At 38.7% G+C, this 72,089-nt stretch overlaps 3 protein-coding genes across 3 annotated transcripts in view; 2 read left to right on the top strand and 1 right to left on the bottom strand.

Moving 5' to 3' along the window:
• Positions 1 to 6,795, top strand: part of NAA30 (N-alpha-acetyltransferase 30, NatC catalytic subunit) — a 20,621-nt gene extending 13,826 nt beyond the window's left edge. Inside the window, exon 5 of the mRNA XM_045566592.1 lies at positions 3,397 to 6,795. Within this exon, the coding sequence (XP_045422548.1) occupies positions 3,397 to 3,534 (138 nt within the window). The 3' untranslated portion in view covers positions 3,535 to 6,795. The remainder of the gene's footprint in view (positions 1 to 3,396) is intronic.
• A 28,529-nt stretch (positions 6,796 to 35,324) lies between these two features.
• On the bottom strand, positions 35,325 to 66,389 carry CCDC198 (coiled-coil domain containing 198). The gene is made up of 7 exons (XM_045566570.1): positions 66,008 to 66,389; positions 63,579 to 63,661; positions 53,098 to 53,184; positions 51,586 to 51,684; positions 50,639 to 50,798; positions 37,098 to 37,276; positions 35,325 to 35,684 (listed from the first exon to the last, which is right to left on the bottom strand). Exons 1-7 carry the CDS (start codon positions 66,228 to 66,230, stop codon positions 35,619 to 35,621), a joined length of 897 nt encoding a protein of 298 aa, XP_045422526.1. The 5' UTR covers positions 66,231 to 66,389; the 3' UTR covers positions 35,325 to 35,618.
• On the top strand, positions 57,066 to 57,267 carry LOC123648641 (60S ribosomal protein L39-like). The gene has a single exon (XM_045566581.1). It carries the CDS (start codon positions 57,097 to 57,099, stop codon positions 57,250 to 57,252), a length of 156 nt encoding a protein of 51 aa, XP_045422537.1. The 5' UTR covers positions 57,066 to 57,096; the 3' UTR covers positions 57,253 to 57,267.
• Positions 66,390 to 72,089: the final 5,700 nt, after the last annotated feature.

Raw genomic sequence — 72,089 nt, 5'->3', positions numbered from 1 at the left:
CCCCCAATAATGTAAAAGATGACTTTTTAGTGGCTTCCTATGTAATACTCCCATGATGTGGATTTAAAGAGTAGGTTTATAGTGAATTTCTTTCCAATATAAACCCAGATATTCTTTTAATGTTTATAAGAATTTAAGTGATTAAGTATTTAAAAATTGTGTCAAATAATACACTGTCCCTTTGTTTAGAAAATATGAGTGTGCCAGGAGAATCTTTACCTTTTAACTAGGTTAGTCCTTTGTGTAATTTTTTTCTATGTGATTGTGCTGTGTTTCATTAATCTGTTAGGATGCAAACAAACATGAATTCAACTCTTAACCATACCTCAATGTGTAGCTGTAGTTAGCCTCAGATGTGCTTTGAATATTTTAGATTGCTAAATATTAATGAGGGTGGACTTAGAATCCCCTTCATCTTGTCTTAAGTAGGTTAGATCTCCCATTTGCTGCTTTGTTTTACAGTGGGAAATAATCTGTGGGAGGGCTTGGGAGGAGTTACATAGAGTAGTTACTGTTAAGCTCTAGTTCACGTTTGGATTCTGTTCTGTCCTTATTCTACTGGTAGCCTTGAGTTTCATTCATCTATAAAATGAAGCTAACCACATCTATTTCATAGGGATAGTGTGAAAATAAAACGACATAATAATGCATTCAAAATGCTTTACATTGCACATACTACAACTTCAAGAGATATTAGCTGTTATTTTTTTTTTAATTGTCTTTGTTTTTATTTCTGTGAAATCAATTCCAAGTTTTGAGTTATGGCAGTTATAGTGTTTCTTATATTAAATTGCTCTGATTTAACATTTTAGCTATAATTAGGTGCTGACCTAATAATAGAATTTCAGGAATTATCCAAGAGAATCGTTCAAAACTAAAAACTTGCAGTGTTCCAGACTATAGGATGACATACATTACTGAAAATTGATTTGTTTTTTTAAGAGCAGGGAGAAATTGTTGACTTTGAATTCTTATCTTAAACCAATTAGTTTGCTGTACAGCTATTATTTAAGGTTTACCTAGGAACATGTTTACTTGATCCTAAACTATTAATTATTTGTTTTTAGATCTTTTAAAGGTTCAGATTTAGCATGTGATGTGCTTTGATGAGTTAATTGTATAGGTAATTGCCTTAAAATGATGCTTTCTTTTTAGGTACCCTGGTCATTTAAAAGCATGGCAATACTTTTAACATTCATTTAATGTTAAATGTATGTTTTATATATATATATATATATAATGTATGTAATGTAACAAATGCACTAAGGACACATTAAAAAAAAAAAATTCAGTAGATTTAAGGGGTACAAGTGTTCTTTGTTACTTAGATGAATTGCATAATGCTGAAGTCAGGGCTTTTAGTGTACCCATCATCAGACTAGTGTGCATTGTACCCTATAGATAATTTTTATTCCTCACACTAAGCACACATTTAATTAACAAATATTTAAGAGCCTCTGGGTGTCAAGCAGTGTATTAGGTGCAGTGGAAACATCTGTGAAGAAAGTACACATAGGAGAGATGATATACTCATTAGGTATTTCACAGGAGCAGTGCAGCATTGTGGGGTAGTATAGAAGGTCTTTTTAGATTGATTCTGAACTTTATCTTGAGGATAAAGGGGAGTCAATAAATGGTTTTAAGTTGGGAATTAGTAAGAGCATCACTTTAACTACAGTACTCTACTGTACTGTAGAGCAGTGGTCCCCACCCTTTTTGGCACCAGGGACTGGTTTCATGGAAGGCAGTTTTTCCATGGACGGTGGAGGAGGGGGCGAGGGAGGCGAAGCTCAGACAGTGATGCAAGCGATGGGGAATGGCTGTAAATACAGATGAAGATGAAGCTTCACTCTCTTGCCCACTGCTCACCTCCTGCTGTGCAGCGTGGTTCCTAACAGGCCATGGACAGGTACCTGTCCATGGCCCAGGGGTTGGGAACTGCAGCTGTAGAGAATAGACCTCTTGAGTTAGGAGGCTCTTGTAATTATAGTGAGGGTTGATGGCAGCTTGGAGTGGTGGTATCAGTGGAGATAGAAGAGGACCAGTTTGAGAGAGATTTAGGAGGAAGAATTGACAACACTCAGTGCTTGGATGTATATAGGCAGGTGGAGAGGCAAGAGGTTCAAAGATGACTCCAGGTTTCAGATTTGAAGCATTGGTGTGGTGGAATGGAGATCCTGTTTACTGAGATACAGAATGGTGGAGGAAGAGCAGTATATTATGGGTTCAGTTTTAGATATGATAAGTTGAAGTATTGTCTTTTCTGTATTATTTACATCTGTTTGAATTCTTGTCACACTTTTTAATAGCTTGAGATAAAACAGGAAGAGACTCATATGCTTCTCTTGGGCCTTTGTTTAATAATACTTTGTCATTTTTCTCCCACTCCAAATACCTGAGGGTTATGACACACCAACAATAACTGTGGCTAACTCTGTTTATAATTTTCCATGAAGTAGGTTGAGAATCAATAGAAAAGGCAAGTAGAGCTATGTGTATAAAAGTTGGGAAGATGGTGTAGAGGGTGTTTAGGTAGAAGAAGATAGAAGTAAAAGAAAATCACACAGTATTTTTTTTATTTAATTTATATTATTAATATTACTTAATTTTAAATTTTTGAAGTCTGAACTCTGTAAACTCAGCTCATAGATCTTCCACAAACCAGGCTGTTCCAACCAGGGATGGACATGAGGGCTCCCTGGGATACTTTTTTTTTTTTTTTTTATTTCAGCTCTTCATGGGGGTACAAAAGCTCAGGTTATATACATTGTCCATGTCCCGCCCATCCCCCTGAGTCAGAGCCTCAGGCGTGTCCATTCTCCAGACAGTGCGCCTGGCATTCACCGTGCAGTCATACCTCCATCCCCTCCCCACCCCCACCTCCCCGAGTCAGCACCTTCAAGCATGACCATTCCCCAGACGGTGCGCAACACACTCATCATGTAGGCATACACCCATCCCCTCTCCCCACCCCCCGCCTCAGTCTGATATCCAATTGGTATCCTTCCCCGATGTGCATTTAGGTGATGATCAGGGAATCCAGTTTTCTGGTGAGTACATGTGATGCTTGTTTTTCCATTCTTTGGATACTTCACTTAATATAATGGGTTCTAACTCTCTCCAGGAGAACCAAAGAGATGTCGTATCATCGTTATTTCTTATAGCTGAGTAATACTCCATGGTATACATATACCACAGTTTACTAATCCGTTCGTGGATTGATGGGCACTTGGGTTGTTTCCACATCTTTGCGATTGAGAAAATCACACAGTATTGATAATTGAACAAATTAATGTGCAGTGTTTTTTTCCTTAATTATTTGATCTGATTGATTACTTGATAAGTGATTTTTCAAAGTATGTAATTATAACTTAGTTTTCTTTTATTTCTTTGAAGGTTGTTTTGGAAACAGAAATTACAAATAAGTCTGCTTTGAAACTTTATGAAAATCTTGGTTTTGTTCGAGATAAGAGGCTGTTCAGATACTATTTAAATGGAGTTGATGCACTGCGACTTAAACTATGGCTGCGCTGAGAAACTGACATCAAGGAACAACTTCCAGCCGCACAGAATCGACCTTTGCATGCAATGCAATTTGTACAGAATTGCTTTGCAGGTGGATTTAGTAATTTTCATGCAGCTCTTATCTGTCAGTGTCTCATTGAGTGTCGCACAATATTTGTTGCACTTTGGCATGGCACATTTGTTCTGAATTAAAAGAGATTGTTTTAAACTTCAAGAGTTCTTTTGGTACCAACAAGATGTGCCAGTTGATAGCCAAGATTTGTTTGTTCATTTGCAAAGTCTGCTGACAATGTTATTTACACAGTGATCATTTTATCACAGAACCAGTAAGTGGAACATGTTTTCGTTCCTTAAAAAAGCCAATATGGATTGTAAAAGTCTCTAAGTATACTAACTTTTCACACAAAACCTGCCCTAGTTTTCTGAAGGGAGTGAGTGAAACACTTAAATTTTAGGTTTTTTTTCCAATATTAAATGTTCCATTCTTGAATATTGGTATCTCAGTGATTAGTGAATGAAAAAAATGTAGGGTGGGTTATGTCTTACAGTGAGTAAAGATAACAATTAAATTGTGTCTGCCAGTGCCTGTGTAGATAAGTATATTTGTCTTCATCTCTAGTTTTTGAATGCATGCTGTTTTTCCATTAAGGCCTTTGCAAGCAAACTTTTTATTTAAATTCTAAATTTGATAATAAATTATTGCAGATTTTTATAATTTGGATACTTTTTCCAGGTGAGTTACTTTAGAAGTCCCTTCTTTCCTTACAGTAAGAAGTTGAATCTACTTGGAAAATTGAGAACTAGCTCAAAAGAGATGAGAAAAGTTGATGGAGCCAGGAATTGCTGGGTTTTGGATGCACTTTTTTTTTGAGAATGAGGGAATTTTGGAAAAGAATAGAAAATTAATGTAAATTGGTATGATTTTATTTAATCAAAATGATTGCTAAGCTGTGAAGAACAGCTTTTACAAAGTAGCTGGAATTTGTTTATCCCACTTGATTTGGATTCACATTGCTTCCATTTCTTAATATGCTTCACTTTTGGTTCTTGGTCTTGGAAATAAATTTCAAGGTGTATTGTATCCATTTTAAGCTGCTTTTATTTTATTTTCACTTGTGTGAGCAAATTCTTGGGGGAGCTTTGCTTTGTTCCTTCCAGAAAAACAAAAGGGGAAATGAATATCTTTTTTGGTATGAGTTCTATGGGTTTTCTTAACAGCCACCATGTTTATTAGTTACATTGTGTTTTGGCCAGTTAGTGCAATGTAACAAGTTTTAAAGTTAATTGCTTTCAGTTGAGTCAGTAAACCTGTGATGGATAATTTATTTAACTGGAAAACCTAGGTACCCATAAGAAAAAAGATTCATTCTCTGTGAAAAATGTTTGTAGGAATCTATATTGTTGTTGTTTCCATTTGAATATGCTTTACTTTGCCTAGGATTTGGTTTGAATTTTATTTTATGGCTCTAATTACTGTATTATTAAAAACCCTACCTCCATTAACAGTTGGTAAAGGCCCCTTTTCAGGAAAGTTTGTTGCTTCTCTTTTTTTTTTTTAAAGGAAAGCTGCTCCTTGCTCAGAATAGTGTTTTGAAAGTGAACATGGTAACAAGTACTTTTAAAATAAAGATACACAATTTATATTTCAAAATAAAGACTTCCTGCTGATGGGATCATTTATAGTTCTTTATTTTTAAAGAAAACTTTTTCTTTCCATTTTATATTGCTCTTGAAAGTATAATGGGCAGAATACTGGTTATATTAAAAATAAGATGACCACACAGTACCCAGCTTTTCAGCTGACCATTTTGAGTATGTTTTTGGTCAAACTTCATTTGGGATATAGCATTTAGAAGAATACCAATCATAGTGATGCTTCTGTTATTCTAATAAGAAGGAAAAACTGAACTAAAACATTATATTTATTTTATCTAATTTTATTTCACCCCTTTATATTTGACTTACTGGTTCATAGGTAATGGCTGATGAACATATATTCCCTTGACTCACTAATGGGAACAATTGTAAAGTAGATACATGCTGGGTTATTGGTTCAACCATTTTTATGCTTTTTTCAAGATGTCAACAAAACCGTCACTACTGACCTTTTCCCCCATACTTGCTGAGTTGACTGAACAGATTGGGCATTTGTAAACATGACCTTAACTAATGTGACTAAAAAGTCAAGTAGTTGCCCTATTGTTTTACTAGTGTATATTGAGTATCAGTGTATACCTTACGTCTTTAATTGAGTATGCAAAAATTACAGTCTACTTAAGTAGATTAGAATTTTAACCTCTAGCATGATAGCATCAATCTTAAAAGTCTCCAAGTTGACGTAGCATCAAACTTTAATTTACTTTTTGATATTAGGTTTTTATTTTTCTTATATAAGCTTAAAACAGTCCCATTTATAATTGATAGAGTGGGTTCACTTGGCTAAAACTGAGCAAAATCGGTGCAACTTTCTTTTAATGGGGTGCTGCCTCTTTAAGACTGACTGTACTATTCACTGACACTGGTTTGGCAGTTGGTACTGCTGAACATTTTTATACATGCTACCATGAAGCTATATATGTTAGTATTGAAGAAGCTAACGGGTATACTACCATTTTTGATGTGTGGGCTGATTATAATTTCCCTTACCTTGGGATGCAACTACTTTAGAAAAGTCCACAGATCAGAAACCAGACAGTAGTTTTTGAAGTTGAAACCAGCAAAATAAGAAACATAGAAAAAATTACTATTAAAAAAATTGATTTTAATATTTTCTGCCTCTCTTCCCTAAATTACCCTCCCCACTTGCTCGACAAATCTGTGTAAAGGAGTTTGTTTGTCACATGTTTTAACTTTACCTTGCCCTGTGTTATGGTATTGGCTGACATGTATAAGACAGGATGTGTATATTTATTATGGTGTCTAAAAATCATGAAGTTCATCACTTTCCAGGAGCATAGATAAAATCAAATTGGTAGTGCATCAGAGTTACTTTTCAGTGCACCATGACATCACTAAAATGAGTGCTATAATGTTGCAGGGCTTTCAGGTTTGTAAAAACATAACCATAAATTATATTGACGTCAGATATGAGTTGAGTATCTATAAAATATCACGTGTATCTCAAAATATTGGACTGCTGTTTGATGACTGGATATTGCTGCATAATTTTCTTCTATTGTCCCATATCCTTTTGGAGAGAAAGATTTAATGGGATTTGAAATGTGCAAGCTGTCTAAATAAGATGCAGTCAAATAAAGTATGGTTAAGTTGTGTTTGCATTTTTCTTTTAGATACAGCTGTGTGCATTTTATGATTGGGTTGTTTTGCTTTTCCTACTAAGAAAAACAACAACAAGCAATCTATACCGTTCCCCACTTCCTGCCTCCCATCTAAGAGTTATATAGAAGAAGTGATATAATTGTTATCATTCTATTTTGTGTTCTGACAAAGTAAATTTGAAAGTAACAACATGAACTTGATTTCCATAAAAGTACTCAAAAGTTAGTCAACTCATATATCAGATATCAATACAAATGAGAGCATTTTTGCATGTCTAAACCAAAAGTTTATCTTTTTAATCTTTGTTCCATAGCGGTTTATTTCTAAGATAATTTTTATTATATTCTGTACAGTGCCTCCTCGTGTAAACAATGTTTTTTTCCCTTGCTAAGACACCAAAGTGAAATAGAGCAGTATCTAAAGGGCCTTTTGCCCCATTCTTGTGAGGCGCTTTAAATAGTAGTTACATACACTTTCATATTTCAAGATTTTTGGATATTAGTGGAAGGATGAGATGATCTGTTTTAATCATATAACTCCTAACTTGCTTTTCTCACGCATGACAGATCTTTACTTTGCTCTTTATGTTAATAGTAATGTGAAAATACCTAAGTGAGTTCATGTTTTACTTGGGCCTTATGTGGAACTCTATATACTTCTTAAATTCAGTGTAAATAAGGACCAGAAGGTTGACATCATTCTTTCTTCACACCTGTGAACACAGATCAGTATTAACCTGTAGCCCCAGAGGTGGTGTGATACTTCTTTTTATAAGCAACTTTAAGAAATAGTTTTACAAAATCTGGATCATATAGCATGGCCACACTTTGTTTAGATCAGTGCCATGATCCAGTCACACTTACTATGATGATGGATATGTTCTTTGTATTCCCCGGTATGGTAGTTACTAGTCTTATGTAGCTACTGAGCCCCTGAAGTGTGACTGGAATACTTGAGGAACTGAATTTTTAATTTCATTTAATTTTAATTAATTGAAAGCAGCATGGCTAGTGGTTACTGTATTGAACAACTAGCTTTAGATAATATTTATGCAGTAATAACTGAGGAAAACATTTTTTGTACAGGATATTTTAAAGATACTATCTAATTTATTGAAGTCTGAAGTAGAAGGCTCACAAAAATTGCCTGTGAGCAAGAGTGTAGCTGAACTGTTCATATTGACAATATTTCATTAATACAGTGTCTGACCACCCTCTCGCCTGCCCTCCCTGCCACTCCTCCCCCTACATTGTGAAGTAGCCTTTCTGTGAAATGCAGCTTTTTCAGTTTTTATTGTTGTAAGTTCCTTTGGGTTGCAGAGACTTAGATTCAAGTGCCGAAAATTGATTTGGGATGAGACTCAGCTTTTTAGCCTTAAAACATTTTGTATAGTTAGGCCTAAGAGTTTCTCATTTTAGATTAATTTGAAATCATTTCACTTCTAAATGAGATTGGCCGTTTCATTTTACCAGTGATTAAACTGGAACATGTACGTCTACCATATTTATACTGTGTCCTCTCCCCCTTTTTTTATCCCTAAATCTGGAAGATCACCCATAATGATGAAGCCAAAGGCAAGTGTTTTTGTTTCTAAAAGAACCAGATTAATTTTGTTGTGTTCCATGGCCAGGGTGTGTCACCCTTGACCCTAGTTAGTCCTCTTGGTGAGTGTGATTTATCAAAAGGGCAGGAGTAGTGATAGTGAACGCCTGGGCAAAGAGAGTGCCTGTTGATACCGCCTGTTAACACTGTTGGGGAGGGAGTTGAAAGCACATGTTCTGTTAGCAAGACAGTTAAATTATGAAAAAGACCTAGAAATAACAAAGACCACCGAAGTGCCAAAATTTATCTTCTGCTACTTTAAAAAATGTATACAACAATACAGGGGTTATAATGAAATAGTTTCAGTCTAATTATGTAAGTTTCTTATTATGCTAAGAAATAAGCTTATTTTTAGTTATGGATTTTTATGACTACCTCTTTGCTGTATGAATACATATCAATTTTCTAATACCTCAGTTTCCTGAGAATCTGTATGTATGTTCTTGTAAATAAAGTAATTTTCCATATGCTAGGGGAAGGACCTGGCTTTTAAAGAAATTGTATCAAAACATTTGTTGCTGGATCTGTTTACATAGTGAATCATCTTGAAATTTCTTAAAAACACGTTTATAGACTTTTCTGGTCCTCTTGACTGAGGGTTTTTAGTAAAGATTTTTATTTAGTGAGATTTGTATTCCAGGAAGTACGTACCCTCATTTGTTCATTTACAACTGCAAAGATTTGTATGTGTCCTATGTTTTCCTTTCACGCCAAAGAAACCCTTTTTAAAAGCCAGCAGGTTGCATGAACCAAAAAAATAAAAAAATAAAAACATTTTGCCCCTTAAATAGGCATTTTTAAGAAGTTTTATTTCCTGGGAGTTAAATATTTTACAGAATTAAAGCCAGTGGTAATAATTTATAAAAATGCATATATTTTTAGGAATGTACTAATTCCATTAAGGTATTGACATTTTTAAGGAACTGTGTTGCGTTAAAATCCACAGTTGCATGAAACTTTAAAAGGTTGATAATAAAATATAAAGTGATTACTAAAATTTGTTTATATTGTGAACTACTTAGAGGATTCAGTGCCCTAACGTGTAGGGGATTGATCACTGTCATCTTTAGGGCCAGATTTCCTGTGATTGTACATGGTTGTTGATCATTTTACCAGGGCTGAACCTGCTGCCTTTAAACTTTGATACCTCCCTTTCTCCAAATTGTGGCTGTAAACAGTGACTCTTTGCAGTCAGCTAGCATTATACTTGATTTTATTGTGAATGCAAATAAAATAAAATTTGTAAGTTTGCCAAGTATTGACTTAACTAGGACAATGTAAACTGATTTCAAATTTGTCTTTGGCCAAGTCTACTTAATATCTATGATAATATGGAAATGAAGTACATCAATATGGATGCGAACATTGTGGTTGGGTTATTATGGGATAATTATATTCCTCATATTAGAAACTGATAATGAACAAAGTGTTTATTTTCATCCTGATGATACTGGGCAACTTTCTTAACCTCTCTGAGCTTTAGTGATAACTACTTGATAAGCTTTTTGTAAAGAATAAATGAAATAATTTATGTAAATCACCTTAACAGTGCCTGATAGGCTAGTACATAATAAACAAATGGTAACTGTTATTATACATATAATATGGTAATTTATAATTTTTTATTTTGCTGTTGAGTTTTGTAGCACCATGTAAGTGGCAAAAGTCGTCTAAATATTAAACTAGGTGATATGAGAGTAGCCCAGATGATAGCAAGTGAAGAGAAAAAACTTTTTGTATTTTTGTCATGGAGAATATTAAAATAGGTAGACAGAAGAGTATAATGAACTCTCCATGTACTTATCACCCAGGCCCAACACCATGGCTAATCTGGCCCCATTCATTCCAGAGCTTATATTGTAGGGTAAAGTCTTTTAAAAAAAACAAAACCATGCTACCATTATCTGTCTCTCACACACACTAGTTCCAAGTACCTAATATTTTTCAATGGGCATAATAGTATAGACACAAATACTGCGGAAAAAATGGAGCTGATGAATATGGTGAAATTGCCAACGGTAACTGAGGAATGATTTAGGAGAAGAAGTAGGGTTTTGAAATATAATCAGCAAGGCATGACAGAAAAGATAATCAGGTGAGCAGGACAGAAAAAAATAGGTGGTGACTGACATACACAAAATTTTAATAGAGATGATTTAAGCACGTGAAAACAGTTTCGGTGATAACCTAAAGTGGGGCAAAGATAAGCACAACCCTGTCAGATGCTCCCATTATCATGTTCTGAGGGGATCAGTCCAGACTAGTTCAAGATAAATTCGTTATAGCCATTATCTGAGTTTGAAAAGAAGCCCTAAACCTCATGATTACTCGAGTTGCCAGAAATGCATAAAATTAGATGATTTTATGAGTTCAATGTATTGTAGCTACACTAAATATATTGAGTATCAGCCACAGAATTGTTCTCAAACCAGTGAGCCCAGTTTTCTTTTTGTTTATAAGAGTAGCCACCTGGAGGCACAAAACACCTTTGCACAACCTATTAGGAGGAGCTCACTGTGGTCTGGCTTGATTATAGGATCCTTACAGCTTTTGGTATGTGACTCCCTCAGTTTGGGGGGAAAACCTGTGATTAATGTTCTCTCTCCATTGCAAGGAGGGCAGTTGAGCAATAAATAGTAACAAATAGTAAGCAGTGAGATTGCCTTATAGTTTTCAAAGCACTTTGACCCACTTTAACTCAGTCTTTATGAAGATGTTTTGAGATGGAAAGATATTTTCATTTTGCAGATTAAAAAATCTATACTCAGGGTGTTCAAGTGACCCCTTTGAGGTCACACAGCAGTGATGTGACTTGGACCTAGGCCTCCTGAGTCTCCTAGCTCTAGTTTTCTTGCCACTACACACAGTACTTGATGAAACCCGAAGAAGGTAGAGCCCAATATGTTTAATTCTGTTGGATGAATTAAGACTTTAATGAATCTTACTAAATTATTTAGATACTGTTGTTTTATTCAGCATAAAATGTAAATGCTCTCGAAATGTTTAATAGGTCTAATTTATAAAATCCATTAAAAGATTACAATTTAAGTGGTTTTTCTTAACATTTAATTGGCTTCCAATAATTAGGTCTGTAATATCTTTCAAGGAGACTGGGATTTATTTTTCAGAACAAACTTTCCTTACGTGGTGTCTTGTTCTATGAAAATTGAAATGTTAATTTTAGATTTCTAAGTATTGTGCTCTAATATAAAACTCTTGACATTTTTAAGGTAAAAAATTTTACTTTGTGAAATTTCAAGTAAGCCCATGAAAATACTTTTATAAGGGAAAGAAAGGAGTTACATGGGGAAAAACTACCTTGATTATTAATCAAATTTGAAGTCTAATTAAAATATGTAACAATACTTAACACTATGCAAAATCAGGTAATATTAATATTCTCTTATGGCAGGCCTACAAAAATGCAAACAAGAGATCTATATATGTTTCTGTGTATATGTGTGTATGTATGTATTTTGTTTTTAATAGATCCTTTTTCTCTGGTAAAACCTCGCTTGAACTAAAGTATCAGCTGGTGGTGATACAATGTTAAATGATGGGGATTGGTCTATAAAGCTGACTTCAGATAGAATAGGATGTTAATACACAAAACATGTGCCACTTAACCACTGGACAGGCCAGGGATCTCAAGCATACTATAAGAGAAAAACTTTGTCATTTCCCTACTCATAAAAATAAGGTTATCAATATTTGCCTTTTAGGGTAGTGATGTGGATTTGCTGGAGTGTAACTCTATGACATCAGGGAAATTGTTCATGGCTGTATTCATTCACTGCCTACAACAGTGCCTGGAATGTATTAGGCATAAAGTAGTTATTATGTAAGTGAATTAATTATGGAATGCCTTAAGGTGCACCATAGAAAGGAGTTTAAAATTCTCAGAGGTATCAAAGGTATTAACTGGCAGACAATCAATCTCTGTATTTTCCTCCTTCCTTCCCTATATTATTCATGAAAGTATACATTCTCTCTAAGTGTTCCTTACCTTTACATCATAAGATCATAAGAGATTATTTTCTGCCATGAGCAGTAGCTCTGTTCAGTTATTCATTAAACAATTATTGAGGACCTGCTTTGGGCCAGGCACTAAGGAGACAGCCTGCTAGCTGAATGGCTGTTGTGGGGCTCACAGATCAACCTCACGCTTTCTGTGATATGCAGAGTGATCACTAAATTCTTTTTGATGATCCTCAGAGAGGTTGACAAGGCAAAAATTCAGGAGAATCATTAAGATTCTAGATGTTTTTCTTTCTGAATTATTTTCCTACTTTTTTTTTTTCTACTTTTTTTTTTAAAGAAACAAAGACCTACTGTATCTGTTGTGATTATAAAGATTTTTTATCATGTCAAACATGTCATTGCTCAGACACATAAATCCAAATACAATTAAATAAATCTGAATTGTTTTTTTTTTTTCTTTTTTTTTTTTTCTTTCAGCTCATCATGGGGGTACATAAGTTTAGGTTATATACATTTTCCATGTCCCACCCTTCCCCCCGAGTCAGAGTCCCAAGCGCGTCTGTTCTCATTCTCCAGACAGTGCACCTGGCACTCATCATGTAGTCATACCTCCATCCCCTCCCCCCCCCCCACCTCCCCGGGTCTGCACCTTCAAGCATGACCATTCCCCAGAGGGTGTGCAACGCACTCATCATGTAGGCATACACTCACCCCCTCCCCCCCACCCCCCATCCCAGTCTGATATCCAATTGGTATCCTTCCCTGATGTGCATTTAGGTGATGATCAGGGAAACCAGTTTTCTGGTGAGTACATGTGATGCTTGTTTTTCCATTCTTTGGATACTTCACTTAGTATAATGGGTTCCAGCTCTCTCCAGGAGAACCAAAGAGATGTCGTATCATCGTTATTTCTTATAGCTGAGTAGTACTCCATGGTATACATATACCACAGTTTACTAATCCATTCGTGGATCGATGGGCACTTGGGTTGTTTCCACATCCTTGCGATTGTAAATTGTGCTGCTATAAACATTCGGGTACAGGTGTCTTTGTTAAAAAATGACTTTTGTTCTTCTGGGTATATGCCCAATAATGGGATTGCTGGATCAAATGGTAGGTCTACTTGAATCTGTTGAAGGTATCTCCATATTGCTTTCCACAGGGGTTGCACTAGTTTGCAGTCCCACCAGCAGTGTATGAGTGTTCCTGTCTCTCCGCATCCACGCCAACATGTGTTGTTTTGGGATTTTTTGATAAAGGCCATTCTCACCGGAGTTAAGTGGTATCTCATTGTGGTTTTGATTTGCATTTCCCTGATGATTAGGGATGTTGAGCATTTTTTGATACGTTTTTTGGCCATTCTTATGTCTTCTTTTGAAAAATTTCTATTCATGTCCTTTGCCCATTTTTTGATAGGATTGTTTGATTTTTTCTTGCTGATTTTCTTGAGTTCTAAATAGATTCTTGTTATCAGTCCTTTATCTGATGTGTAGTATGCGAAAATTTTTTCCCATTCTGTAGGCTGTCTGTTTATTTTCATGACTGTTTCTTTGGCTGTGCAGAAGCTTTTTAATTTAATCAGGTCCCAGTCGTTTATTTTTGTTGTTGCTGCGATTGCCTTAGGGGTTTTCTTCATAAATTCTTTGCCTAGACCAATGTCTGTAAGAGTCTTTCCTACATTTTCTTCTAGAATTCTAATCGTTTCCCATTTAAGGTTTAAATCTGTTATCCACCGTGATTTGATTTTCGTGAGAGGTGAAATCTGTGGGTCCTGATAACTCTGAATTGTAAATTACAGAAATTGAAATATCTAATTTATATGTTTTATCCCAAACAAAATCATTTTTTATAAACCTAATGCATTTGGACACTTATTTTGTTTTAAAGTTTATTCAAGTGTACATACCTTTAGTGCATTAAAACAGTACTTTTAAAACTTCACTGTGTCAATCTTCAAATTTTACTGATCTGTAATCTAAATTTTCCCATTCCTTGGCCACCTGATACTCTGATACTCCACTTCCGTCTCTTCCCAAAGAACCTTGCCAAGTCAGCTATAAAGTTAATTTACTAGCAAAGCCAAGAACATGAATGCACCTTTTCAGTCAAAGCAGCCTACTAACAGCAGGGAGAATCCAGGCCAAAATGTATGGTCATTTTTAAATGTAGAAAAATAGACTAAGGCAAAGGGAATCCAGCCAGCTAGGGCCAAGAGTTTGGTTATTTAAACAGGCAGAAGAGGAGAAAGAATATTAGCAGGGATTTTATGGATTGAAGTAGAGGTTTCTGAGTCTTAATCAGAATGATTTTGTTTTTACAAAGAGCAATTTTTAAATATTATAAGGATGTTACCTTGAAAAATCAGTAACTTTTTTGCTAAGTTTAGTTTGCCTTTATCAAGGGGGAAATGTGGTTGGTATGTGTTTGACTTTAATCCTTTTGGTTCCAAATCTGGGCATACTGGAAAATGGATCTGAGCATGGGGCAGACAATGGGAAAATGTATAGCACAAATACTGGAAATGTTTGCCAGCATCAAAAGAGATGTTTCAATTTCCAACTGGAACACACCATTTAGTCAGCTAGCCGATATTTATTGGGTACTTGCTAGGTGCCAGATTTTATACCTGGCACTATAGAAGAAAACAGACACCTCCACTCACTCTTACAGCATCAAATAGTCTGTGAGTTCCAAGACAGCAGAAGTCTGTGGGGTTCTGTATTCTTTGAGCAGACAGCGGTGCCCAAATTCTAACGGGAAGCTTGAGAACACTTAAATAAGCATTCAGATGTATCGTGAGTTAAAACTATGGAAGGCCAATTTTGAAAGATTAGGCAGCCAGGGAGAAGTCCTCTTCCTAGTAAACAGTTCAAAACTGGGCAGTAAAAGTAATGCAAATGTGATTAGATCTTTTCAGCAGCCTATTTCTCTCTTTTCAGGTCGTAATCAGCCTTTTTTTTTTTTTTTTTAAATCAGCATTTTGTAGCATCTCTCTGTCCCTCCTCTGAAATTCTAAAAGACATTTGTGAGTGCCATGGGTTTTACACTTTGTGTGTGTGTTAGGAGCGGTAGCTCACACACAGCAAAAGCAAAGATCCCTCTGAAATAGTCTGTTCCCCATTCAGGAATGGAGGCCTTAATCCTGCCTGCTGCTAGGAGTGCTGCTGGCAGACAGTCCTCAGGCATCAGCCCTGTTAGACGGTCACCAGCCAAAAAGCTCCTTTGCTCAATGTGTCCCTGCTCAGAGCAGCCCGTTGTTGAAACCTGGTTGATGTGAATATGTAAAGGCTCACCTGTCCCACAATTCTGAGGGGCATCCCAGCACCAGAGCTCCCCCATGGGGTTGCCTGAGCCTTCGTTGAGACTACATCTCAGCTCAGCTTCCCTCTCTTCTCCACCCTGCTTCCCAATAGCACTTCCTAATAAATTAACTGCATGCGGATCTGCATCTCAGAGTCTGCTTCCCAAGGAGCCCTGTGCAATACATAGCATGCCTGGAAGCGGTCAGGGATTTGTAAAGAGACAGAGGACAGAGGCCTTTTTCATAAATAGCTTCAATAATAGCCATCTTTGCATTTCTTCCTGCCAGGGACGGATGGGATGTAGGAGGCTGTGGCAGATAAACCAGAGCTGCTGCCAGGGTCTAGGCCTAGGAGCAGGGCAACGAAAGGGCTCCACCACATCAAATCTAAGTCTGTGGGTTGAAAGCACTACTGGGGAGTCAGAGAGATTTGGATTCAAATCATGTCTGACTTTTAGATGAGTTATTTAAATACTTTAAATCTCGATTTTCTCATCTGTAAAATAGGAATAATAAAAGTGACTTCACATATTTGTGGTGGTATCAGGTTTCGGAGTTGATAATCTTGTCTGTTTTCAGTTCTTGGTGTGCTCTTGGCTGAAGAATGACCAGACATAGCAAAAGCAAGGCAAGTGTGAAACGAGGTTTATTAAGGAGAGAAAGATAGGATTACAGAGCAAGAGCAAGATACATTCACTACAGAATGGGGAACGGGCCTCCTGTAACAAAAAAGGCCTTGGTTATGGTCTGGGTCTTGTTTTATAGTGTCTGGATTGGGCTCTCCTTGTGGTTCAGATGTTACCATGAACCACTATGATGGACAGTTGGGAGTTACATGACCTGAGTCTTACTGTGCATGCAGATCTCCCATGAGCCTCTCTGAAAGCCCATTGGGTGGGGTGAACTACAATGAAGATTTAAGCTAATGACATGATAATTAGCCTTAGGTTGTCCCAGGTCACCTTCTGCATTCTTTTGCAGTTGGCGTGCTAAATTCTGATTGGCAGATTCATAGGGCATTCCCTCCTCACCCAGATGTAGCAATTGCCCAGGGCAGGATTAAGGCAGGGCAGCACCAAGACGGGGCTGTCCTTATCCTTCTTCCCAGGTGGAGCAATTGTTTGAGGCAGCACCAAGGCAAGGCACCCAATTTTTGTCCCTAGAAGAGTCTCGGAGAGCCCTTGCTATCTACCTAACAGTATGATTAAATAGTCATTGCTGTGACATAATTAAGTATTCAAATTTATCTTCATTGTCATTATTATTATTTGATGCTTGTGTATTTAGAGCCTGTTTCACACAGGGCAACCAAGGGCAGAGCTTGGAGGAGGCATCAACCTTTTCAGCTCTCTGGGATCTGAGAATACAAGGGTAGAACCCAAATATAAGAATATATAAGTAGTAGTGACTCCCATCCTGGGATCCTGTTAGACTTTGACCCCTATTCTGTCTCCTTGGAATTAAATATGGCTACCAAAGTCAGGCCACTATGGCCTGGACGAAAATGTTCTACAACTGGGAAGAGTCCTGTACGTAGGAATGTGTTGCTGGGAGGTAAGCCCAGGAGAATGTGGGCCTGCAAACTTGCTTTCAAGTTAAAAAAGTTTTCTTTCTTTTTTTTTGATACAGGGTCTCACTCTGTCACCTTGGGCTAGAGTGCAGTGGCATCATCATAGCTCACTGCAACCTTCAGCTGCTGGGCTTGAGCTATCCTCCTGCCTCAGCCTCCTGAGTAGCTGGGACTACAGACATGCACCACCACACCTGGCTAATTTTTGTATTTTTTATAGAAATGGGGGTCTCACTCTTGCTCAGGCTGGTCTTGAACTCCTGACCTCAAGTGATCCTCCTGCCTTGGCCTCCCTAGGATTACAGGTGTGAGCCACTCCACCCAGCCTTAAAGAACTATTTCTTCATTGCTGTCTTAGGCAAGAGTGGAGACTTTGTGGGGTCTGAAAGGCTTCTAAAAAAGGAGAGCTGAGAAGAAGATCCTAGAGATGGAGCTTCTGTGCTTGGCAAATCTAGAGGGTAGGCTGAGGGAGTCCATGACCTTTGTATCAGAGACCAAGAAACCTTGTGGAAAAGAATGTTCCAGGAGATTAGAGAGTAGTCAGTTAAGAAATCTGGTCCAAGGACCAGTAGTGGAGGGTCAGCTGATTTCAACAGAGCATTATCATGTGCCGCTTCTCAGACTTTTCCAAGGATGGGTTCATGATCTACAGAGGAGAGGAAATAGAAGGAAACCACATCAAGCATATAATTTCTTCTGTTTCCTGTACTAAACAGCCATCATCTATGTGATTTTTACATTCTTCTCCATATGTCATAATCACTTACTGTTGAAATGGCTTACCTCCTTCATCTTGCCTTCAAATCTAGTAAAATTGAGACTCCAGAAAGTTTTGCCATCTATACCCCATGGTCTCTCCTCAACACATCATCTTGGATCCCTGGGGGAGCAAATGCCCCAGTTTGAAGTGCACAGACTTAGTGCATGCCCTTACTTCTTGTTCTAATTTTAGCTGCTGTGAACCTGTGGCCAAGTTAGGGAAATGGGACTCACTAGTCACATAAAAGAGCTGTTTCACCAAAGTGTCCATTTCTTAAACTGAGTTCATGAGAACTTGAGGGCTAGTAGCCCTGCCATATTGGTGCCAGTAAAGGGTTCCATTATTAGCGTGAGAAGTTCTAGACCTCAGGATGGAGAGGCAGGAGAAAGTGGTGATGGCAATGCAGAACATCTGGAAGCACATTTAAGGCACTCTGGGAAACTCCCCTCCTATAAGGAGTAATTTGCAGAAGGGATTTGGAGCTAGAATTTACATTATTTTGTAGATAATGAGGGCGAACCAGAGACAATGTTTTGTTAGCTATTATGGTGATCCTGATGTGCCTGCCCCCTCCCCAGGATATTATGGCTTAAGCACAAAGCACCCTCAAGTTCTTAGATGCCCCTAATTTGTTGCAGTGGAAACTGTTTAGGATTCTCTATTTGACATATTCACAAATTCAACTTAGGAAGAAAGCTTGCTGACCAATCAAAAATCTCAATGTGAATGTCTTTAGAATTGATTTGTCCATTCTTAGGTAAGCCCATTATACATAGCAGCAACTAAATATTGAGATATACAAGCGCAATAACAGGCCAGCGTAATGGCATGGTTTCTACTTGCTGTTTTGGGGGATTCTGGGAGCAGGGGAGGGATTTTAAAGAGGGTGGCTTCCCAAGCCCTTCTCCCCACATCCTAGTTCTCACCATCCTGTCTCACAGCTGACAGTGAGAGACCCAGACTTTATAAGTGTAAATTCTTGGGCTGGAGTGATTTCCAACAGACTTTTTTGCCTCTGCTACCGTTCTCTCAGATCTGCTGTGGTAGGGATCTAGTTACAATGAAATAATTGCAAAAGCAGAGGGGGAAAATGCAATATCCCTAAAAGAAAGCAACAGTCAAATTTGACCTAGAATATATACAAATAATATATATCATATCCAGAGCTACTTGTGACTTATCACTATTAATAATTGACACATGAAAGTTTGCAAATGTTTCATAAATTAGAGTCAGTGGCATCCCTATAACGTCACTTGAGCTCACTTGATTTTGATATCCTTTCATATGCAAAAGAGAAATGAATAAGGTTCCAGCTGATCTTCCAGGAAATAAACAAAGGGGTATGAGGCACTCTAACAATCATCTATTGATTATTGAAGCAGAAAAAATGTTTGAGAGCTCCTGGGACTGAACGAGGAGGTGGGCATCATGATTTTCTTCTAGTTTGGTCCTGGCTCTTGGATGCGCCAATTTTATTTTTGCAGATACTGTTCAGGAGTTTGACATATTTAAAAATTCAATTGAGGAATAAAGAATAAGAATCCCTAATTAAAAACATAAATGAAAATTAATTAAAATCATTCATGAGAATTTTTCAGGGTCTTTTCTAAACCACCTCTCCCTTCTGCCTTTGACCGAAACAACTGAAGACAACTAAACACTTAACCAGTTTGCAACAGCAGTGAAGCAATCAAGGGCCTTAAGCAGTACGATGTGAGTCAGAACCATGACCCAGGTATTTCTTGTTTGCAGAGCAGTTCTCCTCTTTCTTGGGTTTGTATTTAGATGGCTACCTAAAATTGTTTTCCATTTGGGAACCTCAGAGATTTTTTTAACTGAGATGGTGCATTTGTCACAGCAATTTGACTCTAAATTATTACTATAAGGTGGTGTCTAGAGGCAACTACAGAATGTTGTTGAATAGTGCAGCATCTTATATGGCGGTTGATTACACAGGCTTTGGCATTAGAAAGCTTGGGTCAAACTCTGATGACAACCACTTACCAGCTCTGTGACCCTGGAGAGTTTAATCACTCAGAGCATCCAGTTTTCTTATCTGTAAAATGATAATATAATTATTCTTACTTCATAGGAAACTGAAGATGATTAACTAAAACAATGCAGGTAAAATACTTAGGTGAGGACCTGATGCAAAGTAAGTATTTAATACGTGTGAGTTGCTTGTATTCTTATTATTATTAGTGGAAGATATCAGCACTTTTACAAAATAAAAAACAAGGACCTATTATTTTAACCTGAAGGTCTGAACATTATGTTAATTTCTAAGATCAGAATTTGGGCCATAAAATCGAACTGTGGACGTAAGGTCATCTTTGCAATGGGTTACAACTCAGAAAGCCATCAGCAGAGCTTTCAGCTGACCTATAGCCTGAGATCTGTTGTTTGACCGGAAGGACTGCATTTCTTCTTGAAGAGCGCTAAGGATCCTGGGTAAGACCCTTGCTCCACTGGATGGAGTTACTAATGTTCCTTATAAGGCTCTCTTCCACAAGTTTGATGCTTATCACTCACTTATTTATGGAAATTAAGTCTTTCCTTTTACATTTAATTCACCCTTCAGAGTTAGCAACTCTTTAATAAAGCAAATGGCTGGGACTATTTTTAAAATTAAATTTCCAGTTTATGAGGGTGGCGTGTATATACTTTTTAAAATGTTTTATTTTGAAATAATTTTAAATTTATGGAAAATTTACCAAAAATGGTACAAAGAGGTATGTATCTTTCACCAAGATTTCTGTATTGTTAATACTTTACCATTTTTACATTATCATTCTTTTTCTCTACTATATGTTTATTTTTTTCCTGAACCATTTGAAAGTTATAGACCTAATACCCCATCGCCCCTAATACTTCAATGTGTATTTCTTAAAAATAAACACTCTGTTCCATCGCCACAGGGAATTAATGTTGAACAATGCTATCATCTTCCTAACCCATAGAACCCATTAAAATTTTGCCAGTTGTCCCAATAATATCTTTACAGTTCCAAGATCCAATCTAGGGTCATTTAGTTGTCATTTATTTTTACCTTCAGCCTTACTATTATTACCTATTAGCCTCTTCAAGCTAGGTCCTATGTCCTTTTGACATGTCTTTATCATTCTTTGAGTACTTACTTTCTGATACAACAAGATGTTCTAGGCTTATCTGCCATTTCCCTGTCACAGCCCTGGAATCAGTCATTTCTTTAAAGAGTTCTGGTTCCTATTAGTGGAGAATGTTATTTAGAAACGATGATCTCAGTGCTTATTGCTGTTGGGGTGTCATTGTTTTCAGGCCCTCCCAGAAGACTAGGGACTATGTTATATATGCACATACACACTCACATGTATATACACATACACATCTATCTATGTTAAAAACAATGAATTCACGCTGATACTTTCATTCCCAATCCAACACCATGGGGTTTATCCTAGCCACTTTTACCTGTTTGTAACTTCCTTCTCCAACACTGAAAAACCTGGCTCCTATTAGCCTCAATATGTTTGCTTAGGTAGCTAATACTCTTGGGTGTAATCAATGTCCTGACCACACAGGCTGCCTCTTTGGCCTTAGCCCCACTGACCATACTAGCTACACCAAATTCTTGGCCCTAACTAAGGGAAATGGAAGAGGAAGAGATGGTACATGTTTTTTTTCTTTAACTGAGCCTGAAATAGAAGTTCTGCTACTCAGTGTAATATAGTGTTTTTCCTACTTAATTCCAATTCAAAGTTCAAAACAGACATGTAAAACACCAAAGTGAGAGGTTCATATTCAATTGTTACAGCTAGTGATTGACTTGGCAAGTGATTATCTACTGTGCTTATTCTTATTACCAGACTGATATAATACCCTATGGAAGCCATTAAAGTCAATCATTTTATTGCATAATGGACAGATCTATTCATTTTAGTACAATCAACGTGCTTGATTAATGTGGGTGGAGACCCAGCGATCAGATGTTGAGATCTTTTGCCACCAGCTTACATTTCTCAGATTGCACTCACTTTTGATAATAACTAATATTTGGGAATTCAGCATTTTAATATACTTAAACATTATCCCGGCTGGAAGTATATCTATTGTATATAGTCCTTGAAGACTTAGTAGTTTGGATGATAACCTTGAGTTTGCTTAACTAGTCCTCAGACTTTTGTGATCATCAAAAATCCTATAGTGCTCATTAACAGTGCTGATCTCTGGGCCCACCTCAGAGATTCTGTTTCAGTAGCTCTGGGGAATGTCTGTCTGCATTTTAATGACATCCCCAGGAGGTTCAGGAGCAGGTGGCCAAGGGACCACAGTGAGAAACACTGGATTAGTGTCTTTTATTCAAGTCCAGAAGAGTTCTAAAGCTGTGGTCAATCAATCATTCCTGGTCATAGGCAAGGTTGAATTGGTCATTAGGATCAACAACACTTTCATAATTAAGCAAATCAGTGTGCTGACACTTGGCTGCCAATGCCAGCAATTATAGAATAAATGTGTCAATTTGTTCATCAGCATTCACGTGTCAAGGCTGTGCTAGTGTGTTTGGAAGGGGTGGCACCAAAGCCAGAGCCCTTGTAGACCAGGCAGAGCTGCAGACCTGCCCCCCGATGGTGCCAACTTGATAGGCAAGGCCTTCAGGCAGGAGATCAGTATTTGGGCTTGGCTGGCTAATGTTCTTATTAAGACTGGGAAATGACTAGGGACAGACTGAGGACATGTGATCCACAATTCCTGGTTAAAGTCTATTTCCTTTCTTCAGTTTTCCTCATGGAACAAGGACAGATGACTGAATAAATTATACTCTTCAGCAGAAAGAAGGCAAATGATCAGTCAGCACTTATTTAATCAGCTACAGTGAATGCTTTCACAAAGAATATTGCATCATAAATCACCTCGTGGGTAGGTGACTTTATCATCACATTCCACAGACGAAGACAGGGAAATGACGTTTGCACATAATCACACAGCTAGTGAGTGGCCAAGAAAAGTTATGATCCTTGGTCTTTTGTCTTTAAATTCAGTGCTTTGTGCAACAAACACTATATTAGGCAACATCTTGTATTTTGACTTTGTTTTTCCTTCCAGGAGGTTGCTATTCCGGAAAACAGAGACCCTGTCATATATGAAAGCATAGAATCAGTCCTGGGAGGAGGTGGAGCAAGATGTTCGAATAGAAACCTCCAGTGATTGTCCCTCCACATGAACACCAAATTCAACAACTAGCCATGCAAGCAAGCATCTTCAGAAGAACCAAAAATCAGATGAGTGATTATACTACCTGGTTTTAACACTATATCAAGGAAAGAGGCACTGAAGAGTCCAGAAAAGACAATCTTGCATTACTATACCACCCCTTCCCCATCCCCCGGCAGTGCCATGTTTGATTATGTTTTGTTTAATACCAGAGTCATTTTTCCCACTATTACAACTATCCTGATTGGACTCTTTCCCCATCCCCAACTCTACTTTGTCCTCCTTTTCTCCTCTCCCCACATTTATAGTCGTAAGAGAAAAATTAGCAGACTGTTGCCTGCTACAACCATCGGTCTTTCCCTCCTAGGGTGGGGAGAGAGCCAGTTTTAGTTAGGCACATTTTAAGGAATGACTCCCTTCTGCGCCTGTAATCCTAGCACTCTGGGAGGCCAAGGCAGGAGGATCGCTTGAGGTCAGGAGTTCGAGACCAGCCTCAGCAAGAGTGAGACCGTGTCGCTACTAAAAAAAAAAAAAGAATGAAATTAGCTGGGCATGGGCAACTAAAAATATAAAAAATTAGCTGGGCATGGTGGCACACACCTGTAGTCCCAGCTACTTTGGAGACTGAGGCAGGAGGATTGCTTGAGCCCAGGAGTTTGAGGTTGCTGTGAGGCAGGCTGATGCCATGGCACTCTAGCCCCGGTGAGAGAGTGAAACTCTGTCTCAAAATAAATAAATAAATGAATAAAAGTAAAAAAAAAAAAAAAATTTAAAAAACCCTCTTCTGAAATAAAATTATTTCATAGAGGTTCTTTTCTTTACATTTGTACAATAACAAGGACCATTTGAGTGATTTCACAAGAAGAAGGGACCAGGCTGCCCCAGAGGATTGCTCTAGGTTCCATCACTTCCAGTCTAAACTGCTACATTAATATATACCCTCTAAGCTCTTTCCAGCTTCTTCCCCTCCAGATTTCAGCCCCAGTGCCCTACTACTGGAGTCAAGGGTCCTTTTGTCCATGGACCTCAATAGCAGCACTTGAGTTCCTGCCTCAGAAACTTGAAATGACCAACGTGTCTCAGCTTGTAAGAACCAGAACCAGAAGGCAAACCAGATCTCCTGACTTCAGGAGGTTTCCTTTGTCCTCAGAGCCTGGGTAGTGGGTTTGAATGCACGTGAGTGTATTGATAGAAGTGGTGAGATGCTAGACAGCAGCCCCCCTTCTTCTAACAGTCTTCCCAGGATCCATATAAAATACTTAGCTCCGTCCATTGGGACCAGCTCATGGGCACTTTTCCTGGTGCCCTACAACTCAATTCGTCCAGTCATACACTGGCACAGCAGCCCCCAAAAGTCAGTGCTTTAAGTGGATATTGCAGAACTAATACTAACAGTACCGTAAGAAACATGCATACTCATCATTATATCTAATCCATTACCAAGTCAGGTCAGTTTTACTCCCTAAATGTCTCTGGTCCCCATCTCTCCGTCTCCACTGCCACCATTCTAGTATAAGGCTCCATTGTTTCTACTGGCTACTACAAGGCTCCTGAATAGTCTCCTTCCTTTGTGTGTTCTGGTGTCTGCTTCAGTGCATTTTCCTCTCTGCATGCTGAGCTCTAGGCCTGTCTTGACTATCCTAGAACAGCTCTCCCCAGTCCCTGTACTTTGTTAACATCCACTTACACTTTAGATCTAAGCCCTAGTGGGGTCATTTTCTTTGGTAAGTTGTCTTTGCCTCCCCAAGTTGTGTTATTTGCTTTTATTGAAATTTCTTTTACTTCATAGCATTTATTTCAGTTGATAACCAAACACCCATCTGTGTGACTACTCGATTAATGGATGTCTCCTCCACTAGACTATAAATGCCACAGGAGAAGGGGATACAGCTGTTTTTGCTCATTGTTCTCTGTACCTTGCACGATGCCCAATGGGTAAGAATTTGTTGAAAGAATAGTGATAAGAGGAATCTAAGAGGACACAGGAAGAAAATTGTAGTTAAATTTTGCTTCAAATAGATAGACTGAGACCTTGCAGAAAAGTCCAAGGCAAATGCTCGCTAGTTATTGCTTTTTTTTTTAACAGCAAAACTCAGTTTTTCTCTCTTTCTTTCTCCTCTTCCTTCCTCCTTTCTCTCCTTCAACTTCCTTTTTCTCCTTCCACTTCCTCTTTCTATTTCTCCATACTTTCCTCCCTCTCCTTTTTATTTTTCATAGGAACTTTATCATCTCAATGAACAAAAGTTATAGAGGAAAATAGAAGTTATTCTTTTTTGAAGGGCAGACTTCAGAAGCCCTGAGATGCTCCACTAAAGTCTGAATTAAAGCAACTCTACCAGGGCCCCTAGAATCTCTATGTTTGTAGTTACTCTCATTTTTCTTTGGTTCTTTAAAAAAATTCTTCCATAGTTTTATTTATTTATAAAACTTTTTAACATAAATTTTCAAAATTACATAGAAGAAAATAGTGTTGTGAACTTTTACATGCTCATTGCCCAGTTTTAATGACTAATAATATTTTGCAAATCTTGTTCCACCTTTGTCCTTCCACTTTTGTTGTTGTTGGTGTTGAAGTAATTTAATGCAAATGCCAATATGATATTTTACTCTTAAATAGTTTGATAACTAACACACAAGTATTTTTAAAAATGTAACCTCAGTGTCATTATAACCCCTAACAATAATGATAATTCTTTCATATAATTTTTCATATAATATTTCCTAGCCCCCAGCCCATGCTCAAATCTTCTCCGTTGTCTAAAAATTGTCCTAAAATCTGTTTGTTTAGGTTAGGATGAAACAAAGACTGTATATTGTATTGTTTCCCAAGTGTCTTTTAATTCATAACTATTCTTTCTCCTCCTACCTTTTAAAATGTCATTTATTTTTTGGAGAAACTGAGTCATTTATCCCATACAATTTTCCATCTTCTATATTTGGCTGATTGCCTCCTTGCCCAACTTGTGCTTTATCCCCTAAATTTCCTACTAACTGGTAGCTAGATGTCTAGACTTGATTAGATTCCCGATTCACCCTCTTTGGCAAGAATAACTCCTAGGTGGTTCTGTGGACTTCTTCATATCAGGAGTTGCCTCCTTTTTAGTGATTTTAAGATTGGTCAGCTGATTAGATTGTTAGGAGACAATTCTCCATGGGGCTCTTATGTTTCTCTAGATCTTGTAAGAAGAGGCTCTAACTGCCCTTTGCATTATCTTTTTAACGATACTTGTTTAGGGAACAGTCTTGGAAGAAAACAATAGTGTTTTCCTCTGGAGAAAAGGGCAGGCAAGCTTATATACAGTATAAAATATTAATATTAGAATTCTCTAAGCTTAGGATCTCTTTCCTCAAATGCACCTTACTATGTGTACTGAGGCATCTAACCCTTTTTGTGTTGCTCTGTCAGAATTGAGGTTTGAGGAACCAGTGCAAAAATGATGATACTCTTGCTATGTCTATTACTGTGAATAATAAGTTGTCCTTCGTCTCTATATTAGTCTGGGTTCTCCAGATAAACAGAAACAATAGAATATCTATATATCTATATCAATATCTATGTCTCTGTCTACCTATCGAGAGAGAGGGAGAGAGAGAGACAGAGAGAGAGAGACAGAGAGAGCACCAAATTCCACTTGTTCATTGCTGGTATATAGGAAAGTGACAGATTTTTGTATATTAATCTTATAGCTTGCAACCTTGCTATAATTGCTTATCAATTCCAGGAGTTTTGTTCATTTGTTTGTTTGTTTTGTTTTTTGAGACAGGGTCTCTCTCTGTTGCCTGGGCTAGAATGCAGTGGCATCATCATAGCTCATTGCAACCTCCAACTCCTGGGCTCCAGTGATCCTCCTGCCTCAGCCTTCTGCATAGCTGGGACCATAGGCATGTGTCACCACCCCTGGCTAATTTTTCTATTTTTTGTAGAGATGGGGTCTTGCTCATGCTCAGAGTGGTCTTAAACTCTTATATTCTCAAGCAATCCTTCTGCCTCAGCCTCCCAAAGTGCTAGGATTACAGGTGTGAGCCACCTCGACTGGCCCAGGAGTTTTTTTTTTTTTTTGTCAATTCTTTCAGATTTTTCACATTGATGATCATGTCAGCTGTGAGCCAAGACAATTTTCTTTCTTTCTTCTTAATCTGTATACCTTTTCTTTTCTTATTTAATTAGCTAGGATTTCCCATATGATGTTGAGAGGGAATGGTGAGATAGAACATTCTTTTTTAATTTTTTTTTTTTTATTTCAGCTCATCATGGGGGTACATAAGTTCAGGTCATATACATTGTCCATGTCCCGCCCATCCCCCCGAGTCAGAGTCCCAAGCGCGGAGATAGAACATTCTTGCCTTATTCCTGATCTTGGTGGGAAAGCTTCAGGTTACTCACTATTAAGTATGATGTTAGTTATAGATTCTTTGTAGATGTAAGCTGAAGAAGTTCCCCTTCATTCCTAGTTTGCCAAGAGTTTTGTCATGAATGGGTGGTTGGATTCTGTCAGATGCTTTTTCTGCATCTGTTGATATGAGTTTGTGATTATTCTTCTTTAGCATGTTTACGTTAATTGATTTTTAAATGCTGAATGAGCTTTGTATACCTGGGATAAATTCTAGTTAATATATAATTTTTTAAAAATTGTTGGATCCAAATTTGGTAATATTTTGTTAAGGATTTTTACATCTATGTGCATTAGAGATATTGATTATAGTTTTCTTTTCTTGTGATGTCTTTGGTTTTGGTATTAGGGTAATGGTAGCTTCATATAATGAGTTAAGAAGTATTCTGTCTGTATCTGTCTTCTGAAAGAGAATGTAGAGAATTGGTATAATATCTCCCTTAAATGTTTGGTACAGTTCACCAGTGAATCAATCTGGGCTTTTTGCTTTCTGTCTTAGGAGGTTATTAATTAGTGATTTAATTAATTTAATAGAAGTAGGCTTATTCAGATTGCCTGTTTCTTCTTCTATGAGTTTTGGCAGATTGTGTCTTTGAAGGAATTGGTCCATTTCATCTAGGTTATCAAATTTGTGACTATAGAGTTGTTCATAATATTCCTGTTATCCTTTTAATGTCCATGGGATCTGCAGTGATGTCTCCTCTTTCAGTTTTGGTATTGGTAATTTGTGTCCTCTCTCTTTTTTTCATGGACTGGCTAGGGGCTTAGGAATTTTATTTATCTTTTCAAAGAACTAGCTTTTGGTTTCATTGATTTTTCCCTATTAATTTTCTGTTTTCAATTTGATTGATTTCTTTTCTAATTTTTGTCACTTCTGTTCTTTTGCTTTGGATTTAATTTGCTTTTCTTTTTCTAGGTTCCTATAGTGGAAACTTAGAGACTTCATTTTAGATCTTTCTCCTTTTCTAAAGTTTGCATTCAAGGATAGAAATTTCTTTCTAAGCATTGCTTTCCCTGCATCCCCCAAGTTTTAATATGTTGTGTTTTCATTTTCAATTAGTACATAATATTTTTTAAATTTTTTGAGATTTCTTCTTTGACCCCTATGTTATTTAGAAGTATTTTGAGATTTTCCAGCTATTTTTCTGTTACTGACTTCTAATTCAATTCCACTGTGGTCTGAGAGCAGATATTGTATAATTTCTATTCCTTTAAGTTTGTTAAATTGTGTTCTGTGGCTGAGAATGTGGTCTATCTTAGTGAATGTTCCATGTGAGCTTGAGAAGAATGTGTATTTTGCTGTTGTTAGATAAAGTAGTCCATAGATGTCCATTATATCATTGCTGTCATTTATTTTATTTATACATAAGCATATCTATCTATCCAAATAATGAAGTTTATTGTTGCTATTATTATTTTGGACAACTGTTTTCATTTAGAACAATTAAGAATAAGAAAAATAAAAGGTTTTGTTTTACCCTCTCTTATTCTCCAGTGTGTTTTCTTCCTTTATGTAGATCCAAATTTCTGACCTATATAATTTTATTTCTCTCTGAAGAACTTTTAAACATTGCTTTCAAGGTCTACTGCCAAAAAATTCCTGCAAAGTTTGTTCGTCTGAGAAAGTTTTTATTTCTCCTTAACCTTTGAAGGATAGTTTCACAGAGTACAGAATAATAGATTAGAAGTGTTTTTCTCTCAACACTTTAAATATTTCATTCTATTCCCTTCTTGCTTTCATGGCTTCTGAGAAGTTGGGTATAATTCTTATCTTTGCCCCATAATAAATAAAGGTATTTTTTCTCTTGGCTTTTTTCGAGATATTTTCTTTATCTTTGCTTTTTTCTGTAGTTAGAAAATGCCTAGGTGGAGGATTTCTTCGGGCATTTATCCTTCTTGGTGTTCTCTGAGCTTCCTAAATCTGTGGTTTTGTGTCTGGTGTTAATTTGCGGAAATTCTCAGTCATTATTGCATCAAATATGGTTCTGTTTCTTTCTCTCTTTTCCTCCTGGTATTCCCATTATATATATTTATACATTTTGTAGTTGTCCCACGGTTTTTGGATATTCTGTTCTGGGTTTTTCAGTCTTTTTTCTCTTTACTTTTCAGTTTAATAAGTTTCTATTGTCATATCCTCAAGCTCAGAATTTCTTTCCTTAGCTTTTCAATTTATTAATCAGCCTATCAGAGTCATTATTCATTTGTGTTACAGTGTTCTTGATCTCTGGCATTTCTTATTTTTTTCTTTCTTAGAATTTCCATATCTTTTCTTGCATTACCATTCTGTTTTTACGTGTGTTTGCTTTTTCCATGAAATTCCTTAGCATCCCAATCATACATTTTAAAAACTAGTTTTTTGCCATTTCTGACTCTGATTCTGATACCTTTTCCATCTCTTCAAACTGTGTTTTTTTACTTTTAGCATGCCTTTGTAATTTTTTGTTGAAAAGAGGACATGATGTACTGGGCAAAAGAATTGCAGTAAATAGGCCTTTAGAGTGGTGAAGTGTGGAGGAGAGGGGCAGCATTCTGTGATTAGGTCTCAGTCTTCGGTGAGCCTGTGTCCCTGGACTGTGAACTTCACCAGCACTTTACAGTCCCTCTCCACCCCTTAGGTAGGGCAGGATGGCTATAGGAGGCTGGAGTTGGCTGTTCCCTTCCCCAACACGGAAGGCGAGAGAAAGCTGGAGTTGGGTATTTCTCTTTCCCAAGGTAAGTTAGGCTCTGATAAAACCCCATTAGGTCAGGCTCTGGTAAAATAGTTTCTCCTGAGGGCAGGCCTTGTTAAGAACAGACTGCATTGGTGTATTGAAATACGTCAGGAATACATTTTGAGAATGGTTCCTTTTTCCCTCCCCCAGCTGGAGGCATGAGGGGATTTTTCTCTAATATTCATTGTGAGGATCCTATAGTGCTCCTGGAGGTAAAACTCACAAAAATATGATGTTTCCTTATGTTTGGGTCCCCCTGGAGTTTTTAGATAATGGTAGCTTTGCAAATAATAATACAAAAAGTTGAAGCCATCTCAAAACTAGGCAGGTCAGTGCTGGGTCTGCCAAGCTGTTTTCTAAGAAGGAGTAATAAGGAATGCCTGGCAGCTGACTCAAACCCAAGGGAAGAAAGCGGCAGGAAAAGAAATGCTGGAGGGGGGTGAAAGAACTGGGAGCAGAAATGTTAGAAAAAAAATCTTCATTATTCCCAGATTTCTGTGATTGATTTTACTTTCTTTGTTTTAAACTAAGGAGTACATATAATGAGAATGGTCAGCAGAGGGCCTTCAAGTGAATATGAACATTGTTTAATATTCACGTGGGATCTTTGAGCTTTTGGTTCTCTTTCCTATAGATCTTTTTTTTAAGAAACAAACAAACAAAAAAACCCCCTTCCCATCTTATTGGAAAATAGTTGCAAAAGGCTACAGGCTTCAGTGTATGTCACTGGCATTGCATTATAATTGTTAGCGATATTTTATGGAGAACAAGGTACTTCAGCAAAAGGTCAGTAGGTGGCAAACTTCTACAACCCTTAGGATGAAGAAGGCCTGTCATGAGTAGTTCCTTCTAGAGAAATACTTGAGATTCTTGTTTCTCTTTGTGGGGGAGGGAGGGTGAGTGGTGTTTGGCTTATGTGTGTGCATGTGTAGGATGTTGTAAAAGACAATGAAAAATAAGTCTATTTTTCAAATAGTTATGAAGACATTTACCAATTAAGCTAAATCAAAAGGTATCAAAATTAGCTGTCAATCAGTCTCTCTTGAAGGTCATTGTAAGTGCTGTGGTTATCTCAGCCCTGTGGGAGGGAGGGTGGAATAGAAGCTTCCTAAATTCTCTGTCAGTTCTAGGACTCTGTGATTTGAGGTGCTCTATTTTGATCCTAAGTCTTACCTTCCCTCAGTAAGCCTCCCAATGTGTTATGAACTGAAAGTAGATGTAGAGAGTTCTCAACTTTACATTGGTGAGATAAAGCTTGCATTACACTGTTGGAAGACATTTTTTGGGGAAAGTGTTGAAGGATAACAGGAACATTTAAGTAAGGGTTCATTGGGGTACAAAGAATATAATATTTAAAATCACCTTCTGTTTCTTTATTGAAGACCTGGACTTGATGTTAACATCTTTTTGTTCATTCCTAGAATCCCCAAATTTAAAGTTTATGCTGATAAATTCCAGGGCAAAATTATTTTTTTCATCCATTCTTTTGATTAGTTGAATAAATTGTTTTCAGAACTAATGCACACTATGAACCTTGTCAACCTCAGTCTCCTCTGTAAACCTTCTCTCAATCTCCTCAAACATTGTCATGCTGTTCTTGGATAGGACCATGCTACTGCTATGCTTAACACATGTGTGATGTGCTAGCGAGGTAGCCAGTCCCTTAAGCATTCATTTGGTAGTGGACATCTGCTACTTTTATTCAGTGTCCTTGAATTCCTTCTCTGGGAAACTGATGATCCCTAGATCCATGAGATTCCAGTACGATTCTTAATCACAAGTCCTGCCTTATGATTAGGGATGTGACCTAGGGTTAGGGATGTGACTCACTGTAGCCATCACATTCCTTTTGGAGGATTTATTTTTGTGCTGAGGGGCATTAAATATGATCTTTTATTTATGTCCTTGCTAAATTGGAAGGATATATAACTTTGGCTGCTAATGGTAAACATGCCTATTATATGCTCTAAAGTCAACTTTGTCTAATAATAATATGGCCACCCCAGCTTTCTTTTTTAATTTATATTTTATTTATTTTTTTTAAGACAGAGTCTCACTCTATTGTCTGGGCTAGAGTGCCATGGCAGCAGCCTAGCTCACAGCAACCTCAAACTCCTGGGCTCAAGCGATCCTCCTGCCTGAGCCTCTAGAGTAGCTGGGACTACAGGTGCACACCACCATGCCCAGCTAATTTTTTCTGTTTTCAGTTGTCCAGATAATTTTTTTCTATATTTAGTAGACACAGGGTCTCGCTCTTGCTCAGGCTGGTCTTGAACTCATGACCTCAAGTGATCCTCCTGCCTCGGCCTCCTAGAGTGCTAGGATTACAGGCGTGAGCCACCACACCTGGCCTCCAGCTTTCTTTTGATTAGTGTTGACATGGTATATCTTGTTCCATTCTTATACTTGTGTGTGTGTGTGACAGAGTCTCACTCTATTGCCCCAGGTAGAGTGCAGTGGTGTCATCATAGCTCATTATACCATGATCCTCTGGGTTCCTCATGTCTGGCCCCTGACTACCTTTCTGACATCATCCTTTTTGATCTCCCTTTTTCTTACTCTACCATTCTGGTCTTCTTGTTGACCCTTGGACATTGCAAGCTCATTCTTACCTAAGGGCCTTTGCACTTACTCTTCCAATGTTTGGAAAGCCTATTCCACGGGTCTTCTCATGGCTTCCACCCTCCTTTCATTCACGGCTCTTCCTTAGAGTCCCTCCCTGAGCAAACTGCCTCAGTCTACTCTACCCCTGCCTGTCCTCTTACCTGCTGTATTTTTCTTCGTAATGCTATCTTCTCATGATCTCCCCACTAGAATGTAACCCATAGGGGCAGGGACTTTGTCTTGTTTATGGTTGTATTCTCAGCATTTGAAACAGTGCTTAGCATGTAATAGGTACTCAAAATCCATTCACTGAATGCATGATTAAAGGAATGAATAAGTGAATGAACTACAGGCTTATTGTGAAGTATATATCTAAAGATGAACCTTAACTATTGATTTGGCTTTCAATTACATTATTGTGCATTCTGTACTTGAAGAAGTACCATTTATTTTAAAATGGGATGTAAACCCTTAGCATACTTTCTCACGAACCTTCCCTATAGTATTCTAAATTAGTGAGGTTTTGCAGTAATATCTGGAAATAGGCTCTTGTTATTCATTCAAGGCAGCAAATAGTTGATTTTAATTATAATTTGATGACCAGCATGCATACTTGGTAAGAAAGAAAGTAGCACAAAGAGTTGGTGTTCTATTTTCTGTTTTTAAACAGAAAACATTATCCATCTATTTACAAGGCTATTTCATGGATGACTCCTGCAAAAGTCATCCTTAGTTAAGCCCCAGTATAGTAACTCAGAATTATCATCAAAATAAGTAGATGAGGAACAACATCCTTCTGCCTGAAAAAGAAAAGAAAAACTGAGAAAAGTATATTTCCAAAAGAATGCAGGAAAAAAAAAGACATTTCTCTTTCTCATGAAAAATTCAGAGCAAGAAGGAAAATATTCTTTTTACAAGGGAAAGTATGCATTTGGTCATAGACAAGCCTTCTTTCCAAAGCTGGAGAGATTTTCAGTTGAGGAAAATTGACAACTTTGCCTCCAGGCTAAATTTTATAGTTTTCACAAGCAACAGCTGTGTTTATGATGGCCATACATTGCCCCGAACAAATTCAAGATTAACTATAGGATTGGTGTTCTCAGACAATTACTAACAAAATGAACATTTCTCTTACTATTTTCTGGAGCTCCAGGCCTCGTGTTCTTAACTTCAAAAAATTATCCCAGAAATTGTCGTTTTTAAAAATGGAAGTTGATATATTCTGGTAAAATAGAATGTTCATATTGCTAAAGCTGTGATTTTCAGCCTTAGGTGCATATTATACTCACCAGGAAGCTTTAAAAAAACAAAAACAAAAGCAAAAACAAAAACCCCTACCAACTCAATGCTAGAGCTCCACCTCAACCCAAATAAATCAAAAGGTGGGACCTAGACATCTTGATTGTTATTAGTTTTTTGATCATTCGACAGGTGGTTCTAACTTGCGGCCAGCTCTGAGAAGCGCTACCCCTGAGCCCTTGTCCCAGAGTGCAACTGAATTCTGCCCTGGATGGGGCTTTCTGGTGGGGCCCGCTCCCCGCTGCTGCCCTTGGGTCAAATTTGCAGAAACAGTTAGGTTTGCCTTTACTCTTTCATTTGCCTTTCTTGGTGCTTTTATCCCGCCTGTGCTCACAGTTCAACTACCAGTTAAACTATTCTTCTCTGCTAAAACATAATTCCACAAAGCTCTCACCAGTTCCAGTGTAGAAAGGACCACACCATATAATAGAAATGTGGAATGCTGTGGAACACAGCTGGTGAGTTGGGAGTCAAATTGGGAAAAAGAGGGAAGAGTGCGTGGCTCCCATCAAGTCACTGCTGGTAAACAATGGTCTGCTCTGGAGGGAAGTTCTGCTGGGTGACTCTGGCAAGTTACTTAATGTCTCTGTGCCTCAGTTTCATCTGTGGATGGGGATGATTTTAATACTGACCCCATTGTGAGGATTAAATATGTGAAACATTTGAAGGGTGCTTGGTACACAATATGCAGCCCATGCACATTGGCAGTTATTACTATCATTATTATCCCTTTAAAATCCTTGAATTTATAATCAGGTGAGGAAGAGTTCTATGTGAAGCCAGTAAATAAACTCAAACAGGGAAGGTATTAAGTCTGGTTTTCTTTTGAAGCTAACACACTCTGATAGAATTTTGAAAAAATATTTTGAGCTATGGTATCCTCATTGGCATATGTGTTTAGCTCCTATATCCCAAAGTGATGCTTAATTTAGGCATTCTATTTAGATGTATAAATACCAAGAGCTTTTGACAAAAGTCCCTTTCTTTACTGTATAATCAACCTTGCATATCTAAGACTCTTGGGAAATGATGGAAATGAAAGCGAGTAACTGCATAGCTAGAGAGAAACAAGTGTGTCTCTAACTGACTAGTTGACTTAACACATACATCAATTAATTCAGCAAACATTTAATGATCAACTCCGTGCCAGATGTCATGCTAGAAAGCGGAGATGCCACAGGGAGAAGACATAGTCCATGCCTCATGTAGCTCACAGTCCAGTAAGTTTATAGAAGGGGGTTTTGTGAAGTTGGATTTTAAGTCACAAAGTGATGAAGATGTGCTTTTGGCTCCACTATCTTCAGGGCTAGAGTTGCCCATCCACTTTATTTTAAGCCTTCTGGATCGAACATCAAGTGTGAGGACACCATGAATAGGCTGGATTCATTCATCCTCTCAAGGATCATACTTTTTCAAAAATGCTAGCTGGGCAGTTTATGTATTTCTTTGGTGGAAATACGCTTCTTACCTACCACAGAAAAAATAAGAAGAGTACTCACATAGAACTGGGAGTAGATATGCCCAAGGAAAAGCTAATAACCTTCTGTCCTTGGGAGAAACATGAGTGTTTATCCCCTGGCATTTCAGGCTTTTTCTCTTTGTGGTGACTGATGTGAATGCACTGAATGTCAAATTCAGGTGGTGTTTTCCTCGATTTTTTTTCTTTTTGGAAGTTTCCCAGAGAAGGCTGAAAAGGGTGTTTTTGCTTTGCTTTGTTTTAAAGTTTCACTACATTCTTAGAAGCTTCTGGAATGCTCAAAAATTGCTTTAAAAATCCAAAAATTCTTAGATTATGCTAAGTGTGGAGCTGAATTTTACACAAAAGTATTTCTTACAAATTGCCTAAAAATCTAATGTTTGTAAATAAAATAACTTCTGGACTGAACATTTCTAAGATTCCTTTTAAGTGTAAAGAGCTCTAAAATCTACGTGATAATTTAAGAAGTCTTAATTTGAACTTTAATTCACAAGAGTCTTCCACACTTGGCATCCCATCTCTATCCTGCAGCTCTCTGTTACGGCTAACTCACAAGAAAGTGACCTCAGTAGTCTTAGTGTCTGATGTAGCGTTGCTATGACTTTTCTTTAAAAACTCACTTTTATTTGTATCAAATCTACCCCGCCATCTATTTGTTTTATATAATCTCATTTACTTTGTAAAAATGTGGTATGGTTGCAACTCTCAAAGATGTACCCCAGTGGACCACACTTTGGCCTTCATGGAGCCCCTTTTGCACTGACTACAATCCAGCCTGTGACTTGCACTAACCAATAGAATGTAGTGGAAGTGATGCAGAGCCAGTTCTAAGCCTAGCCTTTAAGAGGACTGGAAGCCCCTGTTTCCTCCTCTTGGGACATTTGTTTTTGGGAGTCTGAGGCTGATATGAAAGAAAATTCACTTCTCGGCTGCAGAGATCATGTGAAGAGGCTCTGAGACTATATGGAGAGGGGCAAGGTCCAGCTATCTCAGTGTCCTAGTGAAGCCTCCAGGCAACTCCAGTCCTACCTGCTATCTTATTTCAACTACATGAAAGATTTAAAAAGGGACCAGCAGAAGAACCACCTAGCTGAACCCAGCAACCCAACAGAAAAGTGAGACAATAAAACGGCTGTTGTTTAAACCCCTAAATTTTGAGGCAGTTAGTTATGCAGCAATAGTTAAGAGCATATATGACAAACTTGTTAACCATAAGACTCCAGATGATATCATTTCTTTTTGCCAAAGTGAATTTCTTTCCTCAAAATAATTCATATATTAGCATAAAGAAAGCTTTCGATGCACTCAGTATCTAGGGTAGTGAATAGTATTCTTATAATAGCATTATTATTCTTGATCAAAAAACTCATCAAAAACTGGGATTCTTTCTGTTCTTGTCCTCACCAGTGCTCGTGGTTTTTTCTCATCTTTCCCCAACTCATCTGAGTCAGAGCTAGAACTGTCCCAAAGAAACTGTCCCTGGGCCTCTTGTGCACGGAGCCATGTTTCCATTTTGCCAATTTTCCGAGGACAGTAGTCATGCATTGAATGATGTTCTAAAACTTCTACATTCTGTGAATTTCCTACAAAAAAAGATAAAAGTTTGTTTAATTTAACTTTTTTCCTAAAAATGATTTGTTTATTAAGTGTCTGTTTTTTTTACAGTTCATCTTATTTATTTATTGTCACAATCTTTTTTTAAACATTCACAGCATTTTATTTATTTATTTATTTTAATTTCAGCATATTACGGGGGTACAAACGTTTAGGTTACATATATTGCCTTTGCCCCGCCTGAGTCAGACCATGGGCACTGCACACATTAGTTGTGAATATACCCATCCCCTCTGCCTCCTTCCCACCTACCTGACACCCAATGAATATTACTACTATATGTGCACATAAGTATGATCAATTAATACCAATTTGATGGTGAGTACATGTGGTGCTTGTTTTTCCATTCTTATGATATTTCACTTAGTATAATGGGCTCCAGCTCTATACAGGTTAAGTGGTACATCATTGTGGTTTTGATTTGCCTTGCCCTGATGATTAGAGATGTTGAACACTTTTTCATATGTTTGTTGGCCATTAGTCTGTCTTCTTTTGAAAAGTTTCTGTTCATGTCCTTTGCCCACTTTTTAATGGGTTGTTTGATTTTTTCTTGCTGATTTTCCTGTGTTCTGTATATATTCTAGTTATCAGCCCTTTATCATATGTGTAGCAAGCAAATATTTTCTCCCATTCTGTAGGTTGTCTGTTTGCTCTTGTCATAGTTTCCTTAGCTGTGCAAAAGCTTTTTAATGTGATCAGGTCCCATTTATTTATTTTTGTTGTTGCTCTGATTGCCTTTGGAGTCTTTTTCATAAATTCTTTCCCTGGGCCAAGGTCTATAAGAGTTTTTTCCAACATTTTCTTCTAGAATTCTTATAGTTTTATGGCTTAAGTTTAAGTCTGTTATCCACTGTGAGTTGCTTTTTGTGAGAGGTGAGAGGTGTGGATCCTGTTTCAGTCTTCTACATGTGGCTATCTAATTTTCCCAGCACCATTATTGAATAAGGATTCTTTACCACAGTGTATGTTTTTGTCTGCTTTATCAAAGATTAGATGGCTATATGAAGATGGTTTAATATCTGGGTTCTCAGTTCTGTTCCATTGGCCTATGTCTCTGTTCTTGTGTCAGTACCATGCTGTTTTGGTTACTATAGCCTTGTAGTATAGTATGAAGTCTGGTAAATTGATGCCTCCCAATTTGTTTTCTGCTTACGACTGCTTTTGCTATACAAGGTCTTCTCTAGTTCCATATGAAGCCTAGAATTATTTTTTCTAGATCTGTGAAAAATGATGTTGGTATTTTAATAGATATTGCATTGAATCTGTAGATCACTTTGGGTAGTATAGATATTTTAACAATGTTGATTTTGCTGATCCATGAGCATGGTATGGTTTCCACCTGTTTACATCCTCTGCAATTTCCTTTCTCAGTGTTCTGTAGTTCTCCCTGTAGAGGTCTTTCACTGTCTTAGTTAAACATATACCTAGGTATTTTATGTTCTTTGTTGCTATTTTGAAGGGTATTGAGTCTTTGATTTGGTTCTCAGTTTGATTATTGTTGGTATATAGGAATGCTACTGATTTCTGTACATTGATTTTGTAACCTGAGACTTTGCTGAATTTGTTTATCAATTCCAGTAGTCTTATAGCAGAATCTTTGGGGTTTTCTAGATATAAGATCATATCGTCGGCAAAGAGCGATAGTGTGACCTCTTCTTTCCCCATTTTGATGCCCTTGATTTCCTTCTCTTGTCTGATTGCTCTGGCTAGGACTTTGTTGAATATAAGCGGTGATAGAGAGCAACCTTGTCTGGTTCCAGTTCTAAGAGGGAATGCATTCAATTTTTCCCCATTCAGTATGGTGTTGGCTATGGGTTTGTCATATATGGCTTATATCATTTTTAGGCAAGTCCCATCTATGCCTATTTTGTTAAGCATTCTTTTCATAAAAGGGTGCTGCATTTTGTTGAATGCTTTTTCTTCATCTATTGAGCAGATCATATGGTCTTTGCTTTTACTTCCACTTATGTGTTGAATTACATTTATAGATTTGCATATGTTGAACCATCCCTACACCTTTGGGATGAAGCATACTTGGTCATGATGGATTATTTTTTTGATAAGCACCTGAATTCAGTTTGCTAGGATTTTGTTGAGAATTTTTGCATCTATATTTATAAGGGATATTGGTCTGTAGTTTTCTTTTTTTGTTGCGTCCTTTCCTGTTTGGGGTATCAGGGTGCTGTTGGCTTCATAAAACGTGTTAGGGAGGATTCCTTCCTTCTTGATGTGGAATAATTTCTGCAGCATAGGCACCAGTTCTTCTTTGTAGGTCTGGTAAAATTTGGGTGTGAAACCATCTGGTCCGGGACTTTTCTTTTTAGGAAGGTTTTTTTTCTTTCTGCTTCAATATTGGTACTTGATATTGGTCTGTTTAGGAATTCTATTTCTTTCTGATTTTGCCTGGGAAAGCTGTGTGTTTCTAAGAATTTGTCCATTTCTTCCACGTTTTCAAGTTTATGTGCATAGAGGTTTTTATAGTATTCATAGATGATATTTTGTATTTCTGTGGTGTCAGTTGTAATTTCTTTTTCATTCCTGATTGAGCTTATTAGAGTCCTTTCTTTTTTGCTTCTCATTAATCTAGCAAAAGGTGTGTCAATTTGGTTTATTTTTTCAAAGAATCAACTTTTTGTTTTATAATCTTACGTATGTACTTTTTTATTATTGATTTCATTTAGTTCTGCTCTGATCTTTGTTATTTCTTTTCTTCTGCTAGGTTTGGGATTAGTTTGTTCATCCTTTTCCAGTTCTTAGAGATGATTCACTAGATTGTTGATTTGTGATCTTTCTGACTTTTGGATGTAGGCATTTATGGATATAAATTTTCCTCTCAGGACTGCTTTAACTGTGTCTCACAGATTTTGATAACTTGTGTCTCCTTTATCATTTAGTTCAAAGAATCTTTTGATTTTCATCTTGATTTCCTCCTTAATGAAATAATCATTCAGCAGAAGGTTGTTTAGTTTCTATGACTTTGTGTAGAGATGAGAGTTTCCATTGGTATTGATTTCTAATTTTATTTCACTGTGGTCTGAGAAGATGCATGGCATAATTTCTATTTTTTAAATTTTTTGGCACATGCTTTGTGGCCTATGATATGGTCAATCTTAGAGAATGTCCCATCAGCTGGTGAGAAAAATGTATATTCCGTTGTTTTGGGGTAAAATGTTCTTGTCAGGCCTATTTGTTCTAGAGTTCTATTTAAGTCCATTGTCTCTTTATTTATTTTCTATTTGGAGGATCTGTTCTGTTCTGTCAGAGGGGTGTTGATGTCCCTGGCTATTATGGTGCTGCTGTTTATCATTTTGTTTAGATCAAGTAGGATTTGCTTTATGAATCTGGGTGCACATAAATATTTCAAATTGTTATGTCTTCTTGTTGAATTGTGCCCTTCACCATTATATAGTGACCATCTTTGTCTTTCATTACTTTTGTTAATTTGAAAACTAAGTTACCTGAAATCAGAACTGCTATGCCAGTTTTCTTTTGGCTTCCATTTGCATGGAATATTGTTTTCCATCCCTTTACCTTGAGTCTGAATGCATCCTTGTGGGTTAGATGTGTTTCCTGAAGATAGCAGATACTTGGCTTGTGTATATTTATTCATTCAGCCAGCCTATGTCTCTTTAGTGGGCAGTTCAAGCTATTCACATTTATTGAAAGAATAGATAAGTGGGGCAGATTTCTGTTCATCCTGTTGAGTTGAACTTTGTTGCCTTGTTTTCTCTCTTGAGCCATTGTGGTATCTGGCCTTTGACTTTTAGCTTTTGGATGATTTTACACTGGTGAGCGTTTATTGTGGTGATCCATGTGTAATGCTGTTCTGAGTACTTCCTGGAGGGCAGGTCTTGTCTTGATGAATTTCCTGAGTCTTTACTTGTCTGAGAAGATCTTTATTTCTCTTTAATATAAGAAACTTAGTTTTGCAGGATACAAGATTCTAGGCTGGGCATTATTCTCTTTGAGGAGAATGGGGCCCCAGTCTCTTCCAGCTTTTAAGGTCTCAGTTGAGAAGTCTGCAATTAGTCTGATGGGTTATCCTTTGTAGATTACCTGCTTCTTTCATCTTACAGCTCATAGGAGGGCCTCTTTCATGTTTATTTTGGCCAGTCTGATGACTATGTGTCATGGTGTCTTCCTGTTTGCAATGAATCTCCCAAGAGTTCTTTTAGCTTCTTGTACTTGGATGTCTAGATTTCTACCAAGGCCAGGGAAATTTTCCTCCATTATATACTCAAATATTTTATCCAACCCTGTGTATTTTCTTTTTCACCCTCAGAGATGCCTATAATTCTCATGTTATGCCTTTTCACATAATCCCACATTTCTTGTAGGCTTTGCTCTTTTCTCTTATTTCTCTGCTCTATCTCTGTGACTGACTTGTTTAATTGAAAGGTGTTATCTTCAATCCTTGAGGTTCTTTATTCTGTTTGATCTACCCTATTCTTCAGGCTTTTCACTGTGTTTTGTAATTCCTTGAATAAATTCTTCATTTCCAGAAGCTCTGTTTGATCTTTCTTAAATATTTCAATCTTTTCAGTGAATTTTTCTTCCAAGTCCTGGATTTTATTTTTTGTGATTTCTTTGTGTTTGGTATCCATTTTCTCTTGCATATCATTGATTTTTCTTACAATCCACGTTCAAAATTCTTCTGCCATTTTAATATTCTGAATTTGGTTGATATCCATTGCTAGAGAGGTGGTGTTTCCCTTTGGGGGTGTCCTTTCAGTTTGATTCTTTATACTTCCAGAGTTCTTTTGCTGATTCCTTCCCACCTAGAGCAGCTGTTGCTTCTTCCCTTTGGATTTTTGTTTAGATAATGACACACCCAGTTTAGTTTCTGAGCCAGTAGGTGGTGCTTGTGGGTGAGATTTGACCACAGCTTGTGTGATGAGTCAATAAATGCAGTAAAAGCACATGCAATTTGACCTCCCTGTCAGTAGGTGGCATTTGCCAGGAGGAACAAGCTGCAATGTTGGTTTTGGGTCCTGTAACCAGATCTGGTTCCTCTGGAGAAGTGCTCTAGTGTTTCAGTTGGTTCGTGGGGCCCTGGGACTTCTAGGTGTGTCCTTTTTCTCCACCTCAGTGAGGGCAGGTTGGGGAGTGAGGCTGGGTCGGGCTGGGTTGGGTGAGCCTGCCCTCAAGCTCCACAAATGCTGTTAGCAGGGGTCAAAGGTCTGTTCTCTGCTTCTGGGAAAAGCTGCCAGGGAGGGGCTGAAATAGCCCCACTCAGCCAAAAAGTCTCTGGAGGTGGGGCTGTCTGAGACCCACAGTCTGGCAGTCTGGAGCAGGCCTCACTCCTTTCCACCCTCCCCTATTATGAGGTTTCTCCCCGGCCTCTGCCAGCAGGCAGGACCTCAAGCCAGTGGAGCTCCCCTGACTGTGATGCGAGCCAGGAGGTTCCCTGCCCAGGATCACAGCCTGAGCTGGGAGTGCGGCCCTCCTGTGGGAGGATGGTTGCCCTCCAGCATGCTGCAGCTAGGACCCACTCTGATCTGCCCCTGAAGGCACACACACCTCAGTAGACTAGTTCACAAATATCCCTTCTGTGCCCCTGGGCAATGCGATAGAGACCTAGGTGTACAGGATGTGGCCTGTAGGCCTGTCCCCCAGCCCCGGAGATCAATCCTTGACCCTGCTCCTGAGTAGGAAGTTCATAGTCTGAGTACCTCTCAGTCTGCTGCAGGGTCCCAAAAGGAAAGGTCCTGTTTCCTGTGGATGCTTCTGGGTGGTGGCTAAATTGTCTCTCTGGGCAGTCACCGGAAGGGGAGAGGAAAGGGAGAATGAAGCAATATGGTGCCTGTCCATCGGGTTGGGTCTGTGGGCTGGGACATGCCCTGAGGGATCTCGGAGCCCAGTACCCTGTCCGCAAGAGGCTCACACAGCTCACTGGTGGCAGCTGTCTCTGGGCTGGTGTCAGCAGGTCTCTCCAGTAGCTTGGGAGCCCACCAGTAGTCCAAGATGCAAGGGAGGGGAAATAACCAGTCCACCTACCCTTGTCACTGATCTCCAAGCCTCTCAGAGTTTAGATCCTGCCGATGCCTTTCTCCTTACAGTTCTGCTCTGCAACCTCTTCCTGTGAAGTCTCCTGTAGGTTCAGGCACCCTTCCTTCCAACTCTTATCCAATCTATATTTGTCTGCCTGTTTGTTTTTTTCGCTTTCATCTAAAATCTTTCCTTCTTGCAGAGAAACTCTGGCTGGAGGTCTTTCTTATCTGCCATTTTCAGACTACTCTGTCCAAGTGTCTATGTTTTTATGAACCCAGAATAATCTGCTTGGTTATTTTATATATATGTGTGTGTATATATATATATATATATATACCAAATTTTATATATATACCAAATTATAATATATATGTAATTTTAAATTGTATAAATTGTATATACGTATAGTTCCAACTGGTGTCTCTGTAAGCATTGAAAAATTTTTAGTTGTCATTTAAAAAAGAATTTAAATCTTCTCTTAAAAAAAATTTTTTTTAAAGAGATGGAATCTCGCTCTGTTTCTCAGGTTGAATTGCAGTGGTGTGATCATAGCTCACTGCAGCTTCAAACTCCTGGGCTGAATCAATCCTCCTACTTCAGCCTCCCAAGTAGCTGGGACTACAGGTATGTATTAATACTACCATGCCCAGCTAATTTGTTTTCATTTTTTTTTAGAGATGAGGCCTCATTATGTTGCTCAGGCTGGTGTCAAAGTCCTAGCCTCAAGCAATCCTGCCTTAGCCTTCTGAGTCGCTGTAAATCTTCTGAAAGTCATAATAGTACAATACACACCTATATACCCCGACCCATCGATAACATTTTGGTGCAATATTGCTTTCTTCATATGTATTTGATGAAAGATTTGGCTTCAAGTGAAGCATTTGTGGATTAGTTGCAGAGTCACGTCCCCCTAAATACATCACCAAAAATCTCTTAAGAACAAGGGCATATTCTTCTATATAACTATCATACAATCATTATACCTAAGAAACTTAACATTGATATAATGCTATTTTGTAATATATTGTCCATATTAAATACCCACAGTTGTCTCAATAATGCCCTTTAGAGCTGCTATTTGTTTGCTTGTTTGAGTTTTAATTTTAGGTCCAGTGTTCAATCTAGGATCATGCATTACATTTTATATTCTTTTTTCATGATCTCCTTTAATTCAAGAAATCTCCCCATCCTTTCCTTCTCTTACTTTTTCCTCTTCCCTGCCTTCCCCACTCTGTCCCTTTCTCTTCCTCTTCCTTCTCCCTCTTTCACCTTAATTGTCTTCTTCATTTTTCCTAACATTGACATTTTAAAGAAATCAGGTCAATTTTGCAGAATGATCCTAAATTTGAGCTTATCTGATGGTTTCCTTGTGATTAAATTAAGGTTAAACAATTTGTGTAAGAATATTACACAGGTGATGTTACCTACGCTCTTTATTGACCATCTGTGTGGTAGGCACGTGATATATACGTCTTACCTTCACATCAACGCTGGCTTCATATCAGAGTCACTTGTGCAGCCTTTTAGAAGCAGATGCCTGGCCTGCACCCTAGACCCACAGTACTGGGGAGCTCAATGTGTTGGGTGTTCTATTTTACTTTATAGTATCTTTTATTAGGAGAAACTTTAGTTTTGGTGTGAAATTAGATTTACATGCATATGTATTTACATAAGCTTTTTATTTAGGCGGTACCCTGTGTCCTAAGCTACAATAGACTTTTGTAAAAATGGACACCTTCACTTTGATGTCTAACTGGCATCACATTCTCTTTTTCTTTCCCCCTTCTCTTTCTACTGCTTCCACTCCTGGCTTCCCTAACTGAGGAAACAGTACAACTGTTGCTCCATTGTCTGCCTAATTCTTCACAAGAAACCCAGGAATTCACTTGGCCTTCTTACTGTCTCCCTGCACTCACAGCTGAATCATTACCAGGTTCTGCCAGTTCTGTTCCATATCTGGCTCCGTCTCTCCATCCTCATCATCACCCTACTGTCCTGGTCTAAACACCATCTCTCTCTCTCTCACTTTTGCCATGTCTGTTAACTGGTCTTTCTTCATTCGTTTGCTTTCCCTTCCCAGCCATTCTCCACTGTGTAGAATGATATTTAAAAATATAAACCTGATTGTGCCACTCCCCTGCCTTATCAATGGCTTCCCATTGATCTGAAGTTAGAGTTCAGAATCCTTATCTGACATGACCCTGCCTATGTCTTCAGAACCATTTCCAGTCTCTGGTCACTCTCCTCCACCCAGTGTCTGAAGTCCATCATGTTTCTTCCTACTGTAGGGCTTTTGCACGTGCTGTTAATAATTACTGCTATGAACATTCCACCACCTCTGGTCCTCATACTCACATGCAACTCTTGCCCCCTTCTTCTGGCTATTTTGTGTCTCAGCTTAATGTCACTTCCTCATGGAAACCTCTGACTTCACAGATATTATTAATAGGTCTGCCAGTTATACTTGTTGAACATCTCCTTGTTTACTGTCTATGTACTATGTAAGCTTCACAAGCCAGGAACCACATCTACCTGGCTCATCACCATATGATGAATGCCTGGCACCTAGTATAGGCTTATTAAGTATTTGCCAAATGGGTAAATGAATACATGAACGAACAAATGAGCTATTAGAGAATTTGGGGAGGTGGGAAGTTGGGAAGTATTGGTAACTAGGACCTGGGAAAGGCTTCATTCATTGGGGCTCAGAGGTGTCAATCATCTCTGCAAATGAGCCAAAAACTACTAAAGACATCACTCGGACTGGGAAGAGGAACTTTCCAGAACATCCAGCTAGAGGCAAAAGCTTTGAAACAGGAAGAGAATGTCTGTTAGTGGTGGCATCTAATGTAATATTAATGGTAGCTTAAGTCCCACAACACTGTTGATGTTATGATAATTCAGGTCTAAAGTTAGTGTGTGAGACAAAATTCACAGGTTCAGTTTTATCATTGAAAATAAATCCCTTGTCACTCATAAAGTATTATACACATAGTTTTGTGCACACAGCATTAAATTTGAGGACTTCTGAGCTAGATGTCTTATTACTTGTTACATTTTTATAAATCCCTGTCTATTCTCTATGGTTTATAGACTTAAAAAACTAAAAATAAAAACACAACCTTCAAAAACCTAAATGGGGTTTAGATGAGCAGAGTAGAGGAAAGTGTATCCTACTTCAAAATTAATTGGGGAAAGAAGAAAGCAACAGATGCCAGTAGGAGAAAGGTAGGAAATGATTTAGGTAGTACAAGGATCATATAAAGCAGGACAAATGTTTGATGTTTGTGTATTTTATGTGTTTTAGAAAAATGTGTCACTACTGTGTCAAACCCAATAATGTCACAATTATTTCACAAAGGTATATTTTAAAAAACAGAACAAAACAAGACATTTTATAGAAAACTAGTGCAGGTGGCCAGATAAGACCAGAATTGTGAAGGTGACATTTAAATGATGGATTTAGGGTGACCCTTCCCTGAAGCATATGGTTGTTTTCACTATATGACATCAATTCCATCCTTCTTCAGTTTTGTCCATATTCCCATACATTTCTATGGTACTTTACAGTTTATAATGTGCTTTTACATATATTAGAATAATTTTCACAGAAACTCTATATGGTAGACAATACTCTCATTTTAGCTATGTGGGAACTGAGGTTCACAGAGGTTAAATAACTAAATTTAGGTATAATATAATCTCTATCTATATAGATTAAAGCTATATAGAAAGATATACAGTTAAGATTTGTTGAGAGGATACCATGTGCCAGCAGGCACTATTCTAGGAACAAGAAAAGGTCTCTGCTGTCAAGGAGAGACATTTAGTAAACGCACTGTCGGGACTCAGGGAAGGACTTTGATTCCAATGCTCTTTCTACTCAATACATTCACAGCATGGCTTCTGGAGAGGGCAGGAGCCACATAAATACATTAAAACTCATAGGATTGTACACCAAAAAGAGCGATCTTCATTTTGTGTATGTTATATATAGTTATATTAGTTATGTGATCATATCTGTCATTTATTATATAAATGTATGTAAAATATATGTTCAGGTGTGAGTGATTTCATTTTAAAGAGGCAGCAGAAAACAAAGACTGACTTTTATCTCACAAGAGAGCTAAAACTCTCACCCCACCTTTCAAAAGGGGAACAGGAATGGGTGAGTAGATCATTACGTAAGCGGAGACGGTGCAGAGGAACCTTAATTGCCAGACTGACTAGCAGAATGCTCATGTAAGTATATGATCTTGGCTACACTCCACTTTTAGGAGAAAGCAAAGCAAACTACTTCTAGAAGACTGGGAAAGAAATCAAAGATGCTCTCTGGGAATAAGTAAAAAGGAATCATTGCTAGAACATATGCCAAGTGGCAGGGGTGAAGTCTGCTGGCTGTGGAGCCCGGCGCCCTGCGTGTGCAGCACTGATCAGTGTCACCTCTCACTGGCTGGCTGTGACCTTGTGTGCGTGACTTGGCCTCTCTGGATCTAGTCTCCTCTTCTGTAAATGAGAGGTGATGGTAATCCTCACCTCACAAAGTTGATACAGTGATTAAATAATGCATTTAAAATGCTTAGAGCTACTTTATAAATACTAGCTCTGTCCATTATTATCCCAATATCTTACCCTTTCACATGTACAGGGCTGTACAATGAGAATTAAAGCACAGAACAGAATGGTAAACTCTGCAGGCACTGTAATCTCTCCACCACCAAATGACTTTCACCTGCCTTACTTCCAACAACAACTTCAGCAATAGGCAAATGAGTTGATGCAGACGTCTCATTCCATGACAGTCTAATTAATTGTGATTTCATTATAATGGAAAGAGTTAGAATTTCTTCTCTATCTCACGCTAGCAAAATCTACATTTTCTAGGCTCATTTTGTCATGTGAATCTATACACACACACACACACACACAGAGTCATTACAACTAAAAAGATTCTCATAAAATTGAAGTGTTGAAAAGCTCTCAAGGGTTATCTAGTCCATCAAAGTTTGGCTAATCTTCAAAAGCACTTGGGGAACTTTTAAAAAATAAAATTCTTTCACCCCCAACCTAGAGAAATTCTAATTCAGTAGGATGAAGTTGGGACCATGGACTAGGTGTTTTTGAAAAGCTCCCCAGGTGGTTGTGCTGGAGACCCGGGCTGGGCACCACTGATGCAGCCATGCCTCCCAGACTGGCACTTGAACTGGCTTCTGCCCGAGTTACTGCTTCTAATCTCCCTCTCCCCACCCCTGTCACTTCCAGGAGAACATGGACGCCGATGTCCACTAGCTGCTCTCACTTCCTTTCAGAAGTCACAGAGTGCAATCTGCTCCTGGAAGATACGGTTGAGGAGTCTCAGACTTTCCCACGGCTGTCCTTGACCAAGCTCCAAGTCCTCAGTGTCCTGATGAGGTCATGCGAGAGGGCAGGTCAAAAAGACCTGGCCTTGAATCCTGGCTCTGTCACACTGGACAAATGGTAACTCCTACCTTTTATTAAATAGATTGTGTGAGGACTAAATGAGATGATGCATGCCAAGGGCCGACCACAGAACCTGGCTTATAGTAAGTACTCAAAAAACCTCAGCTTGAACAAAATGAAGCAGCTTGAAAAAGCATCGGGAGAGCCGAGAAAAACCCCCTTCTCCATGTGCCAGTCTCTCCTGGTCCCCTCCAGGTCTGGGGTGTCTTTCAAAGACTTTGCCCATGTTGGTATTTCTTGGCCTGCTCTCAAGAAACGATGCCAAGTGTCTAACTTTAGCTGAGGCTCTTTTCTCAGTTGTTTTGCCTATATATTTTAAAGGCATTTTTTTAAATTGTAGAAGTTGTTTATGTGACTACAAAGCATATTTCATTTTGAGTCTTGGGCGTATAGGTTAAATAGATGCCCCAAGTAAATTTTCAATTATTCAGTTCATTCTTATTTAATTAACTTATTGATTAAGCATCTTGTTCCTCTGAAGGGGGACAGCGTCTCTTTCAGCATGTGATTTTGCATCTTAGAAGCTCAAAACCTACAGAGACTGGGCCAGCTTTTCTGCAGCTCTCTTAGTGGTCAGCCCTGCTGATGTGGGGATTTGGCTCGCAGCTCAGCGATCTCTGTGTGTGAACAATACTGTACATTTGCAACTGTGGGCTTGCCCTGGGGGCATACAGACAGGGAAAACTTAATGGAGCACTAATTGGGGAAGGCACCGTGGCGTAGAGGTTGTGGACATGGTTGGAAAGCACAGCACAACCTGAGAGGGCAGAGCAATTTGGTCCAGCTGGAGTGTGGGGGCTGGAGCAGGACGATGAAGCTAGGAGGGTAGGCGGCAGCCTGGAAGTCTCAGAGTCCCGTGTTAAGGAGTTTAGACTTTGTCTTCAGGCAGAGAGAGACCACTGAGGATTTTCTTTTAAGGCAGGAGAATGACAATGGTCAGATTTGCATTTTATAAGATTACTCTGATGTTAGTGCAGTGCGTCTAGAATTTCAGTGTACATGAGAATTGCCTGGGGATCTTGATAAAATGCAGGTCCTGATCCAGTAGGTCTAGAGTGGAACCTCAGATTCTGTCCTTCTAATAAGTTCCCAGGTGATGCTGATGCTAGTGGTCTGGGAACCACACTGAGAGCCACCCAAGTGGAGGGCTGGTGGACAAAGAGTCAGACGTAAGGGGAGGAGCCCAGTCAGGAGGCTACAGCTGGAGCCCTGGTGTCACAGGATGACGGCTGGACCTCAGGCAACACTATTGGGAATGGAAGAGACTGACCAGCTATAGGAAGAGACAGAGGAAGGGCTGAAAAAGCCCCAGGTCTCTGGCCTGAGTGACATGACACATTGAGATGGTAGATGCAGCAGCAGGGGAAGCTTGGATGGGCAGTGATGCTGGATTCATTTTAGACCTAAATGTGCCAAAGAGTGTTGACCTGCTGGGGAAAGGGTGCAGCAGGGGAGAGGAGTGTCTGCATAAGGTACCATCCTGGCTGATGCAAATTTGCTATGTGACTGCAGGCAATTTAACATATCTGTGTGCTTCATTCTCTCTAATCACAAGATGGGGCTATTTTGCTTTTTCTCCTTCTAGTTATGTGGCATGGATTGCAATAATGCATGCAAAGAGTATTAAACCCATAAAAAGAAAGAGACATTTTATTAGCAAGCTTAAGTTTATGTCTTTTCCTCCCAGCCATCCAAAATTACATGACAACTTGCCCACTATATTCTGGGAAATAAAATCTCAGCAGGAACCCAAGGCTGTTTGCTGTCTTCTCAACACATCCCCATCCACCCTGGGAGTTTATTTGATAAATTTAAAAAAAACCACTTGAAATATTATACTAAAAAGTTATGTGACTCACCTGGACTTCTATTCAAGGTTTCATCAGGCAACATGGTTAGAAGGTCATGGTCATTATTCCTTGGGATGCTTTGAAGGATTTTGTTGGCTTTATGGTCCCTCAGTTTTTGCTTATTAATTCTTGCCTCCTGGTGAAGACTTTTCTTCAACTCCATTTGGGCCTGAAAATAATCAGCTATAAATGATTAATGTTCTTCCCAAGCTACCTTTACCAGAATAGATCAGCAGATCAGCCACTTTGCAAGTCATAGGCTTATCTGTAGATGTCTGCAGTCCTCTAACCAGAACATGGTTTTCTTTTTCCTATTAGAAGGTATGGAAACTTCCTTTATTCACAGGCTTGTTAGGGGAAAGGTGAGTGCACCCATAGTCTCAAAAAGGTATGGCTCAGTTAAGATAAGGACCCTTATAAAAATGTTTTTCTGTAGGCTAGCTGATATGTTTGGAATTGCAGAGGGCAGTATCTGTAGGCTCATTTCCTAGAGGGAGGAATTTGGAATATGACAGTTCTAGAACATTATTAGTAAAGGGGCTTGTTACAAGAGGTCTTTCTTATAAGATAATTCTAAGGTGTGAGTTATGGAGAGAGGCCTAGGTATCAGAATAAAGGCTAATGCACCCTCCTCCCTTTTACTAAACCAATAAAAATGATCTAGCCCCATTTCCTTATGTCCAGAATGTCATAGGAGCAACCCATTTTTAAAAAGAGAGACTTGAGACACACGTCCTTGGGAGGACTGAAAACAGAGAAGACTCAACAAGGCTGTTACAGAAGGGATCTTCCTGATTCTTCCCAGCTTTAACTGCTGAACCTTCAGCTCCAGTGACTAAATTTAAAATGCTAAGCAGAGACTGGATATGTATGTTTGACTATATTCATGTGCCAGGGCAGTAGTTATGTGGTGTAAATTTGGTAGATCTGACACTCTTCTCTCTTCTCATGTTTACCTCTTGCCTTTTACGGTTCATTTCCAGCATTTGCATCTTATGCAAATATTGCCTGTTCCCAGAAGTATACATTGGCATTTGCATTTTCTTTTCCAGTTCCTGATATGAAAGATGACACAACCGTTAGTATGGGGTCATTGGTTACTAACTCTGCAAGCCACAACCTTACATCCTTTTCTGGCACAAAGTGGGATCTTCATCAATCAATCATAATCCACAGAGATCTCTTGTGATGACAAAGATAGACTGTTGTGTGTCCCTGACAAGTCCTTTGTGTTATCAGTGAATGAAGTGGCCCTTTGCTGTGTAGATGATGTAGTTGTTCAGTTTCCTGTAGAGTTTTGCAAACCTTAAATGGAAATCTCTTTCCATATCTCATTTTTGACAAGATATCACTTCCCCTGTCAACAGAGGCTTATTACTCTCTCCCTGGGAATGTGTTCTGGTTCGATGAAACCTTCCTATTTCTCTCTGCCTCTTTTGCCTGATTGGCTGGCTATGAAATGAGAAGGGACCCACCGAATTGTTTAATGGAACCTACTTCTACACAGTGTGTTTCTCTATGCCAGTGTAAGCCTTGGAGAACATTGCAGTTTAGGGAGGATTTGAAGTTGATATTTTGTGACTCTGGGAACCCCCTACCCTAGCCCCCTGGTCTGTCACAAGCTCCAGAGGGACAGCGCAGTTATTGAGGGTGACCAGAGGTGAATGTACCTTCATTCGTCATTTGCTGTTGCCAGGAAAGGGAAGGGATGTGCTCAGTGATACCTTTTGTGTTGCCCTGTGGACAGTGGCAGTCAACCGATGTGAACCTCAGGGAGGGGCCCATCTCCACAGGTGCTGTCAGCACTAGGAACGTGGCCTTTAGAATCTGACAGTACCTGGACATCCTTTGCCAAGTCAGCCAGCCGCACAGAAGCGTCTAGCTGGCTCCAGAATGAATTTCGGAGTAGAAAGTGTTTAAAATCTTTTCCCACCTCACCGCTTTCATTTCAATGTGAGGGGAGTCCTACCCAGTAGAGCACTACAAGTGCACAGCAGGGAGAAGATCCACAGAAGACCTTTGCTACGATTACTTTTTGGTGAGGTTGTGGCAAATAAGTCAGGAACAATTTGTACAATAGATAAGATCCCTCCTGCAAACTGAGAACGAAGAGAAAGTTTTAAACGGAGGGGAGGAATGAAAGGGAAGAGTCATGCTGGATTTTTCACAGATTTGAAAACGTTTAGAATCACCAATTTCCAAGTAAAATTCTTCTCTCTCATCTGCACTGCCCTGTTTTCATCATGAAACAGAAAAGGGCCCAGAGCGTATCCGAGGAGGAGTGATTGCCCGCTGGAGGCAGGCACAGGGGAGAAGGGATAGCTTTAAAACGCTCTGACTCTGAATCACTTGACAGTTTGATTTATCCTTGAACTTTTCTGCACAGGGAGTACGTGAAAAGGCCAGCTCACCCTCATCCCTTACAGCCTGCCCCAGTTACCCACCGCTCCAGTCCCCGAGCAGCCTACCTTTGCTTTGCGCATTGTCCCAGCTCCTCGCTGGCTCAGAAGCCTTTCAGAAGTAATTACTTGTGGCAAGTCAGTGGGTTCGAGCTTCTATAAGTTCAACATTTAGAGCAGTCAGCATTCCTCATGCCATGAGATGGTAAAACACAATAAAGCAGACAGTAAACTTTGGAAAAGCAGCACTTACTGCTGAGAGCATACAGGGAAGGCAATTCTAACAGTTTTACAGTTGTATCCGTGCAAAAAGCTTTTCAATGGGACCTGGGTTCTTTATTGCTCTGTTGCATCATTGCCAATGACTTATTGATCCAAATATTGGTCAGAGAGTTAAGAGACTAAGAATCCTTTACTGTCTGCATTAAGGCACCACATCCAAAGTTATCAAACAACCAGGGTCTTAGACTATTAGCAATAAAAGAGGCACCAAGAAGTTACTTTATTTTATTCATCCTTTAACCACCCAGCTGAACTATTCTAGTCCTTAGGGAAGTGTCCTGGTTTTGTCATCTCCAAAGAAGCTTTCTCAGTCTCCTCAGTGCTAGTCAACAGTGATTATGAGACACATTTAAAATGAAAGTGCAATGTGCTAACAAATCTTAGCGATGTCTTTTCCTAGCAGGGGCTTGGCTTTTTGGGGGAGATCATGCTGGAGTTCCCAGGGCTCACTGAGACAGGGCAGCGACTCATGTCAATGGGTCTGCCTCCAGGCTTCTTGTGTGATCTGTTGAAGGAACTGAAAGAAGTTGGATGGCTTCAGTTCGTAGTGAGGGAAAGAGTGTCCCAGAATGAGACTGGGAGGTTAGGCAGGAGTCAGGTCATGTAGTAGGGCTTGATGGGCCATTCTAAGGGCGTTGGTCTCTCAAGGGCAGTGGGAAGCCATTGACATGTGTTAAGCAAAGGAGTGACATGAATACATTTGCTTTAATCGCTCTGGTTGCAGTGTGGAAACTTAATTAGAGAGGAGCAATTATGGATGTGGGGAGATCAGTTAGGAGGACACTGATGATGGACTGGTGTTGAGGGAGGGAAATTGATGAGCTCTACAAATATCTAAACCTAACCAGGCAAGATTCGTGTGGTTGGTAGCGGGGGAGTGGAGTCTCCAAATGACCAAATGGTATCCCCATCCAAGGGGTGGATGGTGTTATCATTCTCTGTGATGGAGAATCCTAGGGGAACATGTGGGTTGGGTGGCATATAGAAAGAAGATACAAATGTGGTTTGGAGCAGGTTGAGTTTGAGACACCTTCGGGACATGGCAGTGTAGATGTTGAATAAATAATTAGGCATGGAGCTTGGAGGAGAGGTCTGTGTTAGAGATTTTTGGGAATCATCCCTGGGTAGAGCGTGAGTGAAGGCAAGGTCGTGGACAAGGTCAAGAGTGACAAGAGCAGAGCCAAGGACTGCTGACTCGAGGAGCTCCGGCATCAAGAGGCTGGCAGCAGGGGGTGCGCTGGCCAAGGAGACGGGGGGAGGCGATTGCTGGAGAAGTAGGAGGAAAACCAGGAGAACGTCATGCTGCGGCCAACAGTGCGAGCACCACTCTTACTTTAGTCCAACGCTGAATGCAAATGCTAATTTATTTAAAAATCCTTTTTCATTTTGGTGTGATTTGTTGTATTATCAAGGACTAGACTTGAAAGCTAGCTTGGCTTTCAAGGTGACCAGGGTAAAAAGAGAGAGCAGGACCGCAGAAGATATGTACTGAGTATCCAGCACTTGTAATGGGGAGCACCTGCTGGCCTCCCATGGCTACTTCCCTGTAGATCCATTTCCTGGTCCCTGGGCCTGGCCCTGGCCTGTTCTGGGAAGAGCAGCCAGCAGCCCCTTCTGCTGGAGCAGCGCAGGGAAGAAAAGGAGAGCAAAGGTTATGGAGATGGGGAAGAGACACCAAGGGGAAAGAACTCATCTTTATGTTAGACCATGCACGGTAATTTGCATTTGTGGTAGGAAGTGGTTCTCTGTCCCATTCTCACCTCAGATGAGGAAGTGGGTCTTTTAACATAACTTAGCAAAGATACAATGACAAGATGAATGCTAGTGAGAGAAGTTTGTTTGTTCCCCTGGCTCTCAACTCTATAGGACATGAAGATGCAAAGCAAATGGGACTTGCTGGCACAGGAGGCAGCAGCTGATCAAGTCAGCACACAGGAGGGAAAGGGGGAGGACAAGAAGAGAAGGGAGGCCAAGGGAGAAGGAATCCTCCAGGCACCTATGGGAGGAAGATTCTGCCATGATTAAAGGGGATTTCTGGAGGTGCAGGAGATCAAGGAAGTGTTTGTCCATCCTCTGGACTAGGAGAATGTTCAGGATTTGGTTCTGATTTTGCTTATACAACTTTGCAGCCATTGCTACATATCATGCCCAGAATTTTAAATATGTCATCTCATTCAATCCCCATGGATCCCTCATTCAATTACCCTGTGGATAATTATGATGATTCTCTATTTCAGAGAGGCTAGTGACTTGTCCAAAGTTGCACAGCTAGAAAGCGTCATCTCCAGGATTCAAGGAGATGAATCTCAGGTCTGTCCAGTTCCAAATCCCATCCTCTTTTTCTACTATTTGTTCCCCAAAATGTTTTATCATAAGAATTTCCTGGAATTAAAAAAAAAAAGAAATCCTTGAATCATTCACTGGAGATTGAAATTCAACCAATCTGGGGTATGTCCTGGGGATATATGTTTTTCAAAACTCTCCCAGGGATTCTGAGGATTTCTGTCTAGGTTGGAGTCCATTGACTTCCATAGTGTCTCAAGTGAATAAAGGAACAACATCAAAACGGACCATCAAAACAGACTGAAAGATTTGTTTGTGTAGCATTACTGAAGAAACGAGCCTGATGAAGCCAAGATTTTTTTTAGCTATTTAAAATCATCTAGCCACAATTTCTTAGGCTAGGTTTTTGTTTTGATAGTATGAATATATAATTAATCATAGACCCCTTTCTTCTATTCTCAGTCTTTCTACTTAAATACACAGTTCTGATTAGGGTTAAGTGGTAGCTGTTTTCAAGAACTCTCTCCAGGCAATTACTTTCTTCTTGTCCTTTGAAGAGCACCTAAAGAATCACACTATTCCTTCACAAAAGCCACTAGATGGCAGCAACTAACATTGCAAATAGGATCTCTCTCTTAAATCATTTGCACTTGGCCTGAGAAACACTGCAGGAAAAAAATGTTGAGAAAATTGGCTTCAGCTAAACAAACCAATCAAATGAAGTTGCCTCAGAATGCTTGGGAAGCAAGATGCCTCACTTCGTTTTCAGAGAGAACACAATGGAAGGAATTACTTGAGAATTGGTAGCATGAGCCTAGTTTTTCATTTCATAATATTAAAAATATTATTTGTCTAAAGACTTTTGGATTATTTGGCTTCTCAAACAAAACAAATGGTCAGCATAGTCAGTTGACGTGTCTTCTGGGAGATTCAGGAATCGAGACTAAATCAACCAGAGACCATAAGTCACTGAATTTGGTGATTAACACTAATCTGAGATGGTTTTTCTGTTCACTAGCAAGAAGAAAAAGATGGGCCAGAGCAACTCAACAAAAAAGTAAAATTTGTCTGGCATCATGATTTAAGATCGTGTCTTTTAAGATTCTGAGAAGCAGGGAAAGGTATCCAGGACAGTCTTAGAGTGAGAAGTCATAAAGCCAAGGAAGAGTTCGAAGTCAGGGCTTGAGTTGTTTTCCAGTCCTCTAACCGGCAGAAAAGACCTGCATTAAAGTGTGAGCTGGCAGATGTGTTATTATAAGCATTATCAGAAAGCTGAATCTAAAGAAGGTAAGACTTTATAACAAAGAATTTAAAAACTTAGATAAATGGATAATTTCTTAGGAAAATATAGATTAGCAAGAAATAAGATACCTAAATCAACTAATAATCATAAAAAAATTTTAGTTAGCAGGAAAATTTCTCACTCCCCTCAAAAGTCTAGATGTCCCCCCTTTTCCTCCCTTCCTCTGCCATCGTGCTGCGTCCCCTTGAGTCTCCCTCCCCATGTCTTCTCACAAGACTTTCAGAATCAAGAGGTTTCTGGCCAAGAAGCAGAAACAAAATCGTCCCATTCCCCAATGGATTCGTATGAAGACTGGCAATAAAATCAGGTACAATTCCAAGAGGAGACACAGGAGAAGAACCAAGCTGGGTCTATAAAGATTGCACGTGATATAATGGCACACACATTTATGCTGTATCAAGGTCACTATCATGTTACCATATCAAGTTGGAAATGTCACTAATATCTGGACAGACACATTTCATTGGGAAAAGTGATTTTTCTCTTTGTTTATATGCTCTGTACCAATAAGCTGGTTCAGTAATAAATATGTGAGACCTTTTGTTTAAAAAAAAAACAAAGTCTAGATGTCCGAAAATGGTTTCAAAGACCTGTTTTTACCAAACTGCTGAGGAACAGATAACACCTGAGTTATATCAAATGTTTTAGAGAACAGGAAACAGGGAAAGGTAATCAAGACTCACACAGCCTTGGTGGCAAAGCTGGAAAAAACAGGATAAGAAAGTTACAGATCTACTTTGCTTATTAAAATAGACACATAAAGCCTTAGCAAATTAAATTCAGCCATGTATTTATATATGTATCTCATGATCAAGTAGGATTTATGCCGGGAATGCAGGTATGGGTCAACATCATAAAGTCTATTAGTGTAATACATTGTCTCAACTGGTTAAAAAGAAAATCCATATGATTATTTTAATGGATGGAGGAAAAAAGCAATAAAATGTAACACTCAGCCCTGAGAAAAACTCTTAGCATCTGAGGAATAAAGGAAATATCTATAATTTAAATAAAGGGCCTTTTGCCAGGTATCTTCCATTTGTTTCTCCAGATCTACTTGCCACATTTTTCTACCCTGTTCACTGCCTGTGAGGACTAAGCAGTTTCTCTTGCATTTTAGCTTCCCATTAAGTTTAGCCTCTGAGGATCGCTGACAGGAGGAAAGATAATGAGGTCAGGGTATTTGTTCCTCTGCCTACATGCCTGCAAGGTCATATCTGGATAGCTGTGTCCATCATTTGAAGGTCACTGCCTTTCTCAAAGCAGGTTTTTCTACCAAACTCTCTCCTTCTGAATTCCAGAAATTTCTCCCTTTCCTAGTCCCTTGGCCTAGAGGTGGTTACCCTTCAGCTGCTACTAGTGGTTATTGCAATATCTTTTGTGGTTTCCCTAATCCAAACCTCTGTACATAGTTGTTCATAAAGAAAACTTCCTTAAGTTATTGTAATCTGAGTGTGCCATCTGTTTCCTTTTGGGACTCTGACTGGTAACAATATTTACCAAAATCCTATTGCAAACATTGTACTTAGTTTGAGAACCAGTCCCACTAATGTTATAGATAAGACAAGGAGGCCCATTACTATTCCTTGTATTCAACATTGCAAGGGAAGTTCTAGCCAATGCAAAAGTCAAGAAAACAAGTACAAGGAATAAAGAGAAAAAAAATATTCTCATTTATAGAAGATATTGTCTGTATAGAACATCTAAAAGAGTCTATTGATAATTAGAACTACCAAAGTATTTGAACAGAATTGTAGAACAAAAAAATCAATGTCCAAAAATCAATAGCTTTCTGATTCACCAGTAATAATCATTTGGAAAATTAAATGGGAGAAAAGACTTCATTCACAATAGGGAGGAAAAAACCCTGTAAGGTATTCTGGTGGTCAGTTCTATGTGTCAACTTAGCTACGCTACAGTCTTGAGTTATTCAAACAGTAATCTAGGATTGCTGTGAAATGATTTTGTAGATGGGATTAAGGCCCATAACCAGCTGAATTTAAGTAAGGAAGATTATTCTAGATAATCCAGGTGGGCCTGATTCAATCATTGAAATGTCTTAAGAGCAGAGCCGAAGCTACCTTAGAGAAGAAATCCTGCCTGTGGCCGGCAGCTTCAGCTCAATCCCTAGTTCCAGCCTGCTCTTGTCAAATGCCTGCCCTGTGGATTTTGGACTTGCCTTGCCAGCCTCCACAATCATGTAAGCCAATTCCTCGCAATGCCTTTTAATATATATCTTCTTTTACTGGTTCTGTTTCTCTGGTTGAACCCTGCCTGATACAGGCACCTAGAAACAAACCTAAAATATTGCACAAGACTCCTGTGGAGAAATTGTGAAATGTTGAAAGATCTGAGAGAGAATCTGAGTAAATGGTAATCTATGCTGTGTGCATGGTTTTGTAGACTCAAAAACAACATAATGAAACCATTCAAGTCAGAAACACCCTCCTTACCTCTCACCAGCAGATTTATACTCATATTTCTCTCTTCTCCAATTCATTCATTCATTCAATACTCAACACATATCTGTTGATCACCTATTGTGTGCCAGGCACTATTCTAGACACTCAGATACATTAGTGAAGACAAAAAAAAAAAATGCCTGCCTCTGTGAAGATTATATCCTAGCATTAGAGGTACGGGAGTGGTGAAGAAAATACACAATGAACATAATAGATAAGTAAAGTGTTTCGTGTGTTAGATGGAAGTCAGCATTCTGGGGAAAAGAAAAGGCAGTGAAGGGCCAGGGGAATCAAGAGTGCTGGCGTGAAGGTTGTGATTGTTAATAGGTTGGTCAGGGTAAGCCTTATAGGGACAGTAAGATTTTAACAAATCTTTGGAGATAAGGGAGTTATCCAAGGAGATCATCTGAGGACAGACTATATAGTGGCTAGACCTGAGATGGTTGGATAAGAAGTGACCAGGGCAGAGGGCATAGTGCTGATCAACCCTTCAGTATGGCCCTTGGAACACTGGATTCAGAGTTCCCTGGCACAGACTCCCAGATCCTATCAGCTCCAGGCTGGTGAACATTAGTTCACGACTTGCTCTTTACTTGAGGAGTAGATGTTCAGGAAGTGGAGAGTGCCAAATATGCAACTCAAATTATTGAAGATGCAATTAGATTTGGTTTAATAATTAAAAATACTTTTAGAATTTTCTATGTGTCAACTTAGCTACGCTACAGTCTTGAGTTATTCAAACAGTAATCTAGGGTTGCTGTGAAATGATTTTGTAGATGGGATTAAGGCCCATAACCAGCTGAATTTAAGTAAGGAAGATTATTCTAGATAATCCAGGTGGGCCTGATTCAATCATTGAAATGTCTTAAGAGCAGAGCCGAAGAAGCTACCTTAGAGAAGAAATCCTGCCTGTGGCCGGCAGCTTCAGCTCAATCCCTAGTTCCAGCCTGCTCTTGTCAAATGCCTGTCCTGTGGATTTTGGACTTGCCTTGCCAGCCTCCACAATCATGTAAGCCAATTCCTCGCAATGCCTTTTAGTATATATCTTCTTTTACTGGTTCTGTTTCTCTGGTTGAACCCTGCCTGATACAGGCACCTAGAAACAAACCTAAAAAATTGCACAAGACTCCTGTGGAGAAATTGTGAAATGTTGAAAGATCTGAGAGAGAATCTGAGTAAATGGTAATCTATGCCATGTGCATGGTTTTGTAGACTCAAAAACAACATAATGAAACCATTCAAGTCAGAAACACCCTCCTTACCTCTCACCAGCAGATTTATACTCATATTTCTCTCTTCTCCAATTCATTCATTCATTCAATACTCAACACATATCTATTGATCACCTATTGTGTGCCAGGCACTATTCTAGATACTCAGATACATTAGTGAAGACAAAAAAAAAAATGCCTGCCTCTGTGAAGATTATATCCTAGCATTAGAGGTACGGGAGTGGTGAAGAAAATACACAATGAACATAATAGATAAGTAAAGTGTTTCGTGTGTTAGATGGAAGTCAGCATTCTGGGGAAAAGAAAAGGCAGTGAAGGGCCAGGGGAATCAAGAGTGCTGGCGTGAAGGTTGTGATTGTTAATAGGTTGGTCAGGGTAAGCCTTATAGGGACAGTAAGATTTTAACAAATCTTTGGAGATAAGGGAGTTATCCAAGGAGAACATCTGAGGACAGACTATATAGTGGCTAGACCTGAGATGGTTGGATAAGAAGTGACCAGGGCAGAGGGCATAGTGCTGATCAACCCTTCAATATGGCCCTTGGAACACTGGATTCAGAGTTCCCTGGCACAGACTCCCAGATCCTATCAGCTCCAGGCTGGTGAACATTAGTTCACGACTTGCTCTTTACTTGAGGAGTAGATGTTCAGGAAGTGGAGAGTGCCAAATATGCAACTCAAATTATTGAGGATGCAATTAGATTTGGGTTAATAATTAAAAATACTTTTAGAATTTTCTTTGGCAGAGATTAGGCTATTAATTAACATGTCATGAGGACCCAGCATGCATTATTCTCTCAAAAACCCATTTGTGGTGGAAAATGTGCTAGGCCTCATTTGTGAAGATAATTATAGTTGATATCTTTGGGAGTTTCTGCCAAGTTCCTAGTGATTTCCCTCTTCTCTGGGAGACAAATGCAGAATCTACAGGGGTGACTTCTCTGCCCACATATTTACTGCATGAGCATATCCTGTGGTCATAGCTCATTGGACCAGAGCTAGGATCATGAGCAAAGCTAAGCCAATAAGATCTCTTCTCCCAGGAATTTGGGACTGGAGCCAAGAGGGTTAGGCCAATCTGCCCATTTGACTGGAACTGTAAGATGCAAAGCCAGATTTTTATCAAGTGCACCTGAGGAGCAGAGAAAGCTGATCTCCAGGGAGAGAGAGTATAGCAAATGCATGGAGGAGAGGTTAGGGCAGACACATAGTGAGTTCTTCTGCCTTTCAGGTTCCAAGGCACAATTCTTACCTGAATTCAAGGTGCCTCCCAGCTCCTGGGTTCAATAAAGCATTCCTATATCCTTATAATTAATCACATTGGTTATTTTGGCTAGTCAGTTGGACTTCTAATACAGTGATGTTACAGGTCCGCAATAGAGGGGAATGCCCTTTGAGTGTTTTTTTTTTTTTTTTTCCTTCTGCAGGAGGATGGATCTCATTGGCATTCAGTCATCTGTTGATTCATTCATTCATTTCATTCACAAACTTTTTGGGATGCATATTAAGTGTTAGCAGCTGAATTACAAGACTGAATAAGACATAGTCTTTGCACTCAAATAATAATTCACTTGTCTTGATTCTTCATTTTTAAAGTGGTTGGTTATGTTGGGGGGGTGCAATGTTTGGCTCTGAAATACGAAAAGTTCTCTTTTTGAGCTTGATTGACTGAGAGAATAAGCCTAACCTTATTTATCTAGTACCGATAGATATAAAAAGTACTTTGTGAACTGTAGAGTACTATACAAATATTTTTCACTGGTTATAGTAATATCTTATATTTGAGTTAATAAGCTTAGAGTTTTCAAAAGAACAAATGTTAAACACTCCTTGGAAAGGAAGCATTCGATTTAGGAATAAAACAAGTTTTAAAATTGTCCATTTAGCTAGAGATATACTAAAAAAAAATTAAAATTGGATATTTCTTACATTTACAATTTATTTTTCTTGAAAAATATTTTTGAAGTTTCTAATATTTTGGGAAAATATGCTCTTTAGGGACCAAAGGATATAATCACTTCAAATAATGATTGTGAGCTTCTACAGAAGACAAGTAAATAAAAACCAACTGAAACAGAAATAATCCTCAACAAACGAGCTTCAATATCCCTGGGATTGGTCCAGGCATCTGGGTGAATTGTGTAGCAGGTTGGATTTGGCTTCAATTCCCTTTTTCAAATGTCAGAGATAGATCCTGCTCTCAGGAGGGTCTAAAACTCTCCTTTAACTGATGCTCATTTTGGAGGACCCACTCCCATCCCTTTCCTTTTCTAGGGTGAGAGTTCTTAGAATTTGTAGCTCTCCAGAAGGAATTCATTAAATATTTATTGAGGTGAATGCATTTAAGTCTTTTGCTTTGCTGACTTGAAATCCAGTGTCCCAATTACAACAACCAGTTAACATCCAAAATGATAAAATGTTAAGGATAGAAGGACTACAGAGATCACTTCTGCTGACGGTTAAGAGCACAGACTTTGGAGACCTGGTTGATATCTGGGCCCTGTGTATCTCTGGGCAAGTTACTTAACTCTCTGAACCACATGTAGAAAACAGAGATAATAATTCCTTTCTTATAGGGGGATAAGAGGATTAAATGCATGACATAGATCAAGTTGCCTAGTATAATATCTGACTTGTAGTAGGTGGTAATTAAATAGCAGCAGTAGTAGTTGTTATTATTGTTTATTACAAGTGAATTTCCCATGATCACCCAGCTAATCAGTGGTAGATTCTTGTCCCTTGAGTCCCAACCTCCCTATATCATTGCTACTGTACTTGCTTCTTTTGGTTGTGGGTCTTAAAAATGAAATCATTACTAAAGGAAATCCTAAAGTAGTATAGTCTTTGCAATTGACAACATTCTCTTTAACAACATTCTCGTTAGCAGTTTCGTCATTATCAATACCCCTCTTTTATGATTATAGATAAAAAAGGGATGTTACCATTATATCCAAGAAATTCCTTATGAAGCCTTTTAAATTCATCTTACTTGAAGTCTTTGGGGTGGATGCCTTTTAATAATACTTGTTTCTCCCTGTTCCAGTGGGATGTCAAAATACATGGCCCTGGATGCTTTAAAGATTGGGGGAGAAATAGAAATAAACCATTAAATACAATTGACCATTACATTAGTCAATCATTAGTTATTAGACTTTGTTAACACAATTTTGTACCTTTTCAGTTATATATGTTTAACCTGTGGGTTACACGTAGAGGTGAAACACAGAAAGCAGGGGCCTTGTGTTAATGCAAATGATGCTATTAATATTTTAGCCTGGGCACAGGATGTAATTTCTGCTTTTCTTATTGCCTCCCCAGGTTCATATTTAGAGGAAGATCTGCAAAATTAACATTGTATTGACAAACAGCAAAAGTTATTCAAACAGAATTTGGCCTGGAAAATAGAAACTTATTGATTTGTTTTAATTCCATGAAATCTCCTCCCTCAAAATATAGGAAATCAGAAAAATAAATAACTTTAAGAAATGAAAATAAATTATCATCTCAGATGAAATAGATCATAGATAGATGGGTAGGTGATTAGACAGAGAGAGGTGATAAATGGAACAGGAGTGTGGAACAGGAGTATACAATGCCTACCATTGTATGATGACAAATAGTCTCCCCCACTAGGGAAAAAATTTCTACAAGTGGCCACTATAATATAACAACATATCAGTATTCTTTCCTGATAAAACAAGCCAGGGATACAGAGTTAAGCCTCTATTAGGAAACAGAGAGGCTCTACAGATTCATTATGGTTTTTATTTTTTAGCTTGTTTATCCTGGGCTCTTGGAATTGCTACTATGACCAACATGAATGAAGTTCTTGTCCTTCTCACTTGATCTTGATGCATTCTGATTTCTAGATTGTTACTTAGACTATGCTACAGTCCCGCTTTGCATTTTAAATAGAAAAATCCCTGGGTAATTATGTGTCCTTAAGACATTTGAATGACCACTTTAAGGACTTTGCTCTCTCTAACTTTTAGTCAGATGGAAATTATGTTCTTATTTTCTTTCTAAAGATGCCGGCATATTGAGCAGGACAGAAACAACAACAACAAACACTGGATTTTAAAATGTAAATATTTTTTACAATTTTTTTTCAGAAGTCTGACTACTCCTTATTTTTATGTGATTTGAATGATATTGCCCATTTATTTAATTAGATTCTCTTTAATTAGATGGCATAGGCTGTGTTAGGCATTTATTTTTACTCCTGATTATGGGTGAAGAAAACTTATGAGGTAACTTGCCCAAGGTCATGTGATTGGTATTTGGTGGAGCTGGGCCTCTGAAAGTAGTGACCAGAACGCTCACCATCCCCTTGTTATTTATTGTTAATGTCATTTTGCCATTTCAAACATTAGCACATTTTCCAGTCGGGACTCTAAAACACTAGAATCAGCTTTCACAATTCATTTAATAACCAAAATCTTAAAACTCTGGATAGGGGAGTTTGGATAAAAAAGGAATTCCTCTATGAAACTAAGAGGAAAATTCCCACTCATGTGCTTAAGAACTTGGAGAACATAAAGAAGATAAGAACAGGCCATATAGAAACAATCAAAGGCTGTCAATTCTACAGACAGTAGCCATGAAAATCATTCTGGGGCAAGATTTGCCAGAGAACAGAAAGCTTTCCAACCAAGTGGTCCAGTAAGGGAAACTATTGATTCAGAATGTAAAGCAAAGAGAAAATGACATTTATATACGTATATATTATAAACATACTTCTCTTTCTCATTCTAACAGACAGAATGTCTGTTTAATTATCATCATCGTTGTCATAACACATTTTACATGTCTTATAAAATATTCCAGAATAATTTGTAGCCACTTCAGGCTCAGAGCTTCCAATCATAATGGGAAAGAACTCTCTTAGTTCTGTGGATGACCGTGGAGAATGTGGAGCTGGGGAAAGGGTGACTCATCTGATTGTCTGTGCTGCAAGAAATTAATTCTGTGTAGGGTGGTTTCAAAATTCATGTTAGAATGAATTCACTCCTAAAGTGCTGCTCTCAAAACCACAATGTCTGATGCATTAAACTGTACCAGAGAGAATGATTTAAATTTAGATTCTAGCTGAAACATATGATTGTGATCATTTATCACATCAGTATCTGTATAATTTTAATGGTCCAGCAAAATAAACACTGGCACTATAAACTAAGCGGAAACAAAATGATTTTTCCTTCTCACACGGAATGGTGAAAAGCCCCTTTACACATAGTTTCCATACCCATCCTAATGTACCCAGAGTATTTTCAATTGGCAAACATTCAATCCCTACTGAAAAATACTCTTTTACATTTCAGTAATTTAGAAACTTTCTGAGATTATGGAAGCAGTCAAGTAAATCAGTAGCTCTCCTTGGTTCAGATACACAAATCTCATGCTGGGTTTTATGTTTACCTGCAAAATATCTTCCATACCGAGTTTCTCGTAGAGGTGGCAGCTGCCCTTCCAAAGCTTTCTTCGGGTCCTGCAGCCTTGCCAACGAATATGAACTCTGTTCTTGCAGGTTCTGATTGAATGTGATGTCCACAGGGCCAGTCAAGGGAGTCTCTTCCTCTTTGTTTTGCAAAGGTGCTACTTTGGTCACCCTAGGGTGAGCCTTAGAGTGGCTCAGGCCCATTTCACGTGAAAGACATTCGGAGGAAAACCATGAGGGAAGTGGTTTGAGGGCCTTTCATGTAGCTTGTTTTAATCAAGGTATTTCAGAAGTTTACCCCAGCTTTTTAAAGCAGTCATTGCCTTCATGACATCTTTCTAGTTCTGTTTCATTACACACTAACCTCTCTGGCCACTTCCTGGGAGGCCAGTTTCTATGGAGACATCCCTTCAACTCCTGCTTTGCCATTTCAGACCCAAAGAAGCCAGTTAAACATTGACCTGGTTATGCTACTTTATGAAAAACTCAGTGGTAGGACTGGAAACCACTATTGATCATTAAACAAATATCTAACACCAGGAAGGCCATTAACAGAGATGTAGAGCATAGGTTCAGAGAAGTCTTAAGCTTGACCCTTTCATTGCAAGTACCTTTGTCCTAAGAACTAACACCTGAGGATAGCTAAGGCACCTTTGGAAATAAGAGGCTGCATGCTAATCACTGAAGGTTTTCTTAATCTTTAATTTTTACTAAAGAATTTATCTTCCAAATAGGAAAGGAAACAGCAGAGTGGCTAAAGCTTCATTTGTTTTTTCTGTCAAGGACTTGAGCTGCCTTTGAAGGAGATGGATACATTGCAGGAGGACAGGAAGACAATAGGAATTTTTTTCTGGGGATGAGGGGACAAACTTTTTGAATAAATGGTCTAAATAAACTTAGAGTTTTCAAAGATAGCTTAAACCTATCTACCATGTTTTTAAAAAGTAGAAAAAAAGACTGGAAGGAAATGCACTGACATGATGAGTAGTGATTTTTGAATGTTGGGGTTATGGGTGATTTTTATTTTATTCCTGATACTTAGAAACAGGATTCACTTTCGAGTTCTAATTGTTCATGACCGGAGATTGTGTTTTCATCACATCTTCATAAAGAAATTCAAAGAAATATATTTTTCATTTTTGCAAAATACATTTGCTAAGGGGCTAACTAACATGGTGTTTGGAAAGTCTTGACAGCTAATAGCATTCATCTAAAAAGATGTCTGAATTTAGTTTTTCCTACTTACTGCCTTTGCATATTACACGTAATTTTCTCTGCAGAAGAGAGACTTAAAAGAAAGAATCATATGTTAACAGTATCTGCAAGCCAAACCACCTCTGATAATAGAGACTAGTTTAATTATAAAAGTAAAAATACTTGTACCATATCTAGTCAGATTTATTTTTGTTTTTTTCTCTATTTATTTTCTTTTTCTTTGCTGTCTTTGCCCACCAGTGCTGTCATCAGTCAAAGTCACATTTATTTTTTAATACAATCTGTTTAGGTATTTCTAAGGGCAGGGGAATATATTGCAAACTAATAAATGAACTAGACATTATACTGAAAACTGGATTTTGTGGCTCTGGATCAGTGAGGAGGATTCAGCTCTTATTTTTTGTTTTATTATTATTTGATTTTGAAAGATTATATCTGTGGAGAACATGAGCCTTTGTTGAGAAAATTGGTTAGTTCTTGAAGGAATGATTAAGGAAATGAAGATACATTTCTGTGTGTGTTTCTCATTACTAGCCACTATCAAGCTTTGTGACTTACATGGATTACTCAATCTCCGGATCTGTACAATGGGACTAATAATACTTCATGAGGAATGAATCAATTGATTCCACTTATAGATCTTAGAATAATACCTTGCTGGTAGTAAGCTGACAGTCAACATTAGCCAGTACTCTCCTCCTCCTGAGGAAGTATTCCTACATGTCTGTGTGTACATAGGATAGTCCTTATTGCTTATCGGCCGGAACCCATTAAAAGAGACCTATTCCTGTCTAAAGGAGTTTACACCTAAGTATAGAAAAGACAAATGGGGAAAGGGCAAATCAATTGGGTCTACTTAACAGGGAAAACAATAGTGCTTAAAGAGTATCATTTCAAAAAATCATCATATGTTCAAAGGATTTTATTAAAATGATGGTGAAAAATGTCAATTTCATTAAAAGAGAAAAAGGAGAATTTAATCTCACCTGTATCATTGGGTATAAGATGTAATTTCTTAGCCACTAGAGCTGTAAAACATTAAAAAGCCCTCACCTACCAAAACCTTGACCACTCCCCAAACTCTTTGTGATGGTCACTCCCCAGTTTAAGAATGATGATGAGTACGTGTTATTGTGTGTAAAGAGGGTAAAACATGCTGTTATTTGTAATAGTCAGAATTTATGAATATGAAATGAGAATATTAACTTATAAATCTCTTAAGATGAAGCTCAGAAGGGATTAGTGAAACTTTTCTAAAGCTGAAGATATTGTCCAGAGAAAAATTTAAGACAAAGGACACAGAGAAAAGGAGGTTGTGAGGCCCCAGAGGAGATGGGAGGAGCAGGAACTAGTGGCCAAGTGTGCCATTTATGCAAGTGAGGAATCAAAGTCCCCAACCTGGAGCAGCTCCACAGGCAACCTGACCGTGAAGCTCCCAAGGAACAGCCTTGTACAAGCTCAGAGCTCAGAGCACTGGGACCTTTCTTGCCCCATGTAGAGAATGCCTTCCTTCAAGACTGTAGGGTGAGCCAAGCAGGAAGGAGGAGACAAAAGCTACAAAGATCTTAGATCTTTTGTGCTTTTTTTTTTTTTGAGACAGAGTCTCACTCTGTCGCCCGGGGTTAGATTGCAGTGGCGTCATCATAGCTAACTGCAGCCTCAAACTGCTGGGTTCAAGCGATCCTCCCGCCTCAGGCTGACAAGTAGGTGGTATTAAGGCATGCACCACTACACCAGGGTAATTTTTTCTATTTTTAGTAGAGATGGGGTGGTGGTGGTGGTGGTGGTCTTGCTCTTACTCAGGCTGGTCTTTAACTCCTGGTATTCCTGAGTTCAAGCAATACTCCTGCCTTGGCCTCCCAGAATGCTAGGATTACAGCAGGCGTGAGCCACCATTTCTGGCCACTTGCCTTGGTTTTGATGGATTTTCCAGAGTCATCTATAATCTCCTTGCCTACACCTTGGTAAAATGGGGCCTGGAGATAAGGAATATGCCTGGGGAGAAGAAAAACATCTGTTTTCTCCAGGTAGTTGGCTCACCACTACTAAGGGAATCAAACAGGAAATGTGACTGCAGTAGTACAATGTCTAAGCAGCTACGCATAGAAAATCACACAAACACTTGATGACCATGCATAGTAATGAATAGTAAATCTTAAACAACCTATCAGTGGACAAATAAGTTTCTTTTTTTCAACAGGCATTTCACTTAATTTCACTTAATGGGTCATCACATTGGGATGTTTCACATTCAGCAGTGACGAATGCTGAGGTGATATTCCTCAGGATGGAGTGGTGGTGGTCTGGAGTCAGCTTGGTTAAATTGCTTTTTGATTCTTTGGCATATAGTTTTCTTGGAAAGGCTTCAGGAAGGATTTAAGACAACATGTGTATAAATATTCTATAAAGTTAGATTTAATTTCACATGGGTTAATTGCTATACATTTTGTCAGTGGGGTTTAAATCCTAACTGTTTACGCGATTCCTAGATCATGCTTCTAATGAAGTTACAGACTTTCCTGCAATTGATCTGTAACGGTGAAGCAATCACTGGAGACTTTCCAGCAGCAGTGTGAATTATGTGTTTGGATGCCAACTAAGCAGAGTTGATGCACGACCCAAGCCTTAATTTTCCTCCCAGTGATCATTTCCCTTTCTATTTATCCATACACTGGGTGTGAGGGTGGCAGTGCAATCAGACCTATGCAGTTTGGAAGTGCTCAGGCAAAACAAATGGAAAAATGTGAACTAAAGCTTCTCGTATGAACTGTTAAATGAGATCAGTTGGACCAAATTTGATCTTTACCCTTTAAACCCAATCTGCAAGTGCATGATTAAATTCAATGCTAAAACCAAGCCTTCACATACCTGTGCGACTCTGAAGACAGCAGTGGATGAGTTTCTTAAATGTATTGCTAACAGATTTAGCTTAGATAAAATAATTTTTGTATATTGTAGCTTCCATTGGGAACATCAACCTTTAATTATAATAATCCTTTTTATTTTTTAAATTTTTAGAGTTTCATTTCCAATTGACAAATAATAAGTACATATATTTATGGGGTACAATATGATGTTTTGATACATATAAACATTGTGAAATGATTAAACCAGGATAATTAGCATATCCATCATCTCAAATATTTGTTATTTCTTTGTGGTGTGAACATTTAAAATTCTCTTTTAGCTATTTCAAAATATATATTATTATTACCTATAGTCACCCTGCTGTGCAATAGAATACCAGAATGTATTCCACCTGTCTAACTGTGACTTTGTACCCAATGACCAATGTCTTCTCTCCTTTCCCCGTCCACTCCATTCCCCCAACCCCAATCTCTGGCAACCACCATTCTACTCTCTACTTCTATGAGTTCAACTTTTTTACAACTCATGTATAAATGAGATCATGTAGTATTTACTCTCTGTGTCTGACTTATTTCACTTAACTTAATGTCCTCTAAGTTCATCCATGTTGTTGCAAATGACAGAATTCCCTGGTTTTTTTTGTTGTTTGTTTATTTTTAAGACTCAGTAGTATTCTATTGTGTATATATACCACATTTAAGAAATCCATTCATGATAATTCTTTTTAAGACATCTTTAGAAAATCATTTTCCTTCCTCTCCTTACTTGCTTCTTAAAACAAGATTACATTTTAACTGTTAGTCTATGGATGTTTTTCTCAAGAATTCACACTGAAATTTAACCATTAATATTCTCTTTCTGGCCCAAGCAGTCGCTCAGGATATAGGCCTAAATCAAATAATGTGCATTTTTCTCCTAAGGCATAAAGGCTGCTCTTACTGATGCCTACTAAGAACAAATCTTCAAGTTTCCCTTTTCTTTGAGAAATTTAAATTGCAGACCCAGAAGTGGAGATGTGCGCTATTATCTTCCAGGCAGCGTGAGACCAGGGTGGAGTGGGGCATGGTGAATTAGAGTGAAGCTTCAGCTAGTTTCATTGAGCTAAACACTAGCCTGGCCAGTGCTAGTGCCTGAGTTCCAGAAATCTCAATTTTCAGCTATGTGCTTTAAAACACATCAGCTCTGAGTCCACCCAAAATTAAGACATATCCCTGCTCTGAGCAAGTCTGTACTTTAATTTTTTTGTCTTTTTAAATAGCATTGAGATGAATTTTAGAGGGCACCAAATGAGGAGACCAGTCCAAAAGATTTCCCTATCCCTTCATTCCTTCCTTCTTTCTCTTTTTCCCCATCAAATACAGTGTGAAGCAATGTCAAAATTCCACCCTTCCTGCTCTGGCCCTTCGCCCGGCAGTGGGGTTATTCATTTGCCCAGGTGGCCCAGGGCCCTGGACCTGACTCAGGTCACTCGGCAGTGCAGGGAGGACAGAGGGATTCCTGTTACCTGTGGCTGGGCTTCTGCAGGTGCAGTCAGATGACTACTCTGACCCCATTTATTACTTCCCTCAGGGCAGCAGTTATATGTCATGATGACATTCAATCCTAACTCTGTGTCTCTTTTTGAACTCCATAGGACAAATTTCTGCTTGTTTTTGTTTTCCTTTTTTAAACAGAATCAGAAAGCAAATCGGCATGATTGCTAAACAAAGGGATAGAGGCAAAAGCTCTTAAAGATCTTAAGCTGGCTTCCTTGCTACTAATTTGCAGGCTAGTGAAGGACACAGATCTTGGAGCGTCTTAGCTTTGGAACAGTGGAATAATAAAACAGTGAGCTCAGTCTGATTATCTCATCTCCTGAGAAGGGAGAAAAATGTAACAGAGAAGTGTCCAGGTATCTTAGGTTCTACTGGGGCAAATTTTCCCAAGGACCTTCCATCATAATACCAACTGGGACCCGTACCCTCTCTGAAGTAGTTCCAA

The sequence above is a fragment of the Lemur catta genome, chromosome 1, assembly GCF_020740605.2.
Source record: "Lemur catta isolate mLemCat1 chromosome 1, mLemCat1.pri, whole genome shotgun sequence".
Lineage (NCBI taxonomy): Eukaryota > Metazoa > Chordata > Mammalia > Primates > Lemuridae > Lemur > Lemur catta.
Note: the sequence above shows the minus strand (reverse complement) of the source record. Positions and strands in the feature narration are given on the sequence as shown.

Bases quoted from the DNA above. Each gene is read 5' to 3' on its own strand.
- LOC123648641 (XM_045566581.1), top strand. From the start codon at position 57,097: ATGTCTTCTCACAAGACTTTCAGAATCAAGAGGTTTCTGGCCAAGAAG.
- CCDC198 (XM_045566570.1), bottom strand. From the start codon at position 66,230: ATGGGCCTGAGCCACTCTAAGGCTCACCCTAGGGTGACCAAAGTAGCA. The intron at 37,277-50,638 runs GTGAGTCACATA...CTTTTTTTGTAG, and splicing joins AACCTTGAATAGAAGTCCAG to GAAATTCACAGAATGTAGAA. The intron at 35,685-37,097 runs GTGAGGACAAGA...TTTCTGTGGTAG, and splicing joins AGAAAAAACCACGAGCACTG to GTAAGAAGCGTATTTCCACC.